Raw genomic sequence first — 59,332 nt, 5'->3', positions numbered from 1 at the left:
TACATATAGTTATACACGAATATGCTAAGTCTCGCATCCCGTAAATTTAAATGATACGTTGCATTTTTTTCACATAAAATTATTATTCCTATGTTGCCACTCTGCATTTTTCGTCTTGTAAAATTATGTTAAGTATCGCACTTTTAGGATGTCATTGGGAATGTATGATTCATATTTGAATTTATAACTATGTAAAGAAGAGTGATGTTTCTACGTCCACTACTGTTCAATACACATAGTTTGTGCATAATCATATCATACAAGTATACAATATGATAATATATTACTCCACACATTTCTAAATATAGTTAGTTATATTGTAGTACATATTATTAATTGACTTTGGTTTGAGTTTAAAATTGTATAAGAAAATTTAAAATAAAAGGAAGATTCTCATCTTTCAATGAATTTCATAAATGAGTCTTGAGCAAATTTTGTTTTAATTTTTAAAATGTTGTCTTGACGCGCCGAGATCATGAAACTTAAAATGGATTCACATGTTTAGTCATTTTAATTTGGTATTCAAAATTCGAAATATGAAAGTATTTTGTTACAAAAGTTTCTTTTAATATTTTTTACAGTCGGTCTATTTTATAAATATCATACCTTAAAATGCATCAAGTTTGTTTCGGCTCCGGTGATAGTGAATCAACTATGTCTGCATTCGTTCCTGAATTGTTATTTTTTTTATAATGTTTCGGAATCATTTTTATGTCAGTAAGAGTTGTGGGGAAACATATTTTATTACATATACTATACACGGTATTAATATAAACAAACACAACATGCATAAATTATACTCCACATTGTACATAAATAACATTTGGGCACAATTTTGAGAATATTCTTTATCAAAAAGTACTGACATGAATTCTTCCCTCATTCGATTTATAATACTATCAAGTTGGTTAGACATCCATTACTCCATTTGAATACACATAGTATTTTTTTTAAAGAAAAAGTTGTGTAAAAGTGCCATACTACTACTACTACTACTATATTCAAAGCTTTTGGTTTGGTTAACTGGACCACGTACAAACTTGAATTCAAATGCACACATTTTTTACTTGCAAGGTACAATTCTATGGTTTTATAGTATTATTATTATGTATTTAATTCACTTTGGTGGACCAATGTTACCTAACATTGTATTTATATAAACTATATATTGTATTTTCAAATTAATGAATTACTAACTATAACCTCCAGCTTCTTCATGCGTGAGAGAGGCTCATTTCTTGATTTAATTTTACAACTCAACTAAAAAAATTATACTTTCATGCATACGAATTTTATTTCCAATTAATTTTCGACGAATTTATTTCATCTTGGCTAAGTTGAAACGTGAAGTTACGTTATCATTTACTATTCGACTATTTAAATCACAGAACTATTTTTTGTTCATGTGCAAAAGTAGAAATTGGTGAAAATAAATCTCATATTTAGACAGAATTACCGCCGCCTATTTATTCTTTTTTCTTTAGGATTGTTAAATTTTAAGGTGAAATTTAATTTCCCTACAGTCTAATTAACTTAATCTTATAATGATCAAATTTATTGTGCCTAACATCTTATTTCGGAACTATGAAGCTTAAGAGACCCGGACCCATTTTCTATTATTTTTTTACTCTATGCTCTTCCCCAAGAGCGCAACACCCACATTCATGCTCTTTCGCAAGGACATGCTCAATGGTCACACCATTCTACTATTCAATTTAAATAAAAACATTTCCACAATATTAAAATGCATTAAAAATACCCGAAATACTATTACAAATAACAAAAAAAATTAAAAATTACATAATTAAAATCCTAAAAATTAAAAATTTTATAATTAAAATCCTAAAAATTTAAAATTACATAATTACATTCATAAAATTACAAAAAACCCCACTACTCATGGCCGAATTTCGCTCAAATGTGTTTGATTAGGTCTTCTTGTAGCTCAATGAGGGTTCTGGTATCGCGCATAGTGTGTCTAGTTTCGATCCTCTCGCCCACCGTCGTATGCACACCTCGGCGTGGGGGAGACCTCGCGGTTTAACTTCCGGCTTCATTCTCATCGTAAAAGTTAGCCGCCCTCGGTCCTTCGTCAGCTATAATCATGTTGTGCTAGATAATACACGTGTACATGATGTCGGCGATATTCTTAACGTACCACAGCCAAGACGGAGCCTTCACAATGTTGAATCGGGCTTGAAGGACCCCAAAAGCTCTTTCGACGTCTTTCCGAGCAGACTCTTGACGCTGCGCAAAACGAACCCGTCTCGGGTATTGGGAATTGCTGAACGTCTTCACGAAAGTCGACCACCTTGGGTAGATACCATCTGCGAGATAGTAACCCATGTGGTATGCATTTCCGTTGACGGTGAAGTCGATCGCCGGTGCTACACCATTCAAAACATCATTGAAGAGTTGTGAAGAATAGAGCACGTTCAAGTCGTTGTTGTATCCGGCAACACCGAAATATGCATGACAAATCTATAAGCGGTAGTCGGCAACCGCTTCATGGATAAGCGTTGGGTCGCCGCCTTTGTGGCCGCTTAAGTATTGCCCCCTCCAAGCAGTCGGACAATTCTTCTACTTCCAATGCATGCAGTCAATGCTGCCAAGCATACCGGGAAAACCGTGGACTGTTTCGTGAAGATGAAGCAAGTGTTGACAATCATCGGTGGTGTGTGCCCGAAGGAATTCCTCACCGAAAGTAGAACGAACGTCGTCGCAAAAAATTTTGAGGCATAACATTTCAGTTAACTCACCCACATGCAAATACTCGTCGAAGAGGTCAGCTGTTTGCCTAGTAGCAAGTTGTCGGATGGCACAAGTACACTTCTGCAACGCCGAGAGACTTTGCCGACCGGTTGCGTCTCTACGTGATTGAAAGTATTCAACACGGGCGGACAATGTGTTGACAATACGCATAAACAACCGTTTTGATATGCGAAAACGGCACCAAAAGTAATCTTCCGAAAACCGCAGCTGGTCGGAAAAATAGTTTGCAGCGAGCCTTTCGTTGGCTCCTCCCAGTCACGAGGGATGTAGCGGCAAATTGATCTAGTTGGTCGAGAAGGAGGGGCGGGGGTAGTGGCGGTGACATAGGCTTCATAGGCGGCACGATATTGTTCATAGTATTCTTGTTCTTCGCGCTCCGCTTCCGCAATGATATCGGTGAAATCCGTTTTTGAATTATTTAGAGAGAGTTTGAGTGAGAGAGGAAGATGTAGATGAGTTGTATGAAAAAATATGAATAAGAGATGATTTGATGTGAAAAATGGATGATGAATGTGTGTATTTATAGGTGATTTTGGGATTTAAAAAAATTATAAAAAAAAACAAAAAAATTCAAAAAATCGGTAATAAAATGACTATATTTTTTGGAATCTGAAAATATATTTTTTTTAATTTTTGGTATTATTTTCGATTTTTTAAAAAAGGAAAATCCAACGAATAATCCGTTGGCGAATAGAAACGCGCCACGTCGCCTGCTCAGCGGCACGGACGAGCTCGATGCATCGAGCAGCGCCGTGCCAGCGGCGAACAGCGCGTTGCCACGCCAGCGGCACGGACACCGTCCGCCCCAGCGAGCACCGCTGCGAATGCTCTAAATGAAAGATGCGATCAAGGCTCAAAAGTTTTGCAACAGTAGGATTTGTAGGTGAATATTAATATTTCAACAAAGCATTTATGTGTTTCATAGATTTTTTTGAAATCTATTGTAACACCCCGAAAAAAAAAGAGAGAAAAAAAAAATCAAATAAAATAAAATAAATCTAATTAAATCTTTTCCTAGTTGACTTGGTCAGATATATATCTCCAAACCTTATCACCAAACGATTTCCCCATATCTCTACTCCCTAAAATCTCTCCAACCACCAAATCCATCAATATCTATTAGTTTTGCCTATATATATATATCCCACGTTCACACAACAATAACTCTTTACCCACTTTATTTCAAAACCCTAGTAACAATCACACATCCAATTTTGGAGAGAAGAAAACCGAGAGATGAGGGGAGAAAAAGGGGTGAGACGGCGATGGCAATCCCAACAACGGCGCGGAGGAGATGGCAGCGGCAACGAATTGACACGGAGAGAGATACGTTGTCAGTAGGGGGTGTTGGAAATATTGTAGCCTTTACACGGGAAAACTCTTGCTATTACAAAAGAACAAAACTGGAAGGTAAATATAATAATATAAATTACAACGAAAGTAAAGAGATGCAAACTATAGTATTCTTCAAGTCGAGTCGAGGTATCCCTCTCTCCGCAAGACGAAATACGCCCCGGCTAGTGCTCACGGATTGGCGTAATGTCCCCAAAGATGAAACGACTTTCCTCCTATCGAGTTGAAGCACCTCAAACTCGTAGGCTCCGGCGAACTTGAATTGGAGGCGAGAACCGAGCAATGCGATGCTCCTAAGATGCGAACTAGAGTGCTTGAGCTATGAGAGAAGAGAGAATGATTGTAGGTTGTGTTGTGTGTCTTCCATCTCTCAAAACAAGCCTATTTATAGGCTAGGAGTGGCCACACGAGAGGTCTCGGGTTTAAGGCACCTCATAAACACATGGACGTTGAAAAGCCAAAAGACTTAGGAAATGAAAGGTTTTGAGACCTTTCTAATTTCCCACATGTTACATGTTTTTCCTACAATCCCCCACATTGGTTAGAGCGCTGCAAGCTCAAACCAACACCAGACACAAATGCATGTATGCAGACTCTTTGCTCAGTTCTCGAGAACAATACTGTATTTGGAGAGGTAACTTGTGGTTTTGAACCTTCCATAGTCAATATTATCGGACATACCGGCGGGCTAGTGGACGCGATGCCTTGAACTATTCCTCCTTAGTGTATGCCTAGTCAATAGTATCAACACAATATAGTCTCAACTCCATCAGTTCTCAGTGTCCGTTTCGGCCGTGGAACACCTCTTTGGAATTCATAAGTGACTTACTCTCACGAAGCGGCCTCACTTCTCACTTATATAGGTGATTCTTTCATGAGTATCCTGCCATACTGCATCTCCTTGAGATTTCAAGAATCATTAAAAGTCAAAAGACTTAACCTCTTACCACGTGCAGGTTACAACACTCAATGCTTTCTAAAGAATGGGCGAAGATTAAAATCTTCTGAGTGTTACAGCTAGATTTGTATAGCTTCGTTTTCCCATTGAACCAATCCCATGGGATCTCCAATCGTATGGTTGGGTTACCACTATACTCATCTTTTAAGATGTGGTTTTCAGTCCCATTCCTTTTAGCAATTTATGCATTTGATCACGATTTAAACCTTTTGTTAACGGATCCGCTAAGTTATCCACTGACCTTACATAGTCAACTGTGATAACACCACTTGTGATCAATTGTCTGACGGTATTATGTCGCCGACGAATATGTCGAGACTTACCATTGTATAAGCCACTGTGTGCTCTACCTATAGCTGCTTGGCTATCACAGTGTATCACTACTGTTGGCACTGGCTTCTTCCAACATGGAATATCTTCTAGGAAGTTTCTAAGCCACTCGGCTTCTTCCCCTGCTTTATCCAAAGCGATAAACTCAGATTCCATGGTGGAACGAGCAATACACGTCTGTTTCGTTGATTTCCACGAGACAGCACCACCCCCCACAGTGAACACATACCCACTTGTAGAAAATGAGTCTTTTGAATCAGAGATCCAATTTGCATCACAGTACCCTTCAAGTACTTGGGGATATCTTGTGTAATGCAACCCAAAGTTAATAGTATACTTCAAGTATCTCAAAACTCTACACAGAGCTTTCCCATGTTCCTTACTTGGGTTGCTCGTAAATCGGCTCAATTTGTTTACAGAACAAGAAAGATCAGGTCGAGTACAGTTTGTGATAAACATCAAACTTCCTACGACCTTTGCATACTCTTCTTGAGCAACAGAATCACCCATATTCTTGCTTAGATGGACATTGAGCTCCAAAGGAGTCTTTGCTGGCTTACAATCAAACGAGTTGAATTTCTTAAGCATTTTCTCAACATAATGAGATTGCGTTAAGGCAATTCCCTCATTAGTCCTCAATATTTTGATTCCAAGAATCACATCAGCTAGACCCATATCTTTCATATCGAAATTTCTTTTCAACATGTTTTTTGTCTCGTTAATAATGGCACTATTGCTGCCCATTATCAACATATCATCAACATACAGACACACAATAACAAACCCGTTATCTGTGTTCTTAATGTAAACACACTTATCACACTCATTGATAGTGAATCCATTTGCCAACATCACGTTGTCAAATTTCAAATGCCATTGTAATGGTGCTTGCTTCAACCCATATAATGACTTTACCAGTTTGCCTACTTTACGCTCTTGCCCAGGCACAACAAACCCTTCGGGTTGTTCCATATATATTTCTTCTTCCAGATCACCATTCAGAAACGCAGTTTTCACATCCATTTGGTGAATATCGAGATTGTGCAAAGCAGCAATCGCTATAAGCACCCGAATGGAAGTGATTCTCGTAACAGGTGAATAGGTATCAAAAAAGTCATACCCTTCTTTCTGCTTAAAGCCTTGGACAACTAGGCGAGCTTTGTACTTATCTATAGTACCATCGGGCTTATATTTCCTTTTCAGAATCCACTTGCACCCTAAAGGCTTACAGCCTTCAGGCAAGTCTACTAACACCCAGGTGTTATTTCTCATGATGGATTCAATTTCACTGTTGATAGCTTCTTGCCACCACGCCGCGTCTGGGCCAGACAGAGCTTCCGCCAATGACTTTGGTTCGTCATCCAACATAAAAGTTATGAAGTCAGGACCAAATGTTTTAGCAACTTTAACTCTTTTACCACGTCTTGGTTCAACATCCTCAGGACTTGACCTCGTCCTTTTTGGAGGATTAGAACTAGTGGATTCATCCATCATTCTTTCACTAGAACAATCCTCTTGCCTCTTGCAAGGGTATACATTATCAAAGAATATAGCATTCCTTGACTCAATCGTTGTTCCTTCAGCCACGCCAGGCACATCTGACTTATGGACTAGGAAACGATAGGCACTACTATTAAGTGCATGGCCAATAAAGATGCAATCGACTGTTTTAGGGCCTATTGCAACTTGTTTCGGAAGTGGCACTTCTACCTTCGCTAAACACCCCCACACTTTGAGGTATGAATATGAAGGTTTCTTCCCTTTCCACAACTCATAAGGAGTCACGTTCCTATTTTTTAGTGGAATTTTATTCAGGATATGATTCGCTGTTAACACAGCCTCCCCCCACATGTTCTGGGATAAACCAGAATTAATCAACAGAGCATTCATCATCTCTTTAAGTGTTCGATTTTTTCGTTCAGCAACTCCATTTGACTGGGGATAATATGGAGCCGTTGTTTGGTGAATTATACCACTTGCATGGCATAATTCTGCAAACGGGGCTACATACTCACCACCTCTATCACTTCGAACACACTTAATTCGACAATTAAGTTGATTTTCGGCTTCATTTTTGAAGTCTTTAAACGCTTCAATTGCCTCATCTTTACTTCTTAATAAGTAAAGGTAACAATACCTTGTGCAGTCATCTATAAATGTGATGAAGTACTTTTTACCACCTCTAGTTTGCACAAATTTTAAATCACATACGTCTGTATGGATTAACTCTAGAGGTTTTGTGCTCCGTTCTACCGAGCGAAACGGTAGCTTGGTCATTTTTGCTTCAACACAGACATCACATTTTTCTTGTGAGTTAAACTTATCTACTTTTAGTAAATTAAGATTTACTAATCTTTTTATAGCATTTAGATTTACATGTCCCAATCTTTTATGCTATAAATCAGAGCACTCAAGCAAATAGGAGGATGCATCATCTTCCTTATTTCTTAATCCTTTTCCACGGTGAATGACCGTAACATTCAGCTTAAAAAGCCCATTCACTAGGTGACCTTCACCTATGAACTTTTCATACTTGGTCAATATAACCTTTTCACACTCAAATTCTAGTGAAAATCCATGATTTACTAGAAGAGAGCCTGACACCAAATTATTTCGGATGTCTGGGACATGCAGCACATCCTTGAGGGTAAGAACCTTTCCGGATCCTAATTTTAGGAACACATTACCCACACCAACCACCTCGGAAGAGGCTTGGTTTCTCATACGTATTTTTCTACCTCCAACAGATTTGTAAGTAGAAAAAACGCTTCTCTCGGAGCACACATGACATGTGGCACCCGTATCAACAAACCATTCATTTGGATTAATACCATAGTCCACGTCGGAGACCACTGCGATCACCTCGTGATCTTTGTTGTTTATAACAACACGTTCAAATAATTTGTACAGTATTGTTTCCAACAATAAGTACACAATTATATTGAACCAAATGTGCATTGGCATATTCATCAACCCATGCATCCCAATTACTACTACCAAATCTAAATTGGCCTTGCTTGTCAAAAGACAAACGATAAACATCATTCTCAAGAGAATAGATCTCAAGGAATTAACCACTCCATAGCGCATCGACATTGCGACCGTTCGTTGCTTTATTCCAGCTTTGAATTTCATGTTTCCTCCGGCATCGGTCGACATGATTTCAACAAGAGTACAATATTTCGTCTTGCGATTGTTGGAAATATTGTAGCCTTTACACGGGAAAACTCTTGCTATTACAAAAGAACAAAACTGGAAGGTAAATATAATAATATAAATTACAACGAAAGTAAAGAGATGCAAACTATAGTATTCTTCAAGTCGAGTCGAGGTATCCCTCTCTCCGCAAGACGAAATACGCCACGGCTAGTGCTCACGGATTGGCGTAATGTCCCCAAAGATGAAACGACTTTCCTCCTATCGAGTTGAAGCACCTCAAACTCGTAGGCTCCGGCGAACTTGAATTGGAGGCGAGAACCGAGCAATGCGATGCTCCTAAGATGCGAACTAGAGTGCTTGAGCTATGAGAGAAGAGAGAATGATTGTAGGTTGTGTTGTGTGTCTTCCATCTCTCAAAACAAGCCTATTTATAGGCTAGGAGTGGCCACACGAGAGGTCTCGGGTTTAAGGCACCTCATAAACACATGGACGTTGAAAAGCCAAAAGACTTAGGAAATGAAAGGTTTTGAGACCTTTCTAATTTCCCACATGTTACATGTTTTTCCTACAGGGGGTATGCAGTTCCTTTTTGTTTCTTTTTGTACATATACGTGTGCTGGAAGGGAGTATAGACGTGTAGGGATGCATGTGGGAGTATACTTTTAAATAGTACCACTTCTCTTTTTCCTTTTTATAGCAATATGTACGTATGTTTGGTTGGGAGTATTTTAATAAGTTATGTGTTTTGCTAGTTTTAAAAGGAAGGTGGCTGGGAGTTAAAAAAATATATATGTTGCTGACTCTTTTCTTTCATTTTTGTTTTAATTGGTTGAGGCAGTACTAATTATATTATTTGATGAGCCCAATTAGTTTTAGTGTATAATAGTTTTAAAGTGGGAAATTGATATTAATATGTATATATATACATGTTTTGGTGAAAGGAGTATATGCGTGGTGTTTGGGAGTATTTTAAGTTACAAACTCTTTTTCATTTTTTAATTGATTTAATAGGATTGACCTTTTGAGCTTGGGTAATTTAAATTTATGTGTGGTTGGAATTTACATAATTGGCTTATATCAGTTTAGTGATGATAGAAAGATTTAAAGTGATGCCTGGTACTGGTACTGTTGTATATAATTGATGAGTCCGAATTCTTAATTTTCGAGTGATGTTGGAACAAGTTTGACATATGAGGTTTTGCTAAGAAAAGAGAAAAGGGATAAATAGAGCACACACTTAGGATGCTTGCATTGTTAAATTTATTATTTTTGCAAAGTCTAATTTTGCATATCATGATATTTCAAAAAGGGTGAACTTGTGCACGTTGTTGCGGTTGGAACAAGAAAGTGTTGAGGAGTTAAGCGTTTGAGGTGGGCTTCCTTTTTAAATATGGGCAATGCCCTAAATATATTTTTATGTGAAAATGATATGAATATTTGTCATACCGTGTTTTGTTTTATTCTATGGAACCTATCTGATGTGGCTTTTGCCATCAATGGATAATCGAATTCGGGTCTGTCTAGGGAGTGAGTCCCTATTCAGGCTAGTGTATACCTATGGAGATCGTGAGCCGTCTTTTGGGTCGGCCGGTCTAGTGACTTGGAATGTGGCCACGTTCCTTGTCATCAAGGGATCAGATATGGTAGACATCTATGGGAAAATGACTGCAGTCACGAGTTTTACGATGGAAATGATTTTAGTGTCTTGGGCGATTTCTAAAGTTAAAACCCCAAGGTCACTCAATGGTGGCATGATAAATACTTTTTATAAAATGTTTTCGGCATGAGTCCACAGAGTGCATCAAGTACTCAGCCCTGCATTTCTTTTTAAAAATGTGCAGGTTGAGCGTGACGGGTGCGGTGGGTGTTGAGCAAGACCGTTGAAGAAATTTAAGTGTTTAGAATGTGTCATGTCTTCACACGTGGCATATTCCTTCTCTCAAATGCTTCCGCTAAGTAGTTGTCCTTCTTTTGAGTTCTTGTATCACTAAGATAATATTCATTTCTTTGAGTTGTTGATTGTTGAGATACTCTGATTTTATTCGAGCTATTCCCATTTGTTTCGGGCTATGGTTGAGTTGTGTTGTTTTCCCCTTTCTTCCCCGCTTCTTTAATCCTCCCCTAGTCGCGATCAACCGTGTTTCCTATCCTTAGAAAATGCGGGCGTGACATCTATCTATATGTAATAAGTTTAATGTTGCATACTCTATTTCAGAAAAAACTCCACATAATCTTTTAATTCAGCTGATTATTTTCCGGTTATTAGATCAAGGATATCCACTGGCAGACCCAATGTCTATTTCTCTTGCTGATTTATAGAAACAGTTAGACAACTGACTCAAGGATTTAAATTTGATTTTAACTCCTTTTTAGGGGTTATAGATTTTAATTAAATTATTATAGTTCATAGGCCCGGCTTCAGGTGTGTTAATTATCCAGTTCACAAGAGTCCAAACTCTAATTTCATTTTCTTCAAAATCAATTCATAGAAGCCCAAATTTTGCTCTATAGTCTATATCATTTACCTTTCCTCCTAAAAGATTTAATTAGTTTCTTCTGAGCCCAGATTTTTTATGGCCTAAATTTCTACACACCAAAATACACACAATAAAACACTTTCATTTGATAATTTGAAGGTATATAATTCTAATTCTCAATTGGATTGGCCTAAACTGTATTACTAAAAAATGTGGATGAGTCTAGACTCTAGATTATTATTCCCTAATTAGGCTAACAATTTATTAATAACGTCAAAGTCACGCAATAAACGAAAATTAGTCAATCTCAATTTTAGTTAGGAGTTAATAATCCGAATGCACGGTACATCCCAAGACATGCAAGTTTATGTGAAACAAGTGATTTATGCTGTTTTTTTCTGAATCTAAACTGCTAGGATGCCAAGTTGATTTGTATATATTGCATTTTCCAAATGCATGTAACGTCATTCTTTCATATTTCATTAACTCATTTTCTCGTTTCTCCCATTTGCTAATTTTTCTCGTCTTCCGGTCAGTTATTATTTTATCAAAATTGAAACTCTGTTGGTTATACATAATTATATTGTGAGGGTATATAGCTCATTATGTTTGAGGAATTTTCTTCTGACATTTTGTTTTGCTTTGCCTAGAATTCGACCGATTTGGTCGAATAATGATGTTGGGTGTGAGTTTGATGGGTTTTCTTGGATACTATATAATGTTTTCAATATTAATTGATATCTCTCTTTAAGATTTGCATGTTTTTTAAGGGGTGATTTGTATTGTACATGGATAAAGTATACTATTTGGAACAAAGAAAGAAATAAATGACCTAACTTTGATAGTATGTTATAAATTGCCTGATTCTTCCTTATTCTCTCCAAACAGTATCTGTATATATTGTTGAGGAGGTTCATGAGTTCTACTTGGATTATAATTTCTAATTACTCTATGGCCATGTTTGGTTGGCGGGAAAGTAAAGTTGGCAAGGAAAATGATTCCTGGGAAAATCCATTTAATTATATGCAAATAGCAGGTAGAGCATCTGTCATCATCTTAACTATGATAACATACATTACCACTTTTATAAGCGAACTCATATTCTAGTAAATATTTTCCCCATAGATAAAATAAAATAAATCTAACTAGTCTTACTGGGCTAGTAGACTCAAGCCCATGAATCAGATGGCTTTAATATCTAATGGACTTGAATCGGCCCACAATTAAATTGATTAAATAAAACAAAAGAAAAAAAAATCATCATAGTTTCATTTCATGTGTAGTACTAACATTTTCTGAAAAGAAAATATTTTCGTGGACCACTTCAATTTTTTAGGTAGCACGAGAGAAAAGATGGCACATGTTTTACTTATATATACTTTGTAGACGAAGTGGCATGAGCATGATTACGATTATGGTTTGCCCACTTTCTAAACCAAGTATGGATTCACAAATACCAAAAACATTTGGACTAATGGACCCAAACTATAATAAATGGCACAATAAAAATAAAATTATAAAATTGTTACTCCATATTTATCTTTTTAAAGAAAATAAATATTTTGTTGGTTCAGTTTCAAATTATTTGAATGTACAATAATCAATAAGTTGGGACCATTCAAAAACAACACATTAAATTGGATTTTAATAGCATCTCATTCAAATTGAGTTGGGCAGCTATATATATATATATACTGGTTTTGGGGAGTACGTTACGTTAAATGACAATATTAATAAATATGTGTATGAGTTGACTTTTGTCGAAAGCCGAATTCCTAAACTAAAAAAAAAATCAAGTAATTAAACATACACAATTTATTTATAAGGGTGCACATGGTGGGAATTCAAGAAATTGAGGAGGAGAAGAAGCTACAAAACGACATGGCACACGATTCTTTAATTAGTAACAAAGATGATTAATTTAGTGACATAGATCCAAGTAACATGGGCATTGGCTACCAATGTATGTTTCATCAACCTCTTCTTTTCATTACTACCACTTATTTGCATACTCTCCCTTTTCTTATTTGTAGAGAGGATCGAATTTGCTTTTTCTCTTATTTCATAATGTGTTTGTCCTGTCCAATTAAACAAAATAAATTATAAGTATTTGGGATGTCACTAATTTGATTGATTGAATGTGTTTCCTTTTGATATCCTCTGATTTAGTGCGATTCAATTTGACCTCCTCGAGTATCACAAATGGAATTTTCTGAATGGGTGTTGATATATTTTAAGATCGTGCTAATATAGGGATAATTAGGAATGTGTTGAATTAACTTTTATACTACTATAATACTATATATTTAAGTGGAACACAATTCGTACATGTGGCTCCACCACTATATAATATTGAACGTGTAAATAATACCTAGAAACATATTCAGCTACAAAATATAGTATCTTTCCCTAAAAACTTACTACTACTATTACTTTGCAAATAATCAGAAAAATTATAAATTCTAGTCAAATTCTAGTTTGTTTTTGTAATTTTAAAAATCAGTATGAAAAACTAATTTGGATTTGTTTGCAATGATCACATTACCACTTTTTTAGTGAAATTATATCTGATATGTCAACTGTAAAAGTATAGGTAGACATTGCATACAATAAGTTAAACGAAATTTTAAATTGCGTGCAAAAAAGGAACGCATTCACTACCGCGGAACGAAGAGAATATATATTTTGATGATAGATTATCGACCACATAAATGTAAAACTACATTAAATGAGCATTTATCTATTGGACTATCTATGTAGTCATAGATTTATATAGTGGTCATACCAATCGAGTAGGTAGATGCGTACGTTTTATTTGAGAAAAATGACATTCCTTGGATGCCCTTCTTTTGTTTGGTTTTGTTTATATTGGAATATTTATTCATAAAATGACAAAACTATAGGTCAATTGTGGAGTAATTGAAATCCAGTCTCCTGCACATATGGATAATGGTAAAATTCACCAATTTTCACATAATTATGGCATTCGAGTAATATAATACTACTCCCTTAGGCGAACTCATATCATTTTTTTTTGTTCATCCTTTAATATCCTTAATCCTTTTAATTATTCATTCCATCACTTACATTATTTGTCGATTTCATTTTTTATTTTTAAAATATTTGTTACATGCATTATTTATATGGCAATTGTAAAATATAAGAGATAAAATAATAATTAAAATAATATTAATGAATAGTGAGAATCACACTATTAATTGCGTAAAAGTTTTTTTAAAAATAAAAAGTAAACTAATTTTTTGTGCTTGACCAAAATGGTAGAATATGACTATAATTTTTTCTTTTTTAAAATGTGTATTTTAAATAATTCATAAATGAATTAAATTCACTATAATTTTTTTATTTAATTTCTATTTACATTTATAAGTTAAAAGCGTACCTTAGACGCGGCTCGCGGCCGATCGCATCCCGGTTGCCCGGCTCGGTTGCGCCGTGCGCAAGCCCGGAACAGCACCGAGCCAGAATGGCGTTACGTGCGGTTCCTTTAATAATGAGCAGACAATGAGAGAGACGTTAGCAATAACAGCCGTCTAAATGGTGGGACCACCTAGGGTGGCGTCGATAGTAGTAAAATCACACCTACCATTTTCTCCGCCCGCATGTGGGGCCCGCCGTTACCGTTCTGTTTTAACGGCCGCAATACAACGTGGAGAGGTGTGGGCCCGCTGTCGTCACGTACTCTTCATGTCTCACATTAATTCCTTGGCCCTTGCATGAGTATTTAATTTTCGAATATTCGAATTCTATATCTACAAATATAAGTATTACACACGTTAATAATAAAATTACAGATTTGGATATTCAAGAAATAAAATATACTACTATAGTAAGTCAAACCAAGCAAATGTTTCGTGTTTTAATTAGCTGTGGTATGATTTTAGCCAATTCGAAATCCAGAGCTCATCATTTTAATTCATCTTTCTTTTTCTTTCGAAATTTAGGAGAGGGAGAGAATTTCGAAATAAATAATTCATCAATTTCCTTTTTTCACTGTATTTTTATTATTTAGGAATTTTTTAATAATCTAATTGTTGTAGGCAACACACTAGGATTTGAGTTTATAGTTTGCTATGGACTTACTGATATTGTGAGGAAAATGAGATTTTGAGAATATAAAACCTTGCATGAGATGAGATTATTTCCAAAAAACAACAACAAAACTTAACTAAGGTGGGCTTATAAATGACTACACATCTACCATAAAAAAAATATATACACTAATTTAATAAAAAATATTATTTGATCAAATTTTGATCGAACTCACATTTTTTAGAAAAAAAATATTACTACTAAGCATAAAAAATTTGCAACCATCCCAACTTTTGTAATTTGGGCAAAATAGTCATTGATGTGTCTACTGAAATATCTATATGAACAAAATGAAGTCATCTGATAATGCTATTTAACAACATCACATTTTTTAAATAAGTCCTTTTTTTCGTTTTCTTTTCTTTGTTTTTTCACATTTTTCCCTTTCTTCTATGCCGATAAGAGAATGGTGTTTGAGGTAAGTTAGAGAATGGATTTGGATCCCCTGCTGCTGTGTACAGATAGGGGAATAAGAAAATAATTTTTTTTATTATTAAATTTTTTTTTTTGTGTGTGCACGGCAGGGGATCCACTCCCGTTAGAGAATAGAAGATGCAGATTGGAGGAAAAGAAATACCGATTTTATTTGAAATAATATAAATTAAAAGAAAATTAAACGCGTATTTATTTTAATAAAACAATGTCATTTTGATCATTCACAAAAACATCTTTTTTTGCATACAGATGACTCGGTTGTGAAAAGTTTAAACTTCAAAATTTATTCTTTCATTTTAAAATCTTACGGGACATCCTAGAATTTGAGCATATTTCGTGATATAAATCACTATTAAATCATTTAAATTAGTACACGTATACACTATGTCATTCAAATTTGTACACATGCTACCAAAAAATCGTCAATTGGAATAATTATGAATTCTTTAAATTTGATATTTTATTGCTCCATTTTTTAATAGTATGTGATAGATCAGAATTTGAATTTATTTTATAATTTAGTTTTAATAAATTGACAAGATTTTATAAATTGCTCATTATTTTTATTTTTATTTTTATTATATTCCATAAGTGTACTACTACTATATGCCAAAATTCTCATTTATAGCGTCATGTGGTAATAACATTATACTCCACTAGTATTAAAATTTTTGCAATCTGTAAAATAGTATACAAACGTGTAAAACTGTCATAATTGGTACACGAATTATCAGTAAAGAGGTTTTTTAGTAGAGCTAGATGCTTTGCTTTTATTCTGTGCTAATCATTCTACTTTAATTTATGGAACCTTGTTACTTGATCCACTCCCATGTCCATCGAATAAATGAATAAAGTTACATAATAAAAGCAAAAAATAATTATACAAAATTAGTGGAAGAGTAAAATTTACTTCAAATAACAAAAAACTCTATGCACTCTAACCTTTTTCCTCGATTGAGAATCATTGTCACCATCTTCTCCACACTACCCATAATTAAATTGCTGCCTTTTGCATTGCCATTGATTCTTCACCCCTTTAGCAAGCAGAAGTCCAAATAATTTTCATTGTTAACGACATAATAGTATATATTTTGAATTTAAAATATTAAAAATAAAATTTTGGATTTTCTTGTATGGGCTTAAGCCTTTAATACACGAGTTTATATTACCAAATAATATGAGGTTTATATGCTCAAGAGCATCACAGTAGCACGCCCTAGCCAATAAGCTAGCACTAGGACTAGCCAAAAACACTTCCTGCCACATCACTAGGACTTCCCACAGTCTGTTACATCATCTCATAGCTTAGTAATAGGTTAGCACTAGGACTAGCCGACGTCCTAGCCCTCCCGAGAAAAAAACACCAAAACAACAACAATGAAATGAATTAGAGAAAAAAACATAGAAAAAATGAAATGGGAATATAATATTTTAGAAAAAATAAAAATAAAAAATCAGCTAGCGATCGGCTAGCCGCTCTTGTCCGTGCCCTAGCTCTAAGACGTTGGTTTTTCGTCCGTCCTTCTAGCCTAACGCAAAAGCTAAATAGCCGAACGCCCTAGTCACACGCCGATGGCTAGGACGTCGGCTAGTCCGCTATTGTGGATGCGAGGAGAGTATTGACAGACTAAAATTTGATATGTTTAGGTAATGAATATTGCTAAACTAGTTAGAACTAACTTGATGCTTATTCGATATCTGAATAGCTCACACGTAATTTAGATCATTTTAAATTGCCTAATTATACCTAATTGTTTTTCCTATCCTTAAGATAATAGTATATATGTTGTTGCATATAAAATTTTAAATTTGCGGTTATATTGGAAAACGATGTTTGGGTTGTTTAAATTCGTATATTAATATAAATTAAACAGAAAAGCAGTGCCTGTCTATTTATTTGGTTGTTATGTTGTATGCTAAAACAAAAATCATAGTTCTATCAACCGAATCCACTATCTATATTACGATATTATAAATTATAATAGCATTTAATATATTAGATTATGTAGATGTAGATCGTCGTTACTTTTTTCAACAGACAGATAATAATATAAAAATGATTAATCATACTGTCAAATATAGGACAGTGATAAAATGCAAACTCTATGTATTGTACAAACTCCAAAATCTTCAACACAATGTCAATACAGTGTAAAAGTTCAAGATTTTGATATAAACACACTGTTCAATAAAATGTCAACAGAGCATCAACCGTTGACATTAGATTAACATTTTTTGTTGTTATTATTTTATTATTTGTTGACATTTTCTAACAATCCAGATCATAGTTTAAAGTTGGTATAATATTTATAGTTTTCATTTGATTACATCCATATATTTATAATATAGTGGTAAACAACTATGATTGTGGCACAAAGTAGTAAACAAAAAAATACCCAAGAAATTAAAATAGATACTGATTATTAAAATGTCACAAATTTCATTGGTATGTCAATTCCGTACCTAAGTGCTTTTAATTTTTATAAGATTTGTCAATATAGTAACAGTTTTAAATTAAGACAATTCATTTGGGTGATTAATACAGTTTGATATTTTGTTTACTACAACAAATGACATTGTTCTGCCTAAGTTAGCCTTACATATTTGATACTCCTATAGGGAGTACAAAATTTCGTTGACCTTTGATTGCAAAATATTAAAATTTGTAATTTACTGAACTCAAAACATATAGGAGTACTATTCAAATTGCAACTTACAAGAAATTGATGGTATTACTTTGGAAATATGTAAAAACTAATACGATACACGGCACGATAAACTCGAATATGAGATTAGGGCATTATCATTATACCGCTAAAGAGAAAAATCTTCTAATATCTACTCAAAATTCTGTTAAGATTTTATAACCTTCTAATAATTTATACACTCGATTAATTGATCGTATTTACTTTCATCCATTCTCTGCTTTCCGATGGTCGAAATTCGTAATTCCAATATGTCGCGAAAATACAATTGAAATATTTTAATCCGAGTAATTACAATCTTTAATTCTTTTTTATTTTAAAAAACAATTACTTGTTGAGTGAACTACGCGAATAATCCATGAACTATGCGTTTACACGCAAATGGTACCTAAACTTTAAAAATATCGTGGGTAGTCCATGAACTAAGGTGTAATCACATTTTGTATACTTTTTCACAATTCATCACAATTTTGCACCAAAAATGTCCCCAAGGCATGAAGGGCATTTTTGAACTTTCATATCTAGGTATTGGATTTGATTTTTTCTTTATCTTTCCATCTAGTACTAAATATGATATTTTCTTATAGTGTGAGTACCTAAAATGATATTTTTCAATTCGCTTTTTCAATCACTTTATGTCATATTTTCTTTTTCTCTTTTTCTCTAAATTTTAGGAAGTAAGAAATTAAAAAAAATAAACTATGAAGTTCTTAAATGTATGGAATAAAATTTAAAATTATAAATTTAATTATCAAACTAAATTTTAGCTAATTTTAATTTGATTATAATTAATTTTTTTAATATTAAATATTATAATTAATTAAAAATTAAGATTAGTTTTAATTAAAAAATAATCAAATCACAATCAAAATTAAATTTTGTGACAAATTATTTTTATACTTAAATTTATAATTTTGATTTTTATAATTAAAATATTTAAGAATTTCATAGTATTATTTTTTTATTTTAATTTTTTACTTCCTAAAAATTCTATAGAAAGAGAGAAAGAATATATGACATAAAGTGATTGAAAAAGTGAAGTGAATATCAACCTATAAGAAAATATCATATTTAGTACTAGAGAGAAATATAAAGAAAATATCAAATCCAATACCTAGATATGAAAGTCCAAAAATATCCTTCATGCCTTGAGGGCATTTTTGGTGCAAAATTGTGATGAATAGTGAAAAAATATAAAAAATGTTATTACACATTAGTTCATGGACTACCAACAATATTTTTAAAGTTTAGGTACCATCTGCGGGTAAAACACATAGTTCATGGATCATTGGTGTAGTTCACTTTTACTTGTTTCTTCGTTGTATTATCATTTACCGAAAAGAAAAAAGAATTTCCAAAAAGGTAATTGAAAAGGGATAATAAAACCACTACCTGTCTCTTGGAGAGAGTGGGGGGAGAGAGAGAGAGTTCAGAGCTTGGTCTCCCATTTCTGTTGGCGAGAACGGCCTCGTCTCTGGCTTGATCTGCCTTTTTGCGCGACAATGAGGCTGGCGGCCGAGTGTTCTGAAGTTGTGGAATGCAGTGGCGGCGAGAGCACCGCGGCCGCCGCAGAAGACGGCGGCGCTGTGGTGATGGTTGGTGTGAAGGTGGACTCTCGGAGTAAAGAGCTTCTCACTTGGGCGCTGGTGAAGGTGGCGCAGACTGGCGATCGCGTCATTGCTCTGCACGTCCTCAATCCCAACGTCGGTGAGTAATTTTACAGAATTGCATCTGCGCACTGTGTTTTGAGCACCGATATTTCACTTTCTAGTGCTGTGTTTCTAAAATCTCAGGAATTGTGAAGTGTATAATTTGTTTAACCTTTGTAATTTGAGGCGTTTGTTGGTAATTTGCGTTTCTGTGTTCAAATATTTTTGTTTCTGATTTTGTTGCGGTTTAATTTTGGGCGGAGAAGAGAAATCGGATTTGCTTTCGCTGGTGAAGACTTTTGATTCCATGCTGGCTGCTTATGAAGGTTTCTGCAACCTAAAGCAGGTGATTCTACAATCCTGTTTCTACTTGTATCTAGATGTGCATTTTTTTCAAAATTTATTTTCTAGGCGTATACAGTTATTGCTACAAGTTCATTTGTTTGCATTTTTCGCTTCTAGTTTGAGTGTATATTTATTGTTTGTACTGCACTACCTTTTACATTATCAGTTTTAGGCAACATCAAGTAAAGTTGACTCGCTACGGGATTTTTCCTTTGTTGCTTCTTTTTTTTGGAAAATTATTCGTATAATTGCTGGAGTGCCTTTTTGTGTTTTGCAAATTTTAAATTCTAACTGTATCTAAATGTTTGGGACTTAGATTTCGCTTTCGTTACTCCTGCATAATTTGTTTTGGTGAGTGCGAGCTACAAATTCATCTGTCAGTCTGATAAAATCAGCAAATTTTGGCAGGTGGATTTAAAGCTCAAGGTCTGTAAAGGCTCTCCAACTCACAAAATCATTCTCCGAGAAGCAAAATCATGTGGAGCAACGAGTTTAATTGTTGGTACTTCAGGAGTTGACAAAGTTAGATCAAGGACCTCAGTCGCCAAGTATTGTGCCAAGAATCTTCAAAAGAATGTATCGGTTATATGTGTCAACAATGGCAAGGTTGTTTTTGCAACAGAATCAAATGCTTCCTGTGTCTCGTTGCTTGGAGGTGTTGATGTCCAGCGACCAAGATCAAGGAAGAAGAAATTGTCCAAAAGCCCTCTGAGTCTTCAGCCCCAGAGACTTTTAACACCATCTAGCGATGAAAGGGAGAATGTTTCCATGGTGCTGGTACCTGTAAAAACCCGAGATATGCCTGAATCAAAATCAGGTTGGGCAGTTTTACGCAAGTCGTTTTTTAACGGGCTGAAACTACCCGAATCTCCATCTAGTAAGAAGTCATCCGTGATGCGATGGATATTGAGATTACCGACACGACAATCTGATGCTGCTATTTATCCTGATCAGAAACAGACTAGTACATCTGATGCATCTGAATGTCTTACAAATTTGGACCAAGATGAGGGAGCTATTGTACTGTACTCTGTTGATAATGACTCTAATCTTTATTCATCTAAAACCTTCTTGGAAGGACTTAATGCTCTTACAGAGAAGTACTCAGCTACATGCCAACTGTTTAGCTACCAGGAGCTCTTGTTAGCTACGGATAACTTCATACCTGGTTCGTCCTGTTTTATTGGTTCACCAAATTCCTTGTTTACTCTTTCTTCTCATGTGTAATTATTGATGTCTGCTAACTTTTCAGAAAATTTGATTGGAAAGGGTGGAAGCAGCCGGGTTTATCGAGGCTGTCTGCCAGGAGGCCAGGAAATAGCTGTCAAGATAGTAAAACCAACGGAAGATGTGCTGAAACAATTTGTTTCAGAAATTGAAATTATTTCATCTTTGCATCACAAGAACATAATTTCTCTAGTTGGCTTCTGTTTTGAGGAGGACAAATTGCTACTGGTTTATAATCTTCTTTCTAGAGGGAGCCTGGAAGACAATCTCCACGGTATGCGTATTTGTTTATTCCTTCTTGTTTTGTGCATCATCTAGCAGAATTGGATCAACTTGTACTTGTTTGTCTCCTGATTTTGCCTCTTGATTACTGCTCTCAGAATTAGGTTCTGAAAAGTCCAAAAACTTCTTTGATTGGGACACGAGGTATAAGGTTGCCTTGGGAGTTGCGGAGGCACTGGACTACCTACATAGTTCAGCTGAACCAATTATTCACAGAGATGTGAAGTCTTCAAATATTCTTCTTTCGGATGATTTTGAACCACAGGTATTAGAAAATTCAACTATCACCCATTGCCTTGATCTGATTTCTGGTGTTCTATTCATTCTGCTACCGTTTCCCTTGCAGCTGTCGGATTTTGGCCTTGCAACATGGTCTTCAAGTTGTTTACATCATATGCGTACTTCAGATGTAGCTGGCACATTTGGGTTAGATTTTGTACTTTCTCAACATGGTAATTGATAAAAGAGGGTGCAGATTAGTAATAGTATGTTCATTTTGCAGATACTTGGCTCCTGAATATTTTTTGAATGGGAAGCTAGACGAGAAACTTGATGTCTATGCTTTTGGAGTTGTGCTTCTGGAGCTATTAACCGGAAGAAAGCCGATTAATGATGGATCTCCTAAGGGCAAACAAAGCTTGGTAATGTGGGTAAGTATTCTTTTTTCCCTGAAGTCTGGATGTGATTAACTTTTCTTTTAGTTCAAATCACTTTGGAATGTTTTCAGATATCGACCCATTTCTTTAAGTCCTCTTCATTTTCTTATTTTCTGCATAACCAAGAAAAGACAAGCAAGACTGATGTAGGTGTACTTAAAAACTGCTTTACAGGCAAAAGACATTTTAAAGGAGGGGAAAACCTCAGAACTCCAAGACCCAGAGTTAGTTGATGCTTACGACCAAGAACAATTTGATCTTATGGTCTTAGCTGCAACCTTGTGTACCAGACACGCACCACAATCTCGTCCTGAAATTAGCGTCGTAAGTACTAGCAACTGAACAAGTTTTTATGCTTGAAAAATGGTTATATCCCATTATAATTCTTTACATTGTCCGCTGCTCAAAACAGGTCCTCAAACTCCTTCAAGGTGATCCAGCAGTGATCGAGTGGGCTAGGCAGGAAACCAAGACTTGTGAAGACTTAAATATAATCTATAACGAACAATCAGCAACAGTAATCCAGTCCTTCATTAACCTCGCACTGCTTAATTTAGAAGATGACTGCGCCTCTACTGGCAGCACTGAGCTGAACATCTCGGTGGAGGATTATTTAGGGGGTAGATGGAGCCGGTCATCAAGCTTTGATTGAAAATGTAGAGCATAATGGGTTGAGACGAGCATGTACATAGTTATAGAGAGGCTTCATTTGTTGTGTATGGACGAGAGGATCCCCGATGCTTTTTAACCTCCTCGCCTAATTTTTCTAGTCGAATAGAGTGTTGATCTACATTTCATAATTGGCAGCATAAAAGATTGCCTAACACCATTGCAGTTTATGGGTACAAATGCATTGAATTCTCACAGCTACTACTTAGGCGAGAAATTGTCTACTTTTTAATTATAGGATTTGTTATTAGCTCTTACTCTTTAGTTGGGAATTAATTAGGGCGAATGGTAGTTGGATGGTCCTTTTCTTGGCCATATATTGGTATCTGATTCTGTATTAAGATTGTGCATTAATATTATGTTTGTCTTTGTCGGAGCATTTTTGACTTTAAAGAGTTGAGTGATTAGATGGGTAGGTGGTGTATGCACACAATTACAAATGTACACATCCCAACTACTATTCTGAAAAAAAGGTTTTCCTTTGGAGGGTAGAGAGTCCCACAATCTTCATTTTTCTTCTTCAATCTACAATAAAAGATTGTCGGTAACGAAAGAGTTTACCTTGACAGCTTGAACCATTTACTAGAGCAAACTAAGTTGCTTAGATTTCGTACGACTAAATAATAAAACTACCAAATCAATGTGAAAGTAGAATACTGGAGGAAAACAACCTAACATAAGAACATGCCTCCATTATCCACAGTGTTTGAAAGAGCACCTGTTAATTTATCTTGTAACAGTGCTTATTTTAAAAAGAAACTATATCCTTGAAGTGTCTAATATCGAATTTTCATAACAAGTACTCCTTCCGTTCCTTGTTAATAAAGATAAAGATATATAGTTACTTTTTGCCAAAAATACTACAGTATCATGTTTTAATGAATGATGATGCACCATTGCTCATAATATGCATTTGGTTTGGTGTCCAAAGGCATATTTTAATATCCCCTTCCTACCCATCTCTCAGTGATTAGATTAATCGCATGTTTTCGGTTTTCTCCAACCTAAAAAATCCAACATGTATTGTGACATCAATGTACCAATAATGTACTTCCTCCGTCACTCAAGAATATAAACATTTGGGTTGGCACAAATAATAATGCAGAATTGATAAAGTAAGACAAAAATAGACAAAAAAAGTTACTCCTATTATAATATTGTTAGTAGAAAATAAGATCCAGTTTATTAAAGAGAAATAAATTATCAAAAATAAAATGTGATATTTTTACGTGACATCCCCAAATGAAAAATATACAGAGTAATTTTGTTATTCATAGCCGATGAAACCCTAAGTTCAGACCACGAAAAGGAAGTGCTACCAAAACCATTCGTTATTTTTTATTTGGCTTAAAATAGACAGTAGCGTAGTACAGAAAAACGTAAACAAAGATAACACAGAATTCAGATTCATAATGCTACAAGTCCAAACCTGATGATAATAACCAAATCCTGAATAAATAAAGTAGATAGTAAGATTAGAGTGACCGGTAACAAAACCTAGGCTTAAAATTTATCCCCCTTGACTCAGAAGCCCACTTATTTCAAGTTACTACTACTATTAGTTTACAATATGCAAGTTAAGGGTTAAAATAAATCATACTCGTTTTTGTTTTCTAGTTGAAATGAGGTGCCATGGGAAACATACTTAAATGTTAACAATACATGATGGCATCAAAATTCACATTCTGATTTACAAAAAGAACACTTACGATAATTCAATTATGTTATCCTTTTGACATCCGCAGGTTATTCAGCTGAACTTCCAATGCAGCTATTTGCCTGTGTATTTTCTGTCCTTTATATCAGGCAGTCTCGAGACTGCAGCCTGGATAGTAATAAATCAAAATAATTAGCAAGATTGATTTATTTATGTCTTGAAAATATGCTACTATTAGATATACAAACATGCATATTTTTCCCACCACCAAGTTATTTGCCATTTTCATATAATTTGACAACCTCTATATGAGAAGATCAAATTTCTAGATGAAGATATAAGCAAAATAACGATAGAAGGATAGAAGATCACAATTAGCCACTTCAGGTTAGTACAATGTAAATAATAAATCACAAGAGTGTGTACCGTATTCGAGAATATATGAGACAAGCGACCTATTCTCTCTTTGATTTCTGCTTCAGATGGTTCGCTAACATCAGGAACTGAGTTTCTCCGCATTCTGTTTACATCCTTGGGATTAAATGCGTACTGTGCTCTGCATAACAAAAGTGACATATGTATCCATTTTACGACCAATGAATTTTTATAATAAAGATAAAAGAGCTAATGTTTTTCTCGAGAGATACCCATCGACATTTTGTTCAAGTGGTGATCGTCTCGATGCATTCCCCATGTACGTAGTCCCCCTAAACCTGTGTTCAAAATAATGGAAATCCATATCATGCTTCAAGAAGGCACCAGTCCCAACAAGGATATGCTTGATGTTTTAGTCAAAGTGAGAGAGCAAGGTTTACCGAAAATTCAATTGTAATGTGCACTTTTAAGAAATCTAACAGAGGCTGACCTTTTCGGTTCCTCGACATCAAGTATCTCAACCTCATTCGCAGGGGCTGCCTTTGAAAAGAGCAAACTGTGCTGACTGACTCCAGCTATGTTGAGAGTTTCAAGGAACTCTACATGGCCTCTAAGAGATTCTTCCCTGGATAAAGCATAAACATTAGAACCTGAACCGATTAATTATTTGTATGAAAGATGATCACATAGGAACAAATAATTACATAGTATGCTCCCGATCATGTTCTTCAAGCAACTGTTGTTGGGTGGGAGAAACATCAAATCCTAGTTTGGGCACAGTGAAAAGATCCTTAAGTCCTGGAAATTCAAACACAACAAAACAAAGGGTTTTAAATTAATGCTCTAGGCACAGAAAAAAGAGAATATAAATTTGACTACGGAAATGTAATTTTGCAAAGATATTAGAATTATACAAAAATAGCATGTCACTTGTTTTTTGCACCAGATACCAGCATAATATGTAGATCAAATTTACTTGTATTTCGTTCCCTTGAGGTAAATTAATTCTAAGGAAGACAACTTGCTTCTTAGGAGACACTCGAGCATGGTCAGAACAAATATTAGACATTTTTTCTTGTGAAACAAGTGCATAAACAATTACCTGTTGGCTGAAATAGCGTATCTGCTCTTTTTGTTCAGTTGCACTTCTAAACAAACCCCCTTTAAATACCTGGTTCACATATTAAATAAAGCATATAACTGAACGTAAGTAAGGGCTCAAACATGACCATGAAAATTTGAGACATAATGGCATAAATCTCTATTCTTCTGTTACTTATAAACAAGTTTTTTCAAGCATGGGAATCTTTTTGGAATACATGGACGCACATCATAGCAGAAGATGGTTTCATGTCTGTTTTACAATGTGCATTGAGCATTATCAAGATAAAGTAGGTGCAGTTTTATTACATAACTATTGAAATCCAAAACAGGGTAAATTTCGTGAGACCTTTATCTAACATGGAAAATTTGATAGTATTAAATTGACCATGGTACTCTTGACCCCCATCAGTACATCAAATTTGAAGTTTGATATATTATAGACAGTAATTCCCCACCATAAGGAAGAATCTAACTTCAGAAAAAACACATCAGAAACCTGCTTTCTATAAATTTTCTCTTCCACAGTTCCACATGTCATTAATCTGTACACTATGACATCCTTCTTCTGCCCAATTCGGTATGCACGGTCTACACTCTGATTGTCAGTGCTGTAAAAATTGAGTGAAGTTAATCATTAGGGAAGAACTTTTCTGAACTGATGCAATGCTTGTTACAGTTTAATCAGCCAATTTATTCATATGTAACGCAGAATAAGGAAATAGCATTTTTTATCAATTACTCTAAACCCGGAGAATAAGGAAATAGCATTTTTTTATCAATTACTCTTAAGCCCAGATCATTCAATAATAATAATAATGCACCTTGGGTTCCAATGCTGGATCAACCACAATTACACGATCCGCATTAGTGAGTGTAAGGCCCAATCCACCAACTTGGGAAGTCAAGAGAAAAATTGGAGCTCCACGACCCTCTTGAAAATCCTTTACAAAATGAAAAACAGATTCATGTTGGAAATAGCAGTTTTATATATGTTTATTCAAACAAATTCATTATAGAAAAGCATACCTTTACAACTTTAGCTCTGTCCAGGATTTTGGTATCACCATCTATTCTCATGTACTTGTAGTGACTAGATGTCAGTGACTCCTGAGTAACAAGAGCAATATAAGAATAGAATTATAGAAAATATGTTTTCCAACAAAATCAAGGAGATGTTCGTTTGCATGTCTGTGATGGCAGTCAATATAAAACTGAAATCCATAAGTACTACTAACTGAATGACCTTCCTATGAAGAAGGCATGCTGACAATTTTCATTTTCTGTAAAATGAGAAACGATTCAATCACAATTCTGTGTTAGGGTTTGAAACCCAAATTCCTTTTGAAGGAACTATTTGGTACAAAATGGAATTTCACACTTTGATCGGAGTACTTGTGACATCAACAAGACCGGTTAAAATTAGTATCTAACATATCTACTGGGCCGAAAGTGGCTAGCAGTTACCCAGTGTCAAGATCATGTGATGAATCAACCAGTAAGAAGGCCCTGATCATGTTGCATGTAAGTATCATTTACCCAATGTGAAGATCTAAAGATCAACATCACTTACAGTTGTGTGTTTTAACCAATCCTGACAGTGACAACCGTCTCATATGTATATGTATGAGAGTCCAACTTTAACTAAGTTCATATCTCCTATAAATGTACTTTTTTGACAAGATATCTAACTTCATGGGATACAGTTTCTAGTTGTAGGTATTTCATTTCGAAAGTCGAGTATACATATCAGAGTCAAAGTCTCTAAATTTCTCTCTCCTCTAACTATCTCGTGATCTCCACCTAAAGCACCATTCCTCGCATGAGAATCTTTGACCCCTTAATTCCATTACTTAATATTGTGACATAACAAATTGTCAGCCAACAATTTCCAAACAAGGAGTGTTAATAGGTCTTTATCTGAAGCGCTGCTAAGAACATCATGAAAAGAAAAACTGATATCTTTCATATCTACAGTCTACTAAGGATAAATGGTTGCAAACAGGGCGTAGGTGTCCTAATTCAGCTTCTTTTGCCTAAGAGACATCAAACAAGAGGCAGAATAAATCATGGTAAGAAATAGTGTGTGCAAAATTCCTGTGTTCAATAATATCGTGAACTGAATATCAAACATCTAAACATAGGATAACCTGAATTAGATTAAGCATCTTCTTTGATTGAGAAAATATAAGCACATTATGTCCCTTTGGAATCAAGTCTCCCTGTAACCAAACATTAAATATCAGGAGAGAAATATCAACCAATATGAAATTACTGAGTGGTGCAAATCATGAGCCTACCAGTAAAGACAATATAAATGATATTTTGCAAGAGATATTGTGATTCTCAACAATTTCAAATCTATCTGCAACATCTGCTATGTGCATTGCCAGTTTTTCAGCAACTTTATGATCTTCCTGCCCAGCCATGGAATCATCCATCCCTTCGAGAAGATCTTCAGCAGCTCTTTTTGTCAATATAAGTGGATGATCACATATTTTTTTCAAGATCTGATTCAATGAAAAAATAAAGCTTCTCAAAACATAATCTGCTCTTTTTGTCAATAAGCTTGTCCAAGCATCTTCCCGGGATAATTGCTCGTATGCATTAGTCTAATTTGTTTCATTAGAATGCTAGCTTTTAATTAAGCCAATGTGTTATCAAACTTAACAACTCTGAAATGGATGAACCTTTCAATGGACACCAAATGAATGGCAGATTCATGGTAAATATCAGAGCATGGGCTATTAGCGCAGCAGTGTGTTGACAGTGCATACAAGACAATGCCAACATAAAGAAAGATCATGGGAGTTTTCACTTACATTTCATATGCAGTGAATGGCAGTAAAATTTTACACTTTGGAAGAAGGAAAATTGTGAAATACTCCTTATAAAGGATGTTCAAATGACATAATGTGTGTTCTTGCAACATGAAAGGATTTTAGTTTAATAAAAGATGTATCAGTCACAATGCATTAGAAATCAAGAACAATTAGTTAGTTAACGCAAGTTTATAACATGGCAAGATGAAGCACATATAAAATGTTACTCCATCCGTCCCGGCTAAGATGACACACTTCTTAGTCGGCACGGGATTTTAAGAGTTATTGGTTACTGGCTTACTGCAGTTAATTGGAGAGAGAAATAACGGGTGTAAGTATTATATGAAGAGAGAAAGAGAGTTGAATATTTAATTGGAGTGAGAAAAAAGTAATTAGGTGTATTAATTGGAGAAAGAAAGTTACCAAAAATAGAAATGTGTCATCTTAGTTGGGACAAACTAAAAAGGAAAGTGTTTCATCTTAGTTGGGACGGAGGGAGTATGTCAAAGCCCATTGAAAACTCATCTAAACAGAAATTGAAAACACATGATGGATATTACCGTAAGTGCAGCAAGAGGTGAGCCGTCACAAGGAGAGAACAATCTCACTGTTTAAGAAAGCTTCATAAAGTTGGCGCTGAATTCAAGAAGATAAAGAGTATGGACTCTTTAGTGAACTTTTCCCAAAGTAAACAACCATTTTTATTGCAACTATGAATATTACCTGGCATTGTGTCAACCGTAACCATACAATAAGTTCATTCTTGTTGGAAAGTGAGGCATCATCACGAAAAACTTCACTTTTCATTCTTCTCAAGAAATACGGCTGAATGCAATCTCTCAGTTTCTATCATCAAAACATGCCAAGAGATGTGACAAATGACAATGAAATTATTTCAAGTAAACAACAATACATCTAAAATCTCATTAGGTTCAACTGTAAACTTAGCTTATACACATAACAAACAAAAGTTTTACACATCAAATTAGAAATTACGGTTGAAATTGGTGATACACTGGGCCTATCTAGTTTCATTAAATACCTTTATAGAATAAATTGTTACCCCCTCCGTCCCTCTGTAGTAGAGGCATTTCATTTTGAGCACTCATTTTGGAAAAATTATAATAAATAGTTAAAGTGGAGAGAAAGTAAAGTAATAAAGAGAATAATATAGTTAAGAGTCTTCTCTATATTATTCATTCCCTTATTTTACATTTTCTCTACTTTAATTATTTATTATCATTTTTCCAAACCGGGGGCTGAAAATGAAACGCTTCTACTACAGAGGGACGGAGGGAGTACTATTTACTTTCCTAAAATCCTATCTAGTTTTGCATATATCACAACTCTATATATATAGTACCTCTGTCCTTGAAAAATAGAAACTTTTAAAATGACACGAGTTTTAATGCACATTGGTAAAGTAAGAGAAAGGAATTGGTCGTGTATATATATATAGATACATAATATTCAAGCATTCCAGCAAATTCTTACACCAACACATTGACATATTCTAGGCTCTAGCTAATGAAAAACTAAAGGGAATTAGTACTCATGTGCAGTAAGAAGAAGGCAGAAGAACAGCACAAGCAAACCGTTTTAACAATTACAGTTCGATATACAAACACAGTTACACAAACAAGTCATTTTTAATCCACCAATATTAAAATCACCTTTGCAACTGATGAACCAATGTGCTTTTCCCTATCAGAAGCATTTTTCTCATTTCCCCAACTGATGAAGTACTCATATTTATCCTTGAACCTAACAATAAAAAATAGTAGTGGTAGAAGAGATTAACAAATGCCACATATATTCAACAAAATAATGGAATTAGGGGTGGTAATACAATTACTCTTTTTTGTCACCTAGCAGCTCTGGACAGGAGAAATTAAATAAAGCCCATAGTTCCTAGGGAGAGAGTGTTTTCATAAGTATATAGTTTTCCGATGCTTCTCATATGAAAAGAAAATAAACATTGCATTTCAATTATATGAAGACGTAAAATAAACCATGCTACCTTGAGATTGTTCTGGAGTGGTGTTCCACTGATAATGATACGATGACGACAAGGTAGTTGAAGCAAACATTTCGCCCTCTGGGTACTCGGATTTTTTATCAGGTGGCCCTACAGATTTTATAGTTTGGGAACATTGACGACAATAAATCCAAGCAAAAAGATCCTTCTGGAAATATATTCTATTCAAATAGTAGTATATATAAATAACAACATAGAATGTATACCTCATCAAGTATCTGTTAGGAATTCTTGTATTCATCTAATGAGCGCAGCGGAAATTGCAGACAAGAATAACAGATCTAGATTCATAATCATATTGCAAGTTGAGCACGTAATACACAACGGAACTAAATCTTACTTGTTGTTGTGTTTTCTTCTACGATTGTGTCCTGCAAGTTGAATCCACTACTATCGAGGTCCACGTGTATTCTGATCCGATGCAGGAACAATTCCTCGGTACAATCGCTCTATAGAGAAAGCTAGGAATTCTCTACAAAGCTTTACGTATTTTCTCTCTAATGTTACGATATTTCTCATCACCCACAATGGAGAATAAATAATCATTATATAGACAAAGAGTCATTATGGTTCATGATTGTTGGGCTTATAGACTAATTATAATTGTAGCCCAACTATAATTATTTAATCCATATTAATCTAATCTAGCCCATATCCTTTCAATCTCCCACTTGGACTAGCATTAGATATAATACGCAGTTCCAACTTTGTACCTTTGAGCGGATCAAAATACACTTATAGTGTGACCCTTTAGGCCCTCATTATCGACGACGATCTAATCGAAGTCTGCACAAAACTCCTAGACTGCGTTGGCAGCGTAGCTCGATATATGACGGACGTTTACGTGAATTCGGTAAACAAGCCTTTACACAAAGTTTATAGTAACATCCTTTCATTCACGAACCACCCGATTGAGCATAAGATTTGTCATGTGTCATCCAAATAGCTCAATCACTTTATCTCATCTTTATTAAATGACCCATTCGATCATATTCAATTACTTTAATTGAATATATCTTTGCATTGGCCAATGACTTAATGGTCAAGTAATATAGAGAATTTGAGTGTTCTCTCGAAATTCTAATCGAGGAATGAATCTCATTCTTGGCTCAACTACCATTTCCATTTATCTTATGATGTACCCAACACAAGTCCGTGTCTCAATCCTCCTTTGGGAGGCAAAGCATTGGACAAGATCAAAGCACACCACTCAACAAACAAAATGTGTAATGACCTCAGATCCAAGGACTATTACATACTTCATGCACTAATAAACTGTAGACACCTAACAAAACAGTTTAAGAGTAGGGTATACCAATACTCTCCAAAGTATACCATGTGTCCATCACGAGTATCTAATATCTCATAGTTGTGAGAACAACTACATTCTCGAAGAATGTGATGCAAACCTCATGCTAACCTATAACATATCATCAATATCCCATTCTTGATGATCATTGGTTAGGGCTATTTTAGAATTATACTATATCATTAATGTCTCACACCATTAACGACAGTCATAATTCAAGGGAACAAATATTTAGAATAAAATCAAACATTTAACACAATTATTCCAATAAGTGCACAAAACCCATAGAAAATGAAATTTTCATATAATGTGATCAAGTAATATTGTCTCTACACAAAATGTTTCTAAGACATATAAAACTGTAACTCCCACTAATTCAAAGCCATCTACCAAGATGCTTAACACCTAAGCTCTCAAAGTGCTTGTTGTGTTTTGCTATACATAACGGTTTGGTGAAAGGATCAGCCAAATTATCATCAGTGGGTACTCTTTCTAATTTTATGTCGCCTCTTTCAATTATTTCTCTGATCAGATGATATCTTCTGGGAACATGCTTGTTCCTGTTCGTAGCTCTGGGTTCTTTTGCTTGCGCAACAGCACCAGTGTTGTCACAATACAAAGGTATTGCACTATTGGCACTCGGAATGACACCCAGTTCTTTAACGAACTCTAACAAAGCAACAGCTTCTTTGGCAGCTTCAGATGCAGCAATATACTCGGCTTCGGTGGTGGAATCGGCAGTTGTACCTTGTTTGGAACTATTCCAACTCACTGCTCCACCATTGAGGACAAAAACATATCCAGACTGAGACTTATAGTCGTCATGGTCTGTTTGGAAACTAGCATCAGTGTACCCAATAACTGATAACTCTGGTTGTCCACCATAGACTAAGAAATATTCTTTAGTCCTTCTAAGGTACTTAAGAATAGTCTTAACAGTTTTCCAATGTTCCTCACCGGGATTTTGCTGAAATCTGCCTGTCATGCTAAGCGCATAGGCCACATCTGGCCTAGTAGAAATCATGGCATACATAATAGATCCTATAGCCGAAGCATACGGGATCCTTTTCATGTTGTCTCTTTCTTTGTCATTAGAAGGACAATCCTTCTTCGACAATACAATGCCATGTCCCATAGGAAGAAAACCTTTCTTAGAATTCTCCATTGAGAAGCGCCTTAGCAACTTATCTATGTAAGTGGATTGTGATAATCCTAACATCCTATTTGGTCTATCTCGATAGATCTTGATTCCAAGGATGTAGGAAGCATCACCCAGATCCTTCATCATAAAGGAACTAGACAACCATTCTTTCACGGATTGCATCATGGAACGATTGCTTCCCATAATCAAGATGTCATCAACATATATGATGAGGAAGACAACGTTTCCATTCTCGCGTTTACTATAAACACATGGGTCCTCTTTGCTTCTGACAAAACCAAACGATTTGATTGTTCTGTCAAAACAAATATTCCAACTCCTCGAAGCTTGCTTAAGTCCATAGATGGACTTCTTTAGCTTGCACACTGCATTCGGCCTTTCTTTCGATACAAAACCTTCAGGCTGTGTCATATAGACATCACCTTCTAATTCTCCATTGAGAAATGCGGTTTTGACATCCATTTGCCAAATGTCGAAGTTGTAGTATGCAGCAATTGCAAGTAATATCCGAATGGACTTGATCTTAGCAACGGGCGAAAAGGTTTCATCATAGTCAATGCCTTCGCGCTGACTATAACCCTTTGCCACTAACCTAGCCTTGTAGGTTTGTACTTTGCCATCTGCATCTCTCTTCTTTTTGAAGATCCATTTGCAACCTATGGGGTAAACCCCATCTGGCAAGTCAACTAGTTCCCAGACTAAGTTGAAGTACATCGAGTCCATTTCAGATATCAAGGCTTCAAGCCACTTCTCTCGATCGGTGTCTGACACCGCCTCGGTATAGGTCTTAGGGTCATCATCATCTAAATCAACTTCATCATCTTGGTTCTCAACCATTAGATTCAGTCTCTCAGGTGCACGACGAATCCTTCTAGGCCTATTGAGTTGGTTTTCTTCTGGCTCGGGCTGTTCATTCTGATTGTGAGAAGGTTCAGGAATATCACTATGATCTTCTTGAGGTAGAGGTGATGCAACTATTGTATCATCTTGTCTTTGATGCATCTCATTGTTTTGAGGTGGTCCTTCGAGAGTCTCTCTAAGGTCCTCTCTAAGAGTAATTTCCCCTCCCAATAGATCATCAAAAACTCCCACTAAGTTATTGTCCAATCCAGTGGATAATACTTCATCCTCATTGTTAACTTGTGGTTCTTGAATTTCTTCAAGATCTACTGTATTTTGACCTTGTTCCTTGCAGACATAATTGTCTTCAAGGAACGTCACATTCCTTGATGTTATCACCTTGTGATTTTCAGGACAGTAGAAATCGTATCCCCTAGTTTGTTTAGGATATCCCACAAAGTAACACTTCTCACTTTTAGATTCCAACTTATCAGTCATTTGTTTCTTAACAAAAGCTGGACAACCCCAGGTCCGCATATAGTTAAGACAAGGCTTTTTGCCATACCATAACTCATATGGTGTTTTCTCAACTGATTTAGATGGAACTCTATTCAGAATGTAAATAGCAGTCAATAAAGCATGACCCCAGAGAAATAAAGGAAGACTAGCTAAACTCATCATGGATCGAACCATATCTAATAATGTTCGGTTTCTCCTTTCAGATACTCCATTCATTTGTGGTGTACCAGGAGGTGTCCAGTCCAACTGAATTCCATGCGATTTCAAGTAATCAAGAAATTCTCGGCTCAAGTATTCCCCTCCTCGATCTGATCGAAGAGTTTTTATACTTTTCCCAAGTTGTTTCTCAACTTCACACTTAAACTCTATAAATTTCTCAAAGGCCTCAGATTTGTGTTTCATAAGATACACATATCCATACCTTGTCAAATCATCAGTGAAAGTAATGAAGTACGAATAACCATCTTTTGCTTGAGTTGGAAATGGTCCGCACACATCTGTGTGGATCAACTCTAGCACATCATTAGCACGCACCCCTTTCCCAGAAAGTGGCTTATTAGTCATCTTTCCTTTGAGACAGAATTCACAAGCACCATATGATTCAAAATCAAATGAATTTAGATAGTCTAACTTTCTCTATCTCGCTATCCTTTTCTCATTGATATGACCAAGTCTACAATGCCAAAGATAAGTAGCATTATCCGTATTACATAGCTTAAGTCTTTTATTTTGCACATTGAGAATATCCCGTTTGCATTCAAGCATATATAATCCATTCTCTAAAGAGGCATTTCCATTAAACAATCCATTATTAGAAAACGAGCACCTGCTGTTTGCAAAATGGAAGGAAAAACCTTCGATGTCCAACATCGGAATGGAAATAATATTCTTTGAAATAACTGGAACGAAATAACAATTATGTAAATCTAATCTATGTCCTGAGGGAAGATCTAATCTATAAGTTCCCACGCGTTCGGCAGCAACATTTGCTCCATTTCCAACACGTAGGTATACTTCCCCAGGCCTCACTTTCCTGCTGTCAATTAAACCTTGCACATTATTACAAATGTGTAAACCACAAGCGGTATCCAATACTCAGGATTGTGAGTTATTCATAGACATATTTATCTCAATGACAAACATAGCTGAGCTCCCACTCATTGCACCTTGTGCCTTGAGTTTTGGGCAGTCTCTCTGCCACTCCGTGAAATTTGACCTAGTCAATTTGTTTGTTTCCATCATACACTCATAAGATAAGTTTGACATATTATCTGAACAGAAAATAAAACGAAAAGCAAATTAGAAAAGCATACAAAGATCACAATCGCATCACTAATCAAACAAGGGTTTATTGTATTGATTAGCTTCCACTAATTTTAACATATATTATGTCCCCCAAACATAAAATACGAATTTATATCTAATATAAATTTTAGTGGTCCAAGATCCAAGTTTATATTATTGCAGCCTCTGCGAGGGCTGATGACTACAATAATATCACCAGGTAGGCCTCCAAGCCAATTGTAACAACAATTTTACAATTCTTGGTTTATTAATCTAATTAATATACGTCCATAAATTATTCTGGTTGCGAGGGCTACTCAAAATAATTTAAGCAAGTCAACCCCATCACACGATGCCAACCATGCATCTATGAATGAGCCTAAACCTTGTAGATTTAGAGTAAACGCGAGGGCGTAAAACTCGCGGTCGAAAAGACTAGGAACATCAAACAATTGTGATGGACGACGCGTTTGTTTCAAAACAAGACTTATATTTTGTGGGGAAAAGTGTGATACTAGTTCTGTGAATATAATATCCAATATTAAACTTCAAACAATTACTGGGCGCCGCCTACCCAGACATAGTATAACACGGACTACACATAATGGGCGCCGCCTACCCAGACATAATATAACACGGACTGCACATACTGGGCGCCGCCTACCCAGACAATAAAACGGTCTCTAACTACTATAGTTAAAAAAATAAGCATAAAATCAAATAGCATGCTTATCACATAAGATATCAAATAATGCTCAACAAATAAAATCAAATTTTATTCTCTAATTAAATGTGGATTTAATTATATTAATTCTAAATTAATATAATTATATATATTTAATATTAATTCCAAATTAATATTGTGTTGTGGAGTATATATTATCATTTCCAGATGATAACTATGTCCCAATTTGTTAATCTAATTAACGAAATTAATCCAATCTATATTAATTCTAAATTAATAAATTTGTAAATCAAGTGATAATTCCAAATCATCATCAAGCACACATATATTATTTATTATTCCAAAATAATAATATTAACAAATTCTTGCTCATTAATCCATTAATCCAATTAATAAATTTATTATCTGATCTATATCAATTCCAAAATAATATAAACAGATATTTAATATTAATTCTAAAACATAATATAATCCCATGTCAATTCATCTTCTTCACCATCCACATTGTAACGGTGATCTCCACATAGGGATTTTGTGTTGTTCCGCACTATATCATATGTTGTGAGAAGAATACCTTTGTCCTTTGGTTAACAAAACATAAAATTGTTAATCCAAAAGTAATAAATAATCCATTCATGTCAAATGTATGCACTTTACATGCCTTTCGTTGTATACAGAATTCACAAGAAAGATAACCTGAAGTACATATTGGAGCTCATAGTGCCTATCATCAGATTCTTCATCAGACACCTCAATAAACTTTGTTTGACCATCCGGTTTTTTATAGGGGGGTCGTTTACTCAAAGCCACATAATCTTCATCTTCATTTTGGTAACTATAATCTTGAAATTCTTTAGTTGACCTTGACTTTGCATGTACCCTCGCTGGTTCAATATTTATTAGCCTTTCATACTTATCCATTTTATAGGGAGGTCGTTTACTAAAAGACACATAATCTTCATCTTCATTTCTGTAGCTGTAATCTTGGAATTCTTTAGTTGACCCTGTCTTTGCATGTTCCCTCGCTGGTTCAATATTTATTAGCTTTTCATACTTATCCATGTTTCTGCTGGGCTTACCAACGTAGCTCTCAACCACTGCATCAGCACCACTAGTTTTGTTCTTCTGATATTTATTGTTGAAATTACCAGCACCTTTTGTCCCAGCTGTTTCATCTTGGGAATAAGAGTGTGGTACATGTGATGAAACATCAGCCTTGTAATCATGGAACCCCTCTTTGATGGTTACATCATGTAATTTAATTTTCAATGAGCCCTGAAAATCATCCATGATATCTACTTTCTTGGGAATCTTTTTCTTCTCAATGGAGAGGATCTCAAGTTTGGAGCTCAAATCATTCAGTATATCCATGATTTCATTTCCACTACTCTCGCATGTTTTCTTCGCTGGCAATGGTGAGTCGAAATCCCAAATATCTTCAACATTTGGTTCTTGAGCACTAATAGCATTTTCTCCAGCATTAGTGGTGTATTCATTGTTCTCAGAAATTTTGCAGAGGCGACGTCTGCCTTCCATTCTAACCTTCTTTTGCTTCTCTTCTCCTGTTGAATCCACATATCAAGTGAGTGAAATAAATTGCAGAAAATGCTTACTAAGATAATCAATATGGTTGGTTCAAGAAGATTAATAATACGTGGAAAATCGGAATTATCAGTTACACTAGATAACAAAGATTTGCCCTCCCCAGCATTAGCTTCTGCAGGTATTTTACTACTCTCCAGCTCGATATTGTTGAGATCCACACCAACTGCATGATCATTGACAGGATCGTGTTAGAATGACAGAAAATTAGTAGACACAGGGAAAATCACAAAATGACTCATCAAACTCTAAGAAAAATACAAATTATTTGCCTTGGAAGATCAGTATTATGTTCACCTGAGTCAGAAGTAGCAGAATTCCTCTTAAAAGAACTTTCCTCTTCTTCAGTTGTCTTGCAACTTTCAGGTGGTTTGGAGGCTTTAACAATGTTCAGAATATTCAGAAAAGTATCAATATATCTGGACAAATAAACCATAAACAGTATACACCATACTTCATGGGAAGGGGAACCATAAATAATACTTCATTCGTCCCATTCAAGATGTCCACATTCTTGAATGACACGGGATTTTAGGTGGAGTAGTTAAGTAAAGTAGAGTGAAAAGGTGATTGAATATTTTAATAAGGAGAGGGGAAAGAGGAATTTGAATCCAAATATAGAAAGTGGACATCTTGAGTGGAACGGAGGGAGTAGTAGTATAACACTCGCATCCCATCATCGTTATCTCTAGTTCTTTAATTTAGACCAATTCAGAAGATGTATTGAAATTATCCAGAGTACTTGATAAAAATACTTTTGAAATTTCATAGTTTTTGTAGTAAACGGCAACAAAAAATAGTACTCGAATTCAAGTAATACCATAGGTGGGAGAAGGCGAATCGAAATCATCAAAGCCTGAAAATAGCCGGGGAGATGAATCGTTAATCGTTAATCCTCACAAAAATAATAGAAAGAAAAAACTAGATTCTAGGTAAAAACCTTGGGTAGGAGGAGGAGGAGGAGGAGAAGGAGAACCAAAATCAAAGCGCGGGGCATCATCAAGTGCGTGGGCGGGCTTCCCCGTTGGTAAGGCACTAGTATGATCAACTGCAGTTTTCAAAATGAAACCACGAACGGAAACAGGAGAGTATGCGTGAGCGCAGGAGTAATTAATTTAGCGGTAGATGCTTAAAATTGGGAGAAGATGTACCAGGTCTTTGTTTGGGTCTAGCTTGAGAGGCGGATAGAAATCGATTGTGGAGCTGATTGAGACTCATGGCCGGCTTCTTCTTGCCTTCCGCCATAAGAGGCAGGTGTTCTTGCTTCACTTCCCGCTTAGAAATGTAAATTTGAAATTTGGAGAGAGAAACCAAAGCCCAGTTTCTGTGTGGTTGAGGTGGTGGCTTGCTACTGCGTCTTATATACTGAGAAAAATCCCTATTTTTTCTAAAATACCCTTAATCAAATTTCAAAAGATGAGTTACGTTGAAATCGATGTTTGGTTGACATTAAATTAAAAAATGAATATTGATGATAAACACGAATTTTAGTAAGTACTCTATAAAAAAATGAAAAGGCCACCAATAAAATTGAAAAATATATACTAATTGGTTAAATGACAAGTTTGTTGAGCTATAAATAAAAAGGGATGGAAAGGGCAAAACAACATAGCTCTAGTGAGTTGTACCTTGCGGGCTATTCAAAGGCCGTTAAGCCCACTCGGTCGGGTTACATTGAGAGAGCTCTAGTGAGTTCTACCTTGCACGCAATGCAAAGGCTGTTAAGCTCACTCGGTCGGGTAGCTTTCTAAAAAATCTAGTGACTTATGTCTAACCGTGTAGCCCAACATTTTTGGAATTCCAACATGATTGACCATTAAATTTTTATGGAATTGTTAAATAGTAAGTGGAGATAAAGTATACCAATAGAGAAAATAGTAGTATTTCAATAAAAAGAATACACATTGCACATTTTAGGGACCTGAAGTAGAAAAAATATCACCACAAATCTAAAATTTGCATAAATGACTTTCTTTTCATTTTCTCCCACAAGCTTCAACCCCTTGTGACGCACGACTCAAGTAATTATTCATACTAATTTTAGAATATCAATACATTAAATGAATCAAGTAAAAGTTTTATAATTAATATATTCACTTTTACCAATTTTTAATTCAACCCATGACAATATAAATAGACATTCCAAACATAACAAAAAGAAACAAGAGTCAAACTCTTGAGCAACATTTGTTACCTTTTAGTTTATTTTAACTAGTGTCAACACCCTGTAGGAATATTTATTCTTATATGTGACCTATGTAAAGATTGGTTTAATATTAAAGATCAAGTTCAAATGTGTCAATGGGATTCTAATATTAAAGACGACACCGTGATGGATCGGTTTCGATTAAAGAATTAGAATCGGGTGTATTGATAACCCTCCTTTCTTACCTTGTTATTGATATATATTTGTGTATATATATATATAAAGCCTAATATATATGTATGTATATTGGAGATTGTATGCATAAATGATGGTTTATATATGTATACATGTGGCACCGAGAATTAAAAGAAATGGAAAAGGTGTCAGTTGTTAATGATAAAGAAGTTATCACTTCTATTTTATCTAATTAGCAACGGTTGTAATATTCAATGTACATATATATAAATTTGGGTGTAATGCATTTATAACCGTAATGATAAGGAAGTTGATTTCTTATATAAGAGGAAATGCAATTCTCTTTATAGCAATCAACGTATCTTTGGTTAAATGAAACGATATGATTCTTCATTCACGTCGTTTGAACGTGTATAAATATGTGCGATGGTTTCAGCATTAAGAATCAATCAAATTCGTGTTATACACACAGAAAAGTCACAATATATATATATACACATTATATACAAAGTTTTGATTCTTTGTCCATTAAAAGAGTCATTGAAGGTCTGAGGTCAAGGAGAGGATAAACATCAATAGCAGCTTAAGGGGAAACATCAAATAGTGGATCCAACCCTACATCAAATTAATAAGCATGGATGGAGGTTGGTGATTTTATCCCCTCTTTATAGTGTGTTAATATGGTTGAACTAATTCAAATCTAGAATGTGATTTCAGTATAGAGATCAGTAAAGAATGGCTAACAGATGGTATCAGAGCCAATCTAGATTTGGCTAATTCACCATTTATGTGTTTTTCAAAATTGAAATTTAAATGGTATTAATTTTCGATTTTGGTTAAATTTGCTTCCGCTTATGTGTTGGGTATTGTTTTATGAAATAATAAAAATAATGTTTTCTACCCATTAAAGATTTCAATATTTAAATGATATATGACTTGTTAATCACCAAAGTGGTCTTGTTATATTGCATTTAATTATTGAGCATGATGAATGTTAGTTAATTGATCATGATTAAAGAGATGCTATAAATGACATTAAAGTTTGATTGATCAATTATATTATTATTTATATACTTGGAGATCACCCAAAGGTGGATCATTGTATACATTTAATAATACGAAAGGGATTAATCATGTCTACTTGTGTCTTATGTAGTATGTATACCCAAAGGCAACATGCTTATTTGATATATGTATGATTTGATTAATTATTAAAGAAATTTTTTTAGCATCGTTGAAAGTATGTGTATTTTAAGTATTGCCCAAAGGTTACTTGAATGCATGTTATTTAAAGTTTTACAGTTATCTGAATCGGTGTTTAAAGTTCAAAGCACTAATTGTAAGCATGTATAAATGTTGCAGCTTCATCTAATATATATGCATCTGCAAACTCCGTCGTAAAGTTCAATGGGCAAAACTATGGTGAATGGTCAGAACAGATCCGGTTTTCATTGGGTATTATGTCACTTGACCATGCCATACTTACGGAAGATGAGCCTGCAGCCATTACGGAAGAAAGCTCCGAAACGGATAAGTCTCGATATGAGACTTGGGAGCGCTCTAACAGGCTAAGTCTCAATCTTATGAGGATGACGATGGCAGAAAGTTTCAAGCCATCTATGCCTAAGACAGAGAGTGCAAGGGAATTTATTGAAAAGATAAAGGAGTGTTCACAATCGGAATTGGCCGACAAGTCAATTGTGGGGAGCCTAATGAGTGAGCTCACTACAAGAAAGTTTGACTGGTCTAAGCCGATTCACGATCATGTAACACACATGTCAAACTTGGCAGCAAGGCTCACGACCTTAGGAATGGAGGTTCATGAACAGTTCTTGGTTCAATTCATCATAAACTCTCTTCCTATTGAATTTGGCCAGTTCCAGGTGAATTATAACACCATAAAAGATAAATGGGACCTTAAAGAACTAAAGGCCATGTTAGTTCAAGAGGAAGGGAGACTAAAAAAGATGGGTGACCAAGTTGTGAATCTAATGGGTCATGGAGGAGCAAACACCAGTAAGGTAAAGGCAAGTAAAAAGGACAAACGTAAAGAGTCTTCTTTTCCTAAAGGCCCCGAAAAGAAGATCCAAAAGGAAAGGAAATGTTTCTTTTGTAGAGAACCGGGACACTTCAAGAAGGATTGTCCAAAAAGGAAGGCATGGTTCGATAAGAAAGGTAAACATAATAGTTTCGTTTGCTTTGAGTCAAATCTTATTGAAGTGCCTAATAATACTTGGTGGTTAGATTCTGGTGCTACTACTCATGTGTCTCACATTGAACAGGGATTCAGTACGATCCAACCTATAAAAGGAAGTGAACAATACTTGTTCATGGGGAACAGGATGAAGGCACAAATTAAAGGCGTCGGGACCTATAGACTGATCTTGGACACGGGATGTCATATAGATCTTAAGGAATGTCTCTATGTACCAGATTGTGCTAGAAATCTTGTATCTGTTAGTAGGTTGGATAGATTAGGATTTAAAATCAAGTTTGTAAATAGTGTATTTACATTGTACAGAAATGATTACTTCTATGGAAGTGGTACTTTGTTTGATTCACTCTACAGTTTCAATCTTGATGCAAAGTTTTCTGAATCATTATTTAATGTTGAAAGTAGAGGCATAAAACGTAGTGTGTCAAGTGAAAATTCGGCTTTCTTGTGGCATCAAAGACTAGGTCACATATCCAAGGAAAGGATGATGAGGTTGGTAAAGAATGATATTCTTCCTCAATTGGATTTTAGTGATCTAGATATGTGTATAGATTGCATAAAGGGGAAGCAAACTAAACACATAGTAAAGAAACAAGCCACAAGAAGTTCTCAACTTCTTGAATTAATTCATACTGATATTTGCGGCCGGTTTGATGCACCTTCGTGGGATGGTAGAAATTATTTTATCACTTTTATTGATGATTTCTCACGGTATGGTTACATATATCTATTACGTGAAAAGGCTGAATCCGTGAATGTCTTAAAGATATTCATAGATGAAGTAGAAAGGCAATTAGATAGAAAAGTTAAAGTGGTGAGATCAGATAGAGGTGGTGAATTCTACGGAAAATTTAATGAATCTGGACAATGTCCGGGTCCATTTGCAAAGTACCTCGAAAGCAAGGGCATTTGTGCACAATATACAATGCCCGGTACTCCGCAATAGAATGGTGTAGCGGAAAGGCGAAATCGTACTCTTTTGGATATGGTTAGATGCATGTTAAGTGGGTGTAATTTACCTCTTTCGTTGTGGATTTATGCATTAAAGACTGCAACGTATATGCTTAATCGGGTTCCTAGTAAGGCAATTCCAAAGACACCTTTCGAACTGTGGACGGGAAGGAAACCGAGTTTAAGGCATTTACGTATTTGGGGTTGCCCCGCAGAAGTAAAGTTGTATAATCTGCATGAAAAGAAGCTGGATTTAAAGACGGTCAGTGGATATTTCATTGGCTATCCAGATAAGTCAAAAGGATATACATTCTATTGTCCTAACCATAGTACGAGGATAGTTGAGACGGGTAATGCTAGGTTCATTGAAATTAGTGGGAGTGATGAACCTCGTAAAGTGGACTTTAATGAAGTTCAAGAAAAGGTTGTTCATCCACCTTTTGTTGCACCTAAGATTGTTGTTCCTATTGAACAACATGAAGTGCATAACCCACCTATTGAGATTGAAGATGAACCAGTCATAATTCAAGAACGGAATGATGAACCAATAGAACCTTTAAGACGATCAGTAAGGGAACGACGATCGGCCATATCGGATGACTATGTGGTATATTCCGTTGAAAGTGAATGTGACTTGAGCATTGATAAAGATCCTATCTCATTCCAACAAGCCATGGAAAGTGACAATTCTGAAAATTGGTTAAATGCAACAAAGGATGAGATGAAATCCATGAGAGATAACAATGTTTGGGACTTAGTAGAATTGCCTACGGGTTTTAAAGCCATTGGTTGTAAATGGATCTTTAAAACAAAACGTGATTCGAAAGGTAACATTGAAAGGTACAAGGCTCGCCTTGTTGCCAAAGGATTCACTCAAAAGGATGGCATTGACTATAAAGAAACCTTCTCTCCAGTTTCAAAGAAGGATTCTTTAAGAGTTGTATTGGCTTTGGTGGCTCATTATGACTTGGAGCTTCACCAAATGGATGTAAAGACGATCTTTCTTAATGGAGTACTAGAAGAAGAGGTATACATGAAACAACCCGAAGGATTCATGATAGAAGGGCAAGAAGGCTTAGTATGTAAGTTGAGAAAGTCAATATATGGACTCAAACAAGCTTCCAGACAATGGTATGTAAAGTTTAATGATATCATTGTTTCATATGGCTTTGTAGAGATCATCGTTGATAGATGTATCTACATTAAAATCAGTGGGAGCAAGTTTATCATATTAGTCCTATATGTTGATGATATTTTGCTAGCCGCAAATGACATGGGTTTACTACATGATGTAAAGTAGTATCTCTCTTTAAACTTTGAAATGAAGGATATGGGTGAGGCATCTTATGTGATCGGAATAGAGATATTCCGGGATAGATCACAAGGATTGTTAAGTCTGTCTCAGAAAGGCTATATCAATAAAGTTTTAGAGAGATATAGAATGGATAAATGCTCCGCAGGAATTGCTCCAATTCAGAAGGGAGACAAGTTTAGCTTAATGCAATGTCCGAAAAATGAATTGGAGCGTAAGGAAATGGAAAAGATTCCCTATGCATCAGTGGTTGGGAGTTTGAACTATGTTCAAACATGTACACGACCAGATATCACCTTCGCGGTTGGTATGTTGGGTCGTTATCAAAGTAATCCCGGTATGGACCACTGGAAGGCTGTAAAGAAGGTTCTCAGGTACTTGCAAGGCACCAAAGAACACATGCTTACCTATAGGAGATCCGATCATCTAGAGGTGGTTGGATATTCAGATTCAGATTATGCCGGATGCGTTGATACAAGAAAATCGACGTTTGGATACTTGTTCCTTTTAGCCGATGGAGCAATATCATGGAAAAGTGGAAAGCAGTCTGTCATTGCTACTTCTACTATGAAGGCAGAGTTTGTGGCATGCTTTGAAGCCACAGTTCACGGATTGTGGCTGCGGAACTTTGTTTCGGGACTTGGAATTGTCGACACCATAGCCAAGCCGCTGAAAATTTATTGTGATAATTCCGCAGCTGTCTTCTTCTCAAAGAACGATAAGTACTCGAAGGGTGCTAAGCACATGGAGTTGAAATACTTATCGGTTAAAGAAGAAGTGCAGAAACAAAGGGTGTATTTTGAGCACATAAGAACGAATATGATGGTAGCGGATCCGTTAACTAAAGGACTACCACCCAGTATGTTTATTGGCCATGTAGAGCGTATGGGTATTATAGACAAAGCCTTGCTATTTTAGTTGTGGACTCATGTATTGTGTAAACACTCTTGTGAATTCAATAAAAGTTGTGTTTCTGCTTGTTTATATGTTATCATTAAAGTTGTATACAGTATGGTTGTTTAGATAGCATATGTTGTATTGAGAATTAAAGTACATCTCAATGAAAGGTTATTCATATAAAGTTAGAATTGATTTGTGATACATGGAAGGAATCATGTCGACTAAATGAGTGTGTGACCGCCATGATCCAATTGAATCTAACTTTATAGGTATTTAAAGGATATATGAACTTGGTTGTAAAGTGCGCATAAAGGTTATTAAACCATTGAGAGCTACAAAGGTCAAGTGGGAGAATGTAGGAATATTTATTCTTATATGTGACCTATGTAAAGATTGGTTTAATATTAAAGATCAAGTTCAAATGTGTCAATGGGATTCTAATATTAAAGACGACACCGTGATGGATCGGTTTCGATTAAAGAATTAGAATCGGGTGTATTGATAACCCTCCTTTCTTACCTTGTTATTGATATATATTTGTGTATATATATATATATATATATATAAAGCCTAATATATATGTATGTATATTGGAGATTGTATGCATAAATGATGGTTTATATATGTATACATGTGGCACCGAGAATTAAAAGAAATGGAAAAGGTGTCAGTTGTTAATGATAAAGAAGTTATCACTTCTATTTTATCTAATTAGCAACGGTTGTAATATTCAATGTACATATATATAAATTTGGGTGTAATGCATTTATAACCGTAATGATAAGGAAGTTGATTTCTTATATAAGAGGAAATGCAATTCTCTTTATAGCAATCAACGTATCTTTGGTTAAATGAAACGATATGATTCTTCATTCACGTCGTTTGAACGTGTATAAATATGTGCGATGGTTTCAGCATTAAGAATCAATCAAATTCGTGTTATACACACAGAAAAGTCACAATATATATATATACACATTATATACAAAGTTTTGATTCTTTGTCCATTAAAAGAGTCATTGAAGGTCTGAGGTCAAGGAGAGGATAAACATCAATAGCAGCTTAAGGGGAAACATCAAATAGTGGATCCAACCCTACATCAAATTAATAAGCATGGATGGAGGTTGGTGATTTTATCCCCTCTTTATAGTGTGTTAATATGGTTGAACTAATTCAAATCTAGAATGTGATTTCAGTATAGAGATCAGTAAAGAATGGCTAACACACCCATGCTATTATTGCATGGGACAAATGATTTTCAAATAATGAAGAAAAATTTGAAAGTACATAGATTAAAAAAAAGATGATAAAAATGTAATGAGATTTATAACTAAGAATATGTGTTAATTACATTAAGTATTCATAATATTATAAACAATTAATAACATTAATAACAATTACAAAAAGAAAAATACACTCGTCCCAACTCACTCTAAATGAAATATTTCATATTCGGCAAACGATGCCTACAACTTTAATTATGAAAGTGGAGTATATAAAAATAGAGATGGACACACAAAAATAGAGATTATCATCATGAAGATGTCACTAATAGTAGGGGATACTGAGTATATGTCATACAGTAATTGATATAATTCCTTATAGTTACGCAACTTAGGATGCATGTCCAAAGGTCAAATGCATATTATTGGAGATATGCAAAATGTTTTTTTAACCAATTAAAATACATCCCCGACATAAAATTATATACAATGAAAAATTTATAATGTTCCTTATTATGTGTCAAACCTTATGTGTTGCAAGTGATTTCTTCACACTAACTTGAGATTATCAACAAATCAAATTAATAGAATAATACTAACATTAAACAGAGATTATAAATCAATATGTATTTTAAAAAATAGATTAAAGGACTTGAAATCAATATAGTAAAAATCAACTACACTTTGATCATAGCAAACGTTTTAGTAAACATCATAATAATAGAATCAAACATCAACATTATCACTTTATAATAAAATTTTGTGGCTCTTTAAAATACAACATACAGTTACCCATGACTAAAAACATGTCTTTTTAGAAATAGGCCAACATGAGCAAGCAAAAATGAAATGGTAGTAAATTTTTCACAATTATTATATTCGCTTTAGTCAAATTTAAATTCAATAAATAATCTTTATGCACACATATCCCAATATTCTGATAACCCTAAAATTAAAATATGAGTAAATATCTTGAATAACAATATACTGGAGTACTACGTTATAGAACAAATCAAAGTCAACTCAATTCTTACTATATACTATCTTTAGTAATTTAAATATAAATATAATTTATATTTATTATAAATAATTTTAATATAATAAACAGTAATAAAAAAATATTTAGTATATTAATATATCAATTTAATTACTTAATTTATGATAATTAATTTTCAAATATGTACACATGGTCCAACACCAAATTAAAACTCTATTTGATTTGAAATAATATCAACTATAAAATTATATACTAATAATTAACTATAAGAAATTTTGTTTTCAGAACAACGAAAAAATTCACAAAAATAAAAATGTACTTATCTTGTCATACTCTAAATTAATAATTTTCTCCTTTCTAATATATGAAACATTTCAAATTCTAAAAATATATTCAATATACCAAAGAGTAATAAAAAGTATTCAAGAAATTAATATACAAATTTAATTTGATTTAAAAAATATATACAAAGTACAATAAATTTAAAGTATAAATTAGAACCTAGCTTTATAGTGTAATAATAATAATATTAGAATTTAACATAAATTCTACTCCACTACACTACACTACAAAAAAAAAGTAAAAAAAAAAAACACTACACTACATTATTAAAATCCAAATTATATGCTACATTAAAGGCCCAAATTAGAGCCCAATTAGTAAACAATACCTACTACTCCATGAAACCCTAAATCATTGCCCTCTCTCCCCCATTTCTCTCCCCCCTCAATGGTATTTTTCTCCTTCCGCCCGCCGCCTGCCTCCTTTATGCGCCGCCGTGATTCGCCGCCTCCTTCCGCTTGCCTCGAAGGCACACTTCGTCGGCACGCCTTGCCTCGCACCCTAGCTCACGATCTGCTCCATCCCGCACCGAAACAATAACGGCTGGCCGACGACTCCATCCCACTCCAAAACGGCGACAACACTACTACCTGGATAACATACCCTCGATTCCAAACCACGACTACAACAGACGCACCTATTCGATTTCTACAAACCCTACCCAAAATCGGTAAAAATTTCATTGCCCCCTGGAACCGTGACTCCGTCGTCTCCAGCTGCGAAGGCTGATTTGCCCCTTCGGCTTTTAAAATTCCGAATCGGCTAATTCAAAACCCTCATCGAACCCACCGCCTAGCTCCTCCTTACACCGTCTGCCTCCTTCGCCATCTCCAACAGCAAGAAGATACAGTTAAAAACTCTTTGCCGCCACTGGCCAGCAAGAATCGGGTAATGGATGCTCCATCTCTGTGTCAATCCATATCTTGGCCCGTCAATCCCACACTGATTTTCTGCGTTCAGATTTCGTTGATTGGTAGTGATTTCTGCAGATTGGTGAATGAATTTATTTTTCATTTAAGTTCTGCCCTAGAGATGCATGCTATATTTTTGAACTCTTTGGTTCGGTTGTTTCCTTTTGCTTTGATTAGTTTGCGTTTATAAATTTGCTCCAAATATTTTTGCATGTTGCCTTATCATTTCAAGGTGATGGCTTTGGCAGTAAAATTAACTCAGAAAGATTGATAACTTATTCAAGATAATTTGGAGTGAAAAAGCTTGTAAAATTTCTCATAGGCTTATCTGGTTCTCTACTTTTATTATTCTAAATGCATATACATCATACTAACTTGCTTATATTCAGCTGGCTTCTGAAGATGCTAAAAATTGGTCAACAAAGAAAAATCTTTTGGTTGTGCTAAAAACAAAGAAAAATCGGCGGCGCGAAACCCTCACCGCCTGTCTAACCCGCCGATCTGCCGCGCCTGCCTCGCTGCTCCACCGGTCTGGCGAGGCCAGACCGCTAGCACCCGACACAACCGCCGCAAGCATTTCCATCACCATTCCGAAGCTACCATGGAGGTAATTCACTCTCTATAAATTTCAGTTCTCAAGTTCGATCACAAAATTACTGGTCGGATAGGATTGTTTACAAGCCTAATTGATTCATTTTATTGAAAATTTTGCATAGATTCGTGGGAAGGTTATTGAGTTTATACTCACACTTTATGTCGGTTGTTTTTAGCGCTGTTAGTACTTAATACCATATGGAGTAGTTTCGAAACGAAATTGGTATAAGGTTACTGGTGTTTGATTATGAAGCTCTCAAGCTCGCAGTTTGCGTTTTCATGGTGCGGTAGAAATCACTAAAACCAGTCGCGTGTTGTTACAGACCTTTGAAAATTGAAATTCTTCGATCTATTGATTGTGTAGGAGCTTCGTGGGATTTGATAAATTAGGCAAGTGGTTGAATTAGCAGTTTTATTTATTGTCCAATTATAGGATGATTCTTTTGGCAAATGTTGGATTTCTTGTATTATTTCAGCAATTAGTTTTCATTTTGACATTGAATTTCCAACTTTTTTTGTCCGCTTCCGTGCATAAATGTGTTTGTAAGTCCCCATTGTTCCAGTTATCGCAATATACTGTTATTTGACATGATTTTTTTGGAGCTTATGTCCAAACCCTATCATATTAAATATGCCTATGGAAGTGGTATTGGAAGAAACTACACTTCTCCTTGCCATTTTAAGTGAGTAATTTCATGCATTTTGAAGCAGCAAATAGTTTCTATTTGCGGTGACAGTCAAACAATGCTTCGTTGATTTATGTTTGGGATGAACAGAGGCTATATAAATGCAATACATTTGTATCACTAGCTTATGCATCCCTTTCTTTTGTGATCAAAACTTTCAATTGATTTATTTTTCTGAAATATGCATGTGCATAGCTCGTAACATGTAAATATTTTCATTTCGTATACAGACACATGGGAGTATTGCTAATGATCTCTATTCAAATATCCTGGAATCATCAAGTGTTGATTCAGATAGAAGAATTAATACAGTCCAAGTGAATGATAATTTCCATGGTATGAGTATTATTATTGCCTTTGTTACTCTACTCTTTGTTTTTTAAAATAGGAGCTTATCTTAATCCTATTTTTAATAAAAACTCTTGTCTTGTTTGAAAGCATGGCAATAGATCAGGCAAAGTACTTATATGCAGCTTGCAACTTTACTAGATTCACATTGACAAAGCAGACTGACAATCCGCATCCATGTATATCTAGCCATTAAGCCTCATATTGTTAATTGCCCTCTATCTAGCAAACTCTTTAATCTTTTACGTGTAAGTATAAAATTGATAGTTTTCATTCTTCAGCCCCTATTTTAATAGCTAAGATACCCTTTGGGGCATAAATCGATAAAACTCTTCATAAGAATAAACAAATTCTAACTATCAAGTAAGTTATTTCATTGCATCACTTGACATTTACTTTCTTGATGGCTTGGCTTTATGTTTCTGTTCTTATTGCTTTTCTTTGTTTGGTCTCAGAAAGCGATGCAGATGACTTGTGGTATGATGATGACTCTTGTGAAGATTCTGTTGAAAAATCGAGTAAAGCACTCGATATGGACAGGGAGTGGAATAGGAGGCATGATCAATTCCACACGGTATTCTTATAATAATATACTTCATCTCCTTTTACCATTTGGTGCTCATGGCATTGGTGATTTGGCATTGTCTCCTTTTGCCTGAAGTTCCCAAATCATCTCATCATTATTTATCTTTTGTAGTTAGGCTATCGTGATGGTCTCATCGCTGGCAAGGAAACTGCCTTACAAGAAGGGTTCAATATTGGTTTCAAGGATTCTGTGCTTACTGGATACAATTGGGGTCGTGTGAGAGGGATTAGTAGGTAATTTTATGCCCAGCTTTTGAAATTCTTACACCTGACTTTCATTTACAGAAAGAAAAGATCAACATATGATGCCTATGATTTTATCCTTGAAGTGCTATGGCTTCCTTGCCCAGTGCCTTGAAGGAAAAGTTGGTTGAATCAGAGGAAACTCGAAAAAGAATCCAACAGTTGCACGAGTCTGTGCAGTGCATCTCATCAACAGAATCTTTAAAGCTGTTCTATGAAGAACAGAGAAGGAAATCACTGAAGCAGGAAACAACTGAACACAGTTCCAGTGGAACCAATCAAAGCTTGGATGCAGGTGTTCTTGAGAGTTACCAGGTACAGCTTCAGTCGATCCTTCACGAATCTCCTCTGGTTGAAGGCCATTTGAAAATAACTCCTTAATTTCGCTTCCATACGAAGTACTATATTGGAAGATCTTAGCACATAGTGAAAAACTGATATGTTGTTACAGGCAAAGTGTAATTCCTCCAAGATTTTATCATATTGTGCAACTGCTTCAAAGTTTATCTAACGAGCTTTTTACTTAGCTTTTCTTTTATTTACATTCTAATGTGGCAACACTCCCCACCCTCTCCCAACAACAAAAACTCATTTATTGCCTAGATGCAGCAACCAGTAGCACGATTAAAATGGCAGAAGCCAGAAAAATAAAGTAGGGGATGGCTTGATTGAGTCCACCTTCATCCACTTCAGCCTCTTTTAATGGATAATTTGTCTTCTGCTGTATAAATGAGTTGAAGAAACTTTGATAACCTGAGCTATAAGCGAAGGAAGAGCCATGCTGCTAACCTTCATCATTTCCATTGCCTGCAAAACGCAAATGTAAACTGAGGTTATGGAGTATACCATATGCATCTGACCTATAATAAATAAGCAAAACGAAGTGGTGGTATTATGCTTTTAGTTACAAATCTTGACTTGCATTTTAGCAAAGATTGTCTACTCCTAACTTCTTAAATTTTACAAAATATTTACCTGGAAGCCAAAGGCGAACTGCCCAGCCTTCTTGCTTATTTTAGGACTCGGGTGAGACTGAAGCTTCTCATACATGAGCGTGCCTCATTGGATCTGTCGTGCATTATTTCACACACAAAAAGGGAAGAAGTCAGTACTAAACATCAATTTAAGCGCAAAAAAAAGGGAAGAAAAGTTTTCTGATAACAGAATGCGGATATACCATGCTTTCACTTAGGAAAATGAAGTTTAAGTGAAACTTAATGAAGTGATGTATATTGGGCTCGAAGATTTTCTTTAACATAGTATTTGTCGAAAGGAATAAAAATTCAACCTGTTGAGTGAGTCCTGACATATTGACCATTGCAGAGCTGCTAATCCATGAAGTTCGCTCTGCAAGATGCAAGTGTTTTAACAGTGAGCGTGAAGATAAACGCTTATCCAACACCTTTTTCTTTACATTGGGAGGGAACACAATCAATTAACAAAAAACAGTCACCTTGAACGGCAGCTTCTCCATGAGTTTCATAAAAGGGCGACGCCTCCTTCAGCTTGCCGAGATCCATCAATGAGTCACCATCCTTCAATGCCTATGTATGATCGCACTATAACTAAGGAGTGTTATAACTATAATCACAATTCACCACTATGGTATACTAATCATGCCAAAATTTATACTACTAGCTATTAATATATGCATGTTTTTGTTACCTTGCTAGTTGCTATACAGTCCGGAAATGTGAAAGAATAAATAGCCTGAAGGATGCAAATTTATTTTACTTATGATCTATGGCTTGCCTCTGAAAATTCCTACATCTGAGATCTGAATAGGTTCACTCCTAAAAACATGTTTCTTGAGCTGATTTGAAAGAATAAAACTACGATGTGAGAAACACATTTTACGGGTGATCCTAGCCAGATTTCTAATGCCGGAATTTGTCTGGCTATGATTACAGAACTTTGCAGAGTTCCGACTATTTCAAACATAATTGAAGTTGAGATCATAAATCAGACAAACAATAATGTGAAGGTCATAAACTATAATTAAGAACCTAATAATACTATAAAAATCTAGTTGTGACAATAACTGTTCCAAGATGGAAAAGTTATTCCCATGTTAAATCTTACCTTCTCACATTCAGATTTTAGTTTGTTTAGACCATATTGTCTCTTATAAGCAGCTAGCCACTGCATTGTTCGTTCGTCTTTGGCAGCCCTTTCCTCTGCAGTTTCAAGTGCGTCCCCAGGCCGTAAAGTTCTCCCACCACCAAACTGAAAAGATATTCGACTCTATATATTAGGGGCGTTTACTTTCATGCTTGATAAGACATATGATCAAGTATTTTTTCCTCTCTGTCTCTAACCCAACCTTTAGAATGACATGAATCAAGCAAAATTAGCTCAAACTATAAAAATTACCAGACCCTGAGATTAAGATTTGCCAAAAGTTCAAATCCATCATTGTAAACAAAGGATTAACCTATATTTTGATTTATTTAAATTAATCATCAAAAGTAAACTGTTCCAATTCATACAACCTAAAAATAGATTAACTAGTTTATTGATGGAAAATATTCATTAATGACTCATAAGTTTTACAGGAACTTAAGTATCATCAATTAGGCTAAATTAGATAAAGCCACTAAACATTTTTTTTGTAAAACTCTCTGACTGTTTAGTAAAGTATTCAACCTAATTTTGTGGCTAGTTCTATAAGTCATGATTCATTATCATAATAACTAAACTCGAGCATTCAAATCACCAATGTAAGAAACTGAAGATGCATCACACATACTGTTTTTGAAATGTTGTTTGGTCTTGGAAAGACTCCCCAAGTGGAAACCTTCGGCTTATAGAGATCCACATCGTTTTCTTCGACTTGGGATGCTGATTTACCACCAAAGTTGCTAGCATCTCCGACAATAATCTCGACCTCAGGTAACTTCCCTCCCGGAAAAGGGTCCGACAACGGAATTAAACCAGCCGGCAAGCCTCTACCACTCTTCTTATCTGCGAACCCCAGTCCCATTAAATCATTACTTGAAACCTTGAGCTCATCCTTCTTACCAGATTTCTTATCTCCACCACTTCTCCCATCCCCTCCTTTAAGCCCTACAATCAGATGAAGATCAAATATTGAGGCCTAAACCAAATGATTGCTTTTGATCAAATACAAAAACATAGATTTCTTGTTTTGTCCTCTTAATTTCAAACCAAATTGTTAATGGCAGCCAATTATATCAATCTAGTAAAAGCCCAAACTACATCTACATCTAAGATACACATAACACATATCAGTGCAACTTATTAACTTCTAGTTGAGATCAATAACCCCAATTAGGGATTGATTATAAACCCTAATTCAATAATCCAGCAACAAAAAAGTACCTGAAACTAAGTTTTGGCTGTCTGCAACTCCGCCATTATCATCGCCTGTTTTCTTCTTATATTCCTTTGCCTTCTCCAATGCGAGTTTAACCGATAGAGGAATCTCCTTTCCCCCCTGCGGAATCTCCACCGCTCTCTGTATCCGAAGCAGCTTTTTCATTCTCTACGAGAATTTTGCTTTGTTGGTACTGTTTTGCGTTATCGACAGCCAAAGGAACATCCATTTCCACATCACCATCCTCCATTTGTTTGAAATTGTCCTTCTCTTCACCGAATTCCGGCGTTTGGACGATCTTCGGAGCTGGAACGCCGGATTTTACAGAGTTTTTGTATGATTTAGCTTTGGCCAATGCAAGTTTAACAGGATCTTGTTCAGAATTTGGCGAAGATTCTGCATTTGAGGATTGGATTTTTGAGGTTTAAGATGTTGGGAAGCTCTTGTATTGAGAGAGTGAAATTGTTCTTGTTGATTGGAGTCAGGGAGGAGAGGAATTGGGGCTGTGTGAATGAAGCCATTGAATTAACCACGAAGGTGATGAACGATCACTGGATTCAAAGAAATTAGCGGTAGAATTCCCAGTGAAGAAGCAGCTCATTACACGAGCAAATTCAGCCACAGAGAGAAGTAGAAAATCTGGACAAATAATCCATTCAACACCAAATAATCTCGGCAAATAGAATGAATATAGTCTCACTTGGAACTCTTGAGAAGAAGGGTTATTCTTGCATCTCTGAAAATGGAGTCATGAAGGTTTGCAAGGGAGCAGTGGTGAAGATGATGGCTGAGAGAGGTGGAAGTCTATATTATTTGCAAGCCACTGTGGTGATGGGTGAAGTTAATGCAACTATCAGACAAGACTTGATGGCTTGGCATCTCAAGCTGGGGCACCCGGCTGAAGGGACCTTGAAAGCGATGGCTCAAAAGGGCCTTATTGACATCAGTGGCATGGATAATATGAAGAAATGCCAAGACTGCTTGCTAGGAAAATCCAAGAAGAAGTCCTTTCCAGCAGGTACTCATTCATCATCCTCACCATTAGACTATATTCATTCAGACCTTTGGGGGCCCTCACCAATTAAGAGTTTGGGTGGAGGGAAATACTACATGTCTATTATTGATGACTTTTCAAGGAAGGTATGGGTATTCATCTTAAAAGAAAAATCAGATGCATTCATTACATTCAAGAATTGGTGTAAGGAGTTGGAAAATGAAAGGGGGGCGGTTCCTAAGGTCTTGAGGACTGACAATGGCTTGGAGTACTTGTCCAAGGATTTTGATCAATTTTGCAAGGACAAAGGAATTAAGAGGCACAGGACCGTACCTGCAAATCCTCAACAAAATGGGGTTGCGGAGAGGATGAACCGCACACTCCTTGAAAGGGTCAGATGCTTGCTGTCTTCTTCTGGTGTAAGCAAAAGTTTCTGGGCAGAGGCTGTGACAACAACAGCTTTCTTGATTAACAAATGTCCATCTTCAGCAATTGGAGGCGCAATACCTGATGAGAAATGGCATGGTGCAAGGCCTGACTATTCAAGATTGAAGCCCTTGGGGTGTAGAGCCTTTGCACACTTCAAGCAAGGCAAATTGAATGCAAGGGCCTTGCAGTGCATTATGCTCGGGTATGAGAGAGGTGTTAAGGGATATCGGTTGTGGTGTACTGAACCAGGGAGGCAAAAGGTGTTAATCAGTAGAGATGTTGTATTTCTAGATGACAACATGCCCTATCTGAAGCAAGAAAGTGGTAAGATTCCATATTCTGACTTCGGTGAGTCCAATGATGCTTTGACAGAAGTAAAAAAGAGCACTCATGATGAGGCTAGTGTGGAGAACTATGAGGCAGGTGGAGGAATTTTCACTGATCATGATGATCATGTTGATCATGATCAGCAACCTGATGTTGACATGCCTCAAGACTCCACACCACATGGTCCAGATCCTCCACTTGCTGCAAGAAGGCCAAAAAGGACTATCAGGCCACCAGCAAGGTTTAATGAGTATGAGATGTTGTATTATGCTCTTCATGTTGCTGAGGAGTTGGATGCTACTGAACCAGACTCTTATTCTGAAGCAGTAACTGGAGCAGAGAGAGAACAGTGGATAAGAGCAATGAAAGATGAAGTGGAATCCTTGATTGCTAACAAAACCTGGATCTTGGTTGATAAGGTGGAGTCCAGAAAGCTCATAGGATGCAAGTGGGTCTATAAGAAGAAGCTTGAGGCTGCAAACACTCATACAGTGAGGTTCAAAGCTAGGCTTGTAGCAAAGGGGTACAATAAAAAAGAAGGGATTGATTTCAATGAGGTATATTCCCCTGTTGTGAAACACAATTCCATCCGAGTTCTATTGGCTGTGGCAGCTAGAAAGGGGTGGGAGTTGGAGCAAATGGATGTCAAGACAACATTTTTGAATGGAGACCTTGAAGAAACAATCTACATGGCCCAGCCTCAAGGCTTTGAAGTACCAGGTTCTGAGCATAAAGTATGCATGCTCAAGAAAAGCATCTATGGCCTTAAGCAATCCAGCCGCCAATGGTATTTGAAATTTGGTGAGAGTTTGTCAAGGCTGGGATTTGCTAGATCACCTTATGACAGCTGTGTGTTTGTAAGGAGGCAAGCTAATAAAAATCCCATCTATCTACTCTTATATGTGGACGACATGTTGCTAGCTGGTGAGGATATAAGGGAGATTAAGAGAGTGAAACAGCAGCTGCAGAAGGATTTTGAGATGAAGGATCTTGGGAATGCAAGTAGGATCCTAGGCATGGATATTATTAGAGACAAAGGCAGCAAGAGGCTTTGGCTTTTTCAGACAGATTACATCAACAAGATGTTGAAGAAATTCAGACTTGACAACATGAGAAAGACTTCAACACCAATGCCTATACACTTCAAGTTGAGCAGTGATCAGAAGGCAGAAACTGAAGAAGAAAGAAGGGAGATGGAGTTAATTCCCTACTCTAATATTGTTGGGAGTCTAATGTATCTTATGATATGCACGAGGCCAGATATAGCCCATGCTATCAGCACAACTAGCCGTTACATGGCTTGGTTTAGCAGACAACACTGGAATGCCTTAAAGTGGTCACTGAGGTATCTTGGTGGAGCAAGTAAGCTGGGAATTCTGTTCTCAGGTGGAGGTGAGGTAGAAGAAGAGCCTTTGGTGGGGTATTGTGATTCTGATTATGCCTCAAGCATTGACACTAGAAGGTCTCAGACAGGGTACATTTTTACACTATTTGGATCTGCAATATGCTGGAAGTCGAGCTTGCAGAGTGTAGTTGCGTTGAGCACAACTGAGGCTGAATATATGTCTCTTACATCGGCTGTGAAAGAAAGCAAATGGCTGCTGGGACTTGTGTCAGAATTTGGAGTTGTGCAAGAAGGAGTAACAGTTTTTTGTGACAATAGTGGAGCGATATGCCTTGCAAAACACCAAATGTTTCATGAACGTAGCAAGCACATTGACGTGAGGCTACACTTCATCAGGGATGAGGTTGAAAGTGGTAGAGTGAGGGAGAAGAAGATTGACACCGCACACAACCCGGCTGATATGCTTACAAAGCCTTTAAACAACGACAAGTTTGAATATTGTTGTAGGTTGGTAAGCTTGTGCTCGGTCGAGAGATGAACATTGCCTTGTAGCCAAGGTGGAGATTGTTGTATATTTGGCTATCAAAGCAATAGAGTTGCGTGGAGTGAAGAATAGAATGCATAAGACTCAACCGAGAACAAGCAGGTTTCAAAAGGCGGTTGGAGCTCGGAGCTAACGGCTACTAGCCGTTGGGATCTTTGTTTAGTTAGGAGAAGCTGTAACTGAATCT

At 35.8% G+C, this 59,332-nt stretch overlaps 4 protein-coding genes, 1 long non-coding RNA gene and 1 pseudogene across 9 annotated transcripts; 2 read left to right on the top strand and 4 right to left on the bottom strand.

Moving 5' to 3' along the window:
- The first annotated feature begins 19,695 nt into the window (after positions 1 to 19,695).
- On the top strand, positions 19,696 to 23,506 carry LOC121755651 (probable receptor-like serine/threonine-protein kinase At5g57670). Its single transcript, XM_042150981.1, has 9 exons — positions 19,696 to 20,006; positions 20,215 to 20,294; positions 20,702 to 21,461; positions 21,546 to 21,794; positions 21,901 to 22,067; positions 22,149 to 22,228; positions 22,305 to 22,452; positions 22,633 to 22,782; positions 22,871 to 23,506. Exons 1-9 carry the CDS (start codon positions 19,802 to 19,804, stop codon positions 23,108 to 23,110), a joined length of 2,079 nt encoding a protein of 692 aa, XP_042006915.1. The 5' UTR covers positions 19,696 to 19,801; the 3' UTR covers positions 23,111 to 23,506.
- A 1,205-nt stretch (positions 23,507 to 24,711) lies between these two features.
- Positions 24,712 to 26,873, bottom strand: LOC121755712 (protein CHROMATIN REMODELING 24-like). 2 transcript variants are annotated; one of them, XR_006040848.1, is made up of 7 exons: positions 26,760 to 26,873; positions 26,262 to 26,330; positions 25,864 to 25,957; positions 25,600 to 25,784; positions 25,432 to 25,497; positions 25,211 to 25,340; positions 24,712 to 24,952 (listed from the first exon to the last, which is right to left on the bottom strand). XR_006040848.1 is itself a non-coding variant. In XM_042151076.1 (7 exons), coding segments are annotated over exons 3-7 (387 nt in total). In that variant the 5' UTR covers positions 25,866 to 25,957; positions 26,262 to 26,330; positions 26,760 to 26,873; the 3' UTR covers positions 24,712 to 24,898. The 2 variants fall into 2 exon arrangements, 1 of the variants encoding a protein (XP_042007010.1); XM_042151076.1 differs by having other exon boundaries at positions 25,650 to 25,784.
- Positions 26,874 to 28,700: 1,827 nt separating this feature from the next.
- LOC121755718 lies at positions 28,701 to 31,223 on the bottom strand. 3 transcript variants are annotated; one of them, XR_006040854.1, is made up of 6 exons: positions 31,103 to 31,223; positions 30,932 to 30,993; positions 30,756 to 30,846; positions 29,806 to 29,928; positions 29,643 to 29,718; positions 28,701 to 28,770 (listed from the first exon to the last, which is right to left on the bottom strand). It is a non-coding gene; the product is annotated as an uncharacterized LOC121755718 (long non-coding RNA). The 3 variants fall into 3 exon arrangements; XR_006040852.1 differs by having other exon boundaries at positions 28,720 to 29,718; XR_006040853.1 differs by having other exon boundaries at positions 28,720 to 29,718; positions 30,938 to 30,993.
- A 6,283-nt stretch (positions 31,224 to 37,506) lies between these two features.
- LOC121755668 (protein CHROMATIN REMODELING 24-like) lies at positions 37,507 to 39,834 on the bottom strand. The gene is made up of 6 exons (XM_042151006.1): positions 39,673 to 39,834; positions 39,462 to 39,569; positions 39,342 to 39,377; positions 38,819 to 38,899; positions 38,574 to 38,687; positions 37,507 to 38,481 (listed from the first exon to the last, which is right to left on the bottom strand). The coding sequence occupies exons 1-6, from the start codon at positions 39,764 to 39,766 to the stop codon at positions 37,553 to 37,555; spliced, it is 1,362 nt and encodes a 453-aa protein (XP_042006940.1). The 5' UTR covers positions 39,767 to 39,834; the 3' UTR covers positions 37,507 to 37,552.
- A 9,318-nt stretch (positions 39,835 to 49,152) lies between these two features.
- LOC121755701 lies at positions 49,153 to 52,695 on the top strand. 2 transcript variants are annotated; one of them, XM_042151062.1, is made up of 6 exons: positions 49,153 to 49,690; positions 50,103 to 50,320; positions 51,224 to 51,329; positions 51,797 to 51,915; positions 52,039 to 52,160; positions 52,277 to 52,695. In XM_042151062.1, the coding sequence occupies exons 2-6, from the start codon at positions 50,315 to 50,317 to the stop codon at positions 52,548 to 52,550; spliced, it is 627 nt and encodes a 208-aa protein (XP_042006996.1). In that variant the 5' UTR covers positions 49,153 to 49,690; positions 50,103 to 50,314; the 3' UTR covers positions 52,551 to 52,695. The 2 variants fall into 2 exon arrangements, with proteins under 2 accessions (XP_042006996.1, XP_042006995.1); XM_042151061.1 differs by having other exon boundaries at positions 52,256 to 52,695.
- On the bottom strand, positions 52,632 to 56,172 carry LOC121754702 (annotated as a pseudogene).
- Between the last annotated feature and the right edge of the window lie 3,160 nt (positions 56,173 to 59,332).

Source organism: Salvia splendens, chromosome 11 (assembly GCF_004379255.2).
Source record: "Salvia splendens isolate huo1 chromosome 11, SspV2, whole genome shotgun sequence".
NCBI lineage: Eukaryota > Viridiplantae > Streptophyta > Magnoliopsida > Lamiales > Lamiaceae > Salvia > Salvia splendens.
Note: the sequence above shows the minus strand (reverse complement) of the source record. Positions and strands in the feature narration are given on the sequence as shown.

Excerpts from the sequence above, each read along its gene's own strand:
- LOC121755651 (XM_042150981.1), top strand. The coding sequence starts at position 19,802 with ATGAGGCTGGCGGCCGAGTGTTCTGAAGTTGTGGAATGCAGTGGCGGC. Across the intron at positions 20,295-20,701 it reads GTTTCTGCAACCTAAAGCAG|GTGGATTTAAAGCTCAAGGT; the intron begins GTGATTCTACAA and ends AAATTTTGGCAG. Across the intron at positions 21,462-21,545 it reads TACGGATAACTTCATACCTG|AAAATTTGATTGGAAAGGGT; the intron begins GTTCGTCCTGTT and ends CTAACTTTTCAG.
- LOC121755701 (XM_042151061.1), top strand. Across the intron at positions 51,916-52,038 it reads GGCATGATCAATTCCACACG|TTAGGCTATCGTGATGGTCT; the intron begins GTATTCTTATAA and ends TATCTTTTGTAG. Across the intron at positions 52,161-52,255 it reads CGTGTGAGAGGGATTAGTAG|TGCTATGGCTTCCTTGCCCA; the intron begins GTAATTTTATGC and ends TTATCCTTGAAG.
- LOC121755668 (XM_042151006.1), bottom strand. The coding sequence starts at position 39,766 with ATGGCGGAAGGCAAGAAGAAGCCGGCCATGAGTCTCAATCAGCTCCAC. Across the intron at positions 39,570-39,672 it reads TAGACCCAAACAAAGACCTG|TTGATCATACTAGTGCCTTA; the intron begins GTACATCTTCTC and ends TGAAAACTGCAG. Across the intron at positions 38,688-38,818 it reads TTCTGCTACTTCTGACTCAG|TTGGTGTGGATCTCAACAAT; the intron begins GTGAACATAATA and ends ATGATCATGCAG.
- LOC121755712 (XM_042151076.1), bottom strand. Across the intron at positions 25,498-25,649 it reads GATGTCGAGGAACCGAAAAG|GTTTAGGGGGACTACGTACA; the intron begins GTCAGCCTCTGT and ends TTTTGAACACAG. Across the intron at positions 24,953-25,210 it reads CTCATATATTCTCGAATACG|GCTGCAGTCTCGAGACTGCC; the intron begins GTACACACTCTT and ends ATTACTATCCAG.